Source organism: Ornithodoros turicata, chromosome 8 (genome assembly GCF_037126465.1).
Source record: "Ornithodoros turicata isolate Travis chromosome 8, ASM3712646v1, whole genome shotgun sequence".
NCBI lineage: Eukaryota > Metazoa > Arthropoda > Arachnida > Ixodida > Argasidae > Ornithodoros > Ornithodoros turicata.
The window spans coordinates 9,577,847-9,649,935 of NC_088208.1; the positions used below are offsets into that span (position 1 = coordinate 9,577,847).

A 72,089-nucleotide genomic window follows, 5' to 3' on the forward strand; every position below is an offset into this window, starting at 1 on the left:
CACTCGCCCTGACGGGAGGACATCACGTTCCACGTGACCTTCCGACGCCACTCGCTCAAACGTCGCCTACCTACACTCTAAAAAATTTCCCCCAAAAACGGACAGATTACCCTACCCGTTGGGGTAAAATTTTACAGACCACAACTGTATTTGTCATTTTACGGGGCCTCCCCGTTAAAAAGTTCCGTGTGGGCATTTATGGGCGCCCCGCACAAGCACATGAGCGTTTTCAGCCTCCAAAGAAGGGGAACGCAGCAACACTGGGCCGTCTGTCAGTCTGAGTGCAGTGAACAACATCGACGACCGGTTTGTTTGTTGAATGGTGAGTAAGATTGTCGTTCTTTATTACATGGGCAGGATTGTCACGTTTCTAGCATGTCCCAGACTTGTCAGCGGTTTCGTGTTAAGGCAGAAGTGGTTTGCAAGGTGTAAATCTTGTTACGTGGTCTCGCCCAAACCGTTGCTATGTTTAGTTATGCTTAGCATGCTTAGCTATGCCGTCACCTGAAAAGCATTGTGATTACAGTTGTACCTTGACTTGGGTACTAAGTCGAGTTGACTGTCAAGTTGTCACGGTTCAAGATAGCTACGACCACCGTGTTGCGTCTGTCCACTTTCCCGCGCAAAAGGCGGCGTGATGGTTTCGGGTTTCTGCTATCGTCAGAATCGCAGTTCTACGAAGCTTCTTTCTTCTTTCCAGAAGGATGTTCAGCTGCAGGCAGTGTGGAACATCATTTTCTTCGCGGGCGAGTTACGTTACTCACCAGAAAGTCCACATCAACATTAACAACTACCGGTTCCCATGCTTCGAACTAGGATGCCAGGTTACGTTTTCGACATACTCTGCGTTTTCCCATCACTGCAAAAGAAGCCACACTGGCGATAAACGTTGCGAGAATGATGATAGCGTCTTTCCATGCCGTGCTCCCTTCTGTGGTATTCCCTGTAGCAGGCAAAATGTCTCGTCGCATCTGCGTGAACATGTATCAAATGGACAAGATGTTGTATGCCCCTACCCAGAATGCAAGGACAAACCCACCATGAGATCAAGGAATGCAGTGTCAGTTCACATGACCAGGTACCACGGCAAGATTCGATCTTTAAATTCCAAACAGCATGCCATTGCCGATGATGAGGCTTCTACATCTGTATGCACTGATGATAGTGAGGATGTTGAATGTCATTTAAATCTAAGCACCTGTGAAGATGTGCTTATGGGCCGCATGGATGATAGTGAAGGTTGTTCAAGTCGTAGCACAAGTGAAGGAATGGTCACGGAGATCAAAGAAGCTGATTTGATTGCGCGGCTGATTTTGCAGGCAACCACAAAGCTACATGTTCCGTCTACCACGATGACCAAGGTACTAAGTGATGTTGCATCTATTGTCGAGATAAAAATGGACGAGATAAAGAGAAAAGTAAGCGATCGGTTTGAAAATAGCACCAGCAGTGATTTACATGGCGTAAAAGAAGCAGTTCTTTCGGATTTGGAGCAAAGTCTGCCGTTTGCATCGTGCAGAGAAAGTGGCGAGCTGTCATCACAGCATCTCCAAGCGAAATATTTTAAGGAGCATTTCCAGTTCTTTGAACCAGTGGAAATTTCTCTGAAGAGTGTGTGTCGTACTGAACAGGGAGTTATTCATTATATGCCATTGACTCTGACATTGCCCCGCCTGCTTCGTGATGCCTCTGTGATTGCACAGCTGAAGGACTTTAACGTCAGTAATGAAGCCAGCGAAAGTTTTGCAGATTTCACAGATGGCAGTCTTTTCAAGGCCTCTGGTGCATGCAGTTCCAAAAGCGATCTACACCTAATGTTCTACCAAGATGCATTTGAAGTCGTAAACCCCATCGGATCTGCAAAACAAAAACACAAAGTTTTGGGCGTCTACTTCACGCTTGGAAATCTGAAGCAGCATAACCGATCAAAAGTGGACCAGCTCCAGCTTGCCCTCTTCTGTACTGAGAAAAATCTGAAGAAATTTGGCCAAGAGAAGGTGTTTGGACGACTGGTCACAGACCTAAAACAGCTTGTGGCTTCTGGTCTGACAATTGGCAGCATGCATTACACGTTCAGTCTTTCCTCCATTCTTGGAGACAATCTCGGGTCCCATCAGATCGGCGGATTTTTAGAATCGTTCAGCTGTGAGTACTTCTGCAGATTTTGTTTAGTAACCAGAGAGGAGTTCCACAGCTGTCCGACCACATGTGGTGAAAGCCGTACAGAAGAAAACTACACTGAGTGTGTCAGTCACTTGGCAAACGAGGGGTCAACAAACCACAAAGGCATCAAGTTGAATTCTATTTTCAACACGATACCAGGATACCACGTTTGCCGTGGTCTCCCACCGTGCCTTGGCCATGACGTCTTTGAAGGAGTTGTCAGCTACGACACCTCTCTTTTCCTGAGGTACTTCCAAAGCAAAGGATGGTTTTCGGTGCGACTGCTGAATTCTCGACTGGAGAAACTGCGCTTACTAGGACACGATGGAGCTGACAAGCCTCCAGCGCTTAAAGAAGGGCTCAAAACACTTGGAGGTCATGCTGCGCAAAATTGGGCTTTGTTGAGGTTCTTGCCTCTTCTTCTGGCAGATGCCGTTGTCCCCACAGATGCCGTATGGAAGCTTTTCTTGCTCCTTCGTGACATCGTTAATCTTGTTTCTGCACGCAAGATTTCACTGACCCAGATCCTTTACTTGAAGGAGCTGATTGAGCTCTATCTTGAGCTTATTACAGAACTGTTTCCGACTTATACGCTAAAACCAAAACACCACTTCTTGTTGCACTATCCAGAATTAATCCTTAAATATGGCCCCCTAATCTGGCTTTGGACAATGAGATTTGAATCGAAACACTCATACTCGAAGAAGGTCGCCAGAGTGTCAAACAACTTTGTCAACTTAACGTTAACATTGGCCAGGAAGCATGAGCTGCTACAATGCTACCTTTCAACAGGGACCATGTTTCCTCCAGAAGTCATTGTCACATCGAATAGTGCTTCAGAAAAACAATCATTCCCCGAGAAGTACGTGCAGTTATGTAGGGCTACGCTCTGTCAACCCTTTGAGCTGTTCAGAGCAGTGCAATTTCGTGGTACAAGTTATATTGCTGGATATTACGTCGCCTGGAGAAGAGAGGAAAGCACTGTGATATTTGCAAGACTAGAGGCTGCAGCCCTCTGTGAAGATACTTCGTTGTTTTTGATAATTTCTGAGGCACACTCAAGTTACCTGGATGATCTGGGGATTTATGCAGTTGAGGGCATTGCGGACACTACTCCAGTACAGTGCGTCAACATCACTGATATCGTAGATTACTACCCACTTCCTTTGTACAGCTGTCTTAACCGCAAAGTTCTCGTACTGAAGCACAGCATCTTTGATGACTACTCGACTACTGCTCTCATGCTACGTAAGTTGTGTCACACAGACCTATGGTACTATTGCAGCATCATAGCGATTTGGAGCTGCTCTGAGTTCATGGCAGTTGTCATGTGGCTTCATAATTGTTTCTTTTACCTTTTTTTTTTGTTTCTTTTCTGTATTTTCATTTTATTTTCTACCTTCATATATATAGTGATAGGCACTACATGAAGGTGGTCATGTAATTATGCATAGCTCGTGTTCTGAGTGTCGCACTGCATGTCAGTAGTTTGGACAGCAAATGACAAGCATGATGATAGCAAGTACACCTGCAGGATATGCACTATGTTCGCAATTCAGTTAGGTTTCATTTTAGTATCTTTACAATTGTGTTTCATGCAGAATGAAATCTACGGCATGAGCGAGCTCCCACATAATATCATAAGCAGACTGAAGGAGGTCCTGCCAGGACTTTCTGAGGAGAAGGCCTCGCAGCTTCATGCGTGCTTGTGGGACATTGGTGTTCGCAGCCCATCTGATGTAACGTACGTCAAAGAGAGCGAGCTGTCAAGTGTGCTGAACCCAATTCAATGCAGAAAGCTCCTGCACCTTTGGAATAGCGGTAAGTTTCGAGTGGGAAGAACGTCATGCTGCATGACCTGCAATCTACAAGCAAATTAGAAGGCTTCAACTGTTAATATTTCTTTTTTCAGTTGAGGACTCCGTGCAGTTGAGCGTGCCTGAAATCTCTGCATCTGAACCACAGTCTGTGCACGTTGACTCGAGTACAGCACCAAAGTCTCTCTCCCCGGACTGGCCATCTGCTTTTGTGATACCCTTTCAACGAGCAAACGCAGATTTTCTGCAAGATTTGCAGGAGAAGAGGCGACCAAAGAAGAAACTTTTGCTAGAGTTTGTGAGAACTGTGTGCGCTGATATCCAAACCATATGTTCAAAACCAGGTCGGGCAGCTCTTGCTACGATTGCCAAGAAAATTGTCGATGCATACCCAGAATCGTTATCTGACACATTAGGTGGTTCCATAGTTGGATCAGGCTATGACTCGCTTAGAGCTAAATTGGAAAACAGATTGGACAACATGAACCGTGGGTCCTCAGCACCTCCACGAGTGACGACTCCATCAGAGAAAAAACGCCCAGCTAGTGACAGCTATGGCTGTATCGAATGGAGCTGCTCAATTCCAGCTGGTGAAACACTGGAGTCACAAGAGGAGAAGAGGCTTGAACTGGAGGAGATGTTCTCGGGAGAGAGTGTTAGTCTTAATGATGCAGCGGCTTTGATGGACCAGACATACTATTTGCAGAGGCAGCATATAAATGAAGGCATCTCAGTCTCAGACGTGCAGGACAAATGGCCGTGGCTCTTAACTATAACATGTTTGCTGAACCACTTTAAGAGACTGACAGGAGTTGACGCCAAGGCAAACATTACTGAGGCTATGTCCGTGAAAGGGAAAGTTATCCTACAGTATTTTGCAACAGTTAACAAGGAGGACATACAAAAGGTTCTTGACGCCGTGGGCGAGTCATTTCGTCAAACTGGAACACGGTATGGAGACCCTGTTGGTGTACTGCAGGGAACACTGGCCACCTTCCGTGAAGAGTCCACGTTCTTCATTGTCGAGCTGAAGGTAATGTTCAAATTTTCTGTTCACTCTATGCGAGTTTTAGGCACATTGATAACTTTTCCCTTTCTTTCTTGCTATGCTGTTATGTAGAAAATAGCTACAGCAGCTTGCTAAGCAAATGTTCAAGGGAACCGGTGTGCTGGTGGCCTTGGGTTGGGTGGTGTTTTTGATATTCCCAGATGCCTTGAACTCTGTGCTTAGCAGGCGACCGCGAGAGTGCAATACCATAAAATATCGGTGTACCACCTGTATATCATTTCATTACTTCGCCTCTTGTCATGAATGGTTTTCACCTGAAACGTTTGCTTCATACCTTTTTGCACACAACCGTGTATGGAATAGTAAGCTGGCTTTCATGCAGCACTGGTTAAGGCAGTGCATAACCCCTTGACGCTTCTACAATATATGGCCATACGTGGGTATATGTGAATCGCTATGCATTTTTCAAATCGTTCCCCGCTGCAAATAATTGTTTGACTTGCATGAAATTTCTTTTCAACAAAAGATAATACAATTTCTAGGAAATGATGTTTTTCGGTTTTTCATCTGTAGCTTAGAAATTTTCCTATTGCAATAGCAATATTTTCTCGTGTGAGTGGATTTCTAAGCCAGAGACAAAAAAGATGAAAAAACATCATTCCCTAGAAATTGGAACACGCTTTCGTCCAAAACGAGTTTCATGCAAAAGGAAAATTTTTTTTGCGGTACAGAACGATGTGAAAAAACGTATGGGAGTTCCCATTGACACGAGGTGAGGTGCATGTGGCTGATGCGCTGCTTTAAACCAGCATTGAAAAAAAGGTACGAGTCCAGTACCACCCCAACCACTGATCACGTTTTTTTTTTTTTTTTTGCTTGTTTGTTTGTTCTTGTCTTTCTCAGCTGTACCCGAACGAAAGCGATATGCCTCCCTGAGCCAGTTTAAGCTGAGGAACCACTATGTGATCATCAAACCGTGTCTGTCTGGAATTAGGGAGCTTGTTTATAAAGACCACGTTGAAAGAAAACTGACTGAGAAGCACACTCTACTGGAGCTTTTGCGTGTGCTTGCTCGAGCTAGCATTTAAATTCGGAAGTAGACTTGCATTAATGGCAACCGAGACGCCCTTATGAACATTTCAAGGGTGTGTGGGTTTCCCCTGTGATTTTAATTCAAGTGCCACTGAAATGTATGCACACACCGTGAAAGTTAGCTTCGATGGCCCAGGGATTGGAATCGTCGGGAATACCTGTAGTCAGTTTTAGGTGTCATATGTGTTCCTAGCTAGAGCACATTAGTTTTAGCATTTGCAGTTAATTAAGTTTATGAACTTTCTAATATTTCAGCCAGACATGGTGATCCAGGAAGCAGCGCTCCCTCCTACACCATTAATTGTTTGCGTAGGTAAGGGTGAAGTAGTGATCATAACTCCTTACATAAATAAATTTACATATGTCACGATAATACTTTACGTCTAGTAGGCGTTGGGAAGAAATTGTGTATGATTTCATCAAACATTTGGAGGGGTACACTAGGGAATATCCTAATTAGTGTTCTTTTAGCCAGTCATGCGAGTCATGTAGTTTCTTTCAGATCCAACAAATGTCCAGGACACTGTCTAGTGATTATTATGAAACTCTGTAATATTGTAATGGTTGCAGGAAGCCCGTACAGATGCAGGAACTTCCTGATTGCAGCAGACCAGCAAGTTGTAATGTCTGGTATCTCTGAGTTCACGGATGCTCTGTCATGCCTTATGGCAATCTACTTCGTCTTCAACATCGCCTACCCCCCCCAGGTCCAGGCTACACTTGACTTTTTGCAGAGGTGAGTGCTCATAGCTATAAAATTGGTACTCAGTAGTTCATCCAAATGTGCAAGGTTCTAAGGAAGTGCTAATAAGGAGCTGCACTCAACTTCAAAAAATCATCTCTCTCAAAACGGAAGGTTTTTTGACCTACTTTTGTGATTCGGTTGACGTTAAGTTTACCTAATGAATAGTGCAAGCAAATATTCTTAGTAGGGCCACCTCAGTACGCAAATCACGACTGAATATGACCAAAAAGGCAGGTTTTGGCGATTTTAGCCACTTTTCTGACCATGTGCTAGCACAAATGCATACCACATTGACAAACACATACTATTAGTTTAGCTGACCTCAGGACTATTGGGTGACATGATCAGAGTGATTTTAATAAAGGCCGTGTATTATTTTTGTAGTGTAAAAAAATACCAAATGTTGTGCAGTTTGAGCAGTTCATTACTGTTAATCCCCGTCGCTTTAAAATTGCCCACATTGCAGAAAAAAAATTTACGAGACAAAATATTGTGGCAAAACACTTCGAACGCATTTTCTTTTTACCGAGTACAAGGTGGCTGAGAAGGTTGACATGTTATGCATGGAATGACCCATTATGAGAGGTCAAATTGTTATAGTAGAATAGGTCAATCCCCCAGAAGCTCAAATAAAGAAGCCCAAATACTTCGTAATGCATTTCCAAGTGCTTCTTGATACTGCATTTTTTCATTTTCTTTCTTGCCATTACTTATTGTGAGGGAACCTTAAAGGGGTTGGGACAGTTCCACAGCTTTGCATCTACTTATCATGAATGAGCAGCAGTTGAGTAAAAACATTTTCGCTCGTCGTGTTGTAGTTTCCAAGATACGCTAAAAAAAAGCAGATGTCAGACACATGGCTACACATTGGCTGTACTGCACGCGTAAGCCCTACAATTGGACAAGGTGCGTCCTGCAGCAGAGACTGGGAGGTACCCGGGTTTGAATCCTGGTGTCCACTGTGCTGTCTGGGGTTTTTCCTGGGTTTTCCTCAGACACTTTCAAACATATGTCGACACAGTTCCCTTAGAAGTCTGCCCAGGACGCACATTCCCCCGGACGCCAGTCGTGATGTTGCCCACCTATGTGGGGTTGACACCGGCGAGCCCTTTCACCACCACCACCACCTTGTAGCAGATTTTTTCTCTTTGTGTTGCACTTGTAGGGTTAATAAACAGAACTTACTTTTAACTCACTTTAGAGATTCATAATCCACATTTATCTCACATAGTGTTAGCGAACTGTCCCAACCCCTTAAAGTCACAACAAGCACCTTGCAACACATCTGTTTGTCAATTGCAGTTCAGAGTGCTGCTCACGTACTCATGCAAATGCAAGTACTCAACCCTGAGACACGCAACTCTTCTGTACAGGTGCTTCCTTCAAATCAACCCTGAACTTGGAACTAGGCTTAAAAAGAAGCGTCATGGACCAGGAGCAGTGATCCAAAAGGTGCTGTCTTTCGTAGAAGACATAAAACGCTATGAGGCCAACAGCTGGGTGTTTGGGTGAACTGATGAAAACGTAAGTGTACATGTTTATATGACAATCCACAAAAGAAGCCGAAAATTATAACCCATATAATAACCATAACGAGTGGTAGGATGTATGTGTGCGGAAGCGCTGATGCTCTTACAGCGTGGGTTCGACCCCCTGCGATCCTTTTTTTATCATTATTAGTCACAGCCAACTGTTATTATTACTACTGTTGTTGTTGCCATCACCAGTAAGGCTACCCGTGAATTTTATTTAAAGAAACCATTCAACTAAAAAGACTGGTGTGAACTGTTGCCGTCATTACTAATGCTACCCGTGAATTTTATTATTAAAAAACAATCAACTAAAAAATCAACTAAAAAGCTTTCCGTGAACTGTTGTTTATGAAATAAACTCCTTCACATGCGTTTTAGTGGTCTCAATACGGAAGTACATGCTATAGAAACTACACACACACACTGCAGAAGAAGTCAAGCTCCAGCATACGATTCACCAGTTTTCGCATAGCGCATATAGCCATTTCAGTTGCAGTGCACTACAGCATGCGTATAGCCATATTCCAAGATCACCACGAAGGTATGAAACTGCAAAACAACCACAAGAACCATCTTGAACAGCAGCTGTCGGGCAACATGCGATGGGTTCCACTGTGTTGAGACCAGAGAACTCCAAAAAAAAAACATCATCAGAGCATGCACAAGACGAAGGCGGCTTCGCAGAATCGCCCCAAATCGAATTAGTATGTGTGTGTGCCTGACCCTGACAGAAAAAATATTGGTTCCGATCCCTGACCATTTTCACCATGACTTTCACATTACATGCTAGACGTATCTTGTTTTCTTGCCCAGAAATGTCATTTTGGGCATTTTTCACACCATAATTGCTGTTTTATGCACAAACTGAGAAATAGGCATTTATAGGCAATATAGAATCAATGTTACTGGGATGCCTGTTTCCTATTTCGTGCTTGTACACTAAGAAGGCACGATGGGATGTGGGAAAAAAAAGGCATTTGCTTAGAATTCCAGGGTCTAGTAATTTCACTTATTTCCCTAAAATGTGACTTTTGCTTGAGTCAAGACTGTTGCTCACACAGCTCATTTATCCTTAGGTGGATCCTTCCCCAGCGCTGGAAGATACAGCACCGGTGGACCGAAAGGGACTGTGTTGTGGATAAACATTGTAAGCATTATTGAATAAACGTAATTTTGTTGACTTTCACAGAACATCCTTGCTCCTGCTTCCTTGTTTCAGTACCTTCCACACGGTCAGACCTCAACTATATCAAATATTACGCCCTGTTCTGAAGGCAAAACTGGCATCCGTAATGCCACTGGGCCGGTCTGGCCCCGTATGAATACAATACGTGTTGCACGTAAAATGGCAGTCAGGTTCTGTTATATTAACAGATCCCTGTTATTAAGTGAAAACAGATGCTTTCGTCAAAGCAACGGGTTTTGCCGTAATACTTACGAACACCGTACTCATCATTTTTAACAGGGATCCCGTATTATTCAACGGGGGCCCTGGGTTATTAATTTCCGGCATTTCCCCGTTGAAACAACGGAGAAATTTTTCTCAGTGTACGCATTGCTGATGAAGGCCCAATAAGGCAGAAACAGCTGTCCAATGCTGGTGTGGCGACGTTTGGGACTTATAAACATATGTTCAACGTGCAGCCAAAGAGCGTATGCTATTTTTCTTCATATATATATATATATACAAGCTATATTGTTCTGTTTGGAGTGCCACATAGTTGACACTGGCTGGCTGCCTACGGCCTCCCCGCAACCAACGCTTGAAACTTTTTGTTAAAAAAAATGGCAGGCGTATATTTTTTACCGCGTAGTTTCCGGTTAGTGAAAAGTGGGTGTACTGAGCACGACCTACTACTATACTAGAGACCTGGACGTCCGCAATGCTCCCAGTACCGGGGTAGTAGTTCTGACAATCGCCGCTTGGCTATGGGATTTGGCGCTAGCTCGCACTATTTGTTACCACGTGACTTTGTCGAAACCGCGGCGATGCATGGTAGGCTGTGTTGACAACGACGAAGCAGCATGAGAGAGAGAATTGCGCGTGCTTAGCAACGGGCTTAGCAACAGCCTGTGTATCCCTAGCAGACTAAAGACGGTGGCAAGGGTGATTCCCTCTCCCCAATAATGCTATGTGGCGCTTGCAGCGGTCACTAACGTAACTAACCCATGACCCGTCTCTCCCATAGGGGAGCGCCAGCTGTCCAGGTCTCTAGTATAGAGTAGGTCGTGGTACTGAGAACCAGCATTCGGAAGGAAGACCTCTGATACACCAAATTGAGTGACTACTGTACAGTTCCAGAACCACTGCAAAATTTACTGAATTTCACTGCTGCACTAGCACAGTAGCAAGCGCTAGACCTCCTCGTTTTCGCAAGCATCCATACTACCCGCGCGTAGCCGACGGTCCGTGTTGATGGTAGCGTTGCCGGCACAAAGGACGGGAGGTTCAGAAGTGCATTGGGTTTTCTATTCCCAGCCGACACTGGCACCGCGCAGCCACGCAAAGTGCACTAAGACGACCAGCAGAATTCGCCATTAGCCTCATCAGAAGCAGTAGGCTACCTAGAAGGCTAGAAGTCTACCTAGGCTTTTTTTTTTCTTTCTTACGTGTTTCTTTCTTTTCTGTCTTGCATGTCTAACGAGGTCAAACGCACTCTTTGTGATATCAGCGTAGTACTTCAGAGTTGGGCAAACTCGGAAAGTGGGGAAGGTAGACGCAATTCAGATAATTAATTCACTCTGCAACCAGAGTAATCTTTTGCAACGTATTAGTTTCGTAGACAATTATACGTAGACCATGATTAGGCTTATGGCCCTTGATGACAAATTTGATGGGTAAGATGTGAGAGAAAGTGATCCTAGAAATGCTGTTGATGGCGGAAGTGCGGAAATGATGCAAACGCAGCACATCTAGCACTAGTGATGAAAGAAAGAAGTCACTGAAAAGGTTAGCCAGCTGTAGGACTAGAGCCCACACCTTCTGGATTACCGGTCCAGTGCTCTTACCAATTGAGCTAAGCTAATACACCTTCCCAGCGGCTTTGAGGGGTGCGTCATCTGAAGGGGAAAACCAACCACTCTCTCACTCATCCCCACTTTCACTCTTACATGTTTTTTCACTCATACACACATTCATACGACGGGATCGACGCAGCGGCATCTGTTGAACATGATGGGAATTGATGTTCTGAGGTTGGAACACATACAAAGAAAAAATGCACACAAAGCCTCAGGTGCCTAAGAAATTACTGATGAAAGAAGGAAGTCACTGAAAAGGTCAGCCAGCTGTAGGACTACGTCTACTTCTTCGCCTCTTGTCTTGTCTTTCTCTTCGTTTGTCGACCTTTAACTTGAGGAAACGCTCCCCCAGCCTTAGATGTTGTGTTTCTTTTACTTGTTTACTCAAGCTCTGCAATTAAGGTTAGCTAGCTACCCGTCGACCTCGGTTTAAACTATCCCAGACAAACTGGTGTTTTTTTTTTCAACGGAACCCGGTCTCTCAGCGTCCTCTTCCCAAGGCTAGGATGTCGAGTAAACGACAAGTCCAGACAGACACATATAACAGACACCATTATCAGTGCAGCAGTCAAGTTCATCGGGCACCTTTCTTGTCCCCTCTCCAAGCGCCGTCAACCTTGGCGGACGAGTGAGAAGAAAAAGACTCGAAGGAAACGAAAACGAGTTTGGGGTATTCTTCGGAGGTACCAAATAGAATCACATCTCGCATCCTATAAAGCATGCGTCAAGGCTAGACGGTCAAACTGAAAAGCAGAGCAAACGTCCTAGAGAAATTTCGTTTGTCCCTCAAATTCCAAGACACTTCCCACAGAAGTGTGGGATGGGTCGAGGAAAATAGGAGGACAATATAATGGCCTCTCCATCTCTCTTTTACACGTCGATGGCAGTCAGTGGAATTTGGAATAACAGGCAAACTCACTTGGCGAGCAGTTCAGATTCCGCTCATTACAGGAGGGAATTTCTCAAGATAAACGACACAGCTGAACTACCGTTGACGGCAACGACGACATATAGCATTTAACGTTACGAAAACATATAACATTTACCATGACAAAGCTATTTTGAGTATTATCCTCTTCGAAAGTGAGCTCTCCAAGGCCCAGATCGTTTAACGTTTTCTCCTTGAATCCTTTAGCGTACTCTGGGCAACCCAGAGACAACTCCAATCACATTGGAACGTAGCAACGCAGACCGATTCTACTTACAAGGAACCCCCGAAAAATATTTGAAGGGATGGTGAATAATCGCTTCATGTATATCCTCCAGGATAAGGATGGCCTCGGCTAATATTAGTGCGGTTTTCAAGTGGACGCTCATCCATCAGCGTGCGACCATACCAGGAGCACTTCGTATTCAACTTCTTTGATCTTGAGAAGGCGCAGGACACAGCATGGCGATACGGAATATTAGGGGGCTTCTGTGTCTTCTCTGTGCCTGACGGCTTTTCGCGATGTGTACGAAAACGTTCAGATTTCTGCTTTTGGCTCGCAGGGGTACTCCGCTCCGGGTCTTCGCGAAAGTCCGGGAGGAAGTGTATGCTTCGAGAGTCGCGTATTTCGGTGTCGCTACTGATTTCGTCAGCGTATTTCGGATCAATAACGCACGCAGTAGAAACGTGGTTTTATCCTAATAGTCTCCTTTTGTTTTTAGTCTTCATCACATTGAAGCGCAAATCCTCATGTCCACGTAACGGCCGCTACTCATCGTCGAAAGGCACAAAAGTGCAAGCCTAGTTTATACTAGCGTGCCTTCGACACTCGGAATAAGACAACAATTTGCTTTGTTCGCTACGTCATCAAAGCCGCCCTTAAACACATTTCAAGTCACCTCATTGTAGAGCTCCAGGCTAGCACCTTTGAATGTAAAATCAATCAAAGTAATGCTCGCTAACTCTGCAATTCCTCTTATTCATTTATCGATTTACGCTTTCATATTGTGGTTTATGTATTCCCCGAAAATCCTCTAGGAAGTACTCTGACATAAAAAAACATCCGTTTGACCAGCTGTTGGAGCCTTTCAAACGAGGCTCGTCACATTCATATATAAAACAACGTATTTGCACCGTAATTGCTTTGTTTCGCTTTCACTATGTCCATTCACATCCCTATCCCCATCCCGATCATGCCCACGGGCTGGGGCGGGTAAAGCCTTCCTTTTGTGGGCCTGGGCCAGGCCTACATTGCCCGTCCTAAATCGGACTCGAGCCTGTGTTATATCCCTGCATGGAGTGCGGGTCACCGGCAATATTTTAAAGATAATGTGTTGAAGGTGTGTGCGTGTACCGGTGGTTTTCTGGCATGGCTTGATGCATTGATGGGAGTGTAGCTAGCACGATGTAACTCCTAGCATCGCCAAGCGGAAATCAGAGGTTATGGGTTCTGTTCCACTGTTCGAGCCCTTCTCATCAACAGTCATTCCTTCAGCGGCTTCCTGTTATTCGTCATGAAGTGAATCAGAAGAAACCGCTAGCTTGGTGACAAGACTAGAGTGAACACCAACATGTTCAGGTAACATTCTTAGACTCTATTTCACCAGGTTCCAGCTTACGTGCGTAACGTTCACGTTCAGGTCAGCATACGCAATGCAACAACACAGGTCCTTAAATGCCATCAACGAGCGCTTCTCGCCTGCTGCTTGACGCCACGGCCCAGATCGTATAACGTTTTCTCTTTGAATTCCTTTACCTCCCCTTTGCAACCACAAGACAACTCCAATCACATCGGAAAGTAGCAACGCAGACCGATTTCACTTACAAGGACTCCCTAAAAATATTTGAATGGATGGTGAATAAGCGCTTCATGTATTTCCTTGACGATAATAACCCTGTTGAAAAAAACAGTAAGATTTAAACTGGAAATGTTACTAGTCAGGCTGGAAATTCCACTGGTTAGACTGGAAATGCCACTGGACAGACTGCAAAAGACTGGAAACCAGTTCCTTCTGGTCACTGGATATACTGCATTTTCATGGGGTATGCTGGTCACTGGCAGTACTGGAGTTTCACTGGATACACTGGAACCCAGTGTACACTAGTTACTGGGTGTATTGGATTTTCACGGGGTACACTGGAAACCAGTCTACACTGGTTACTGGCTGCACTAGAGTTTCACTAGGACAAGTGGAAGTGACACTGGAGATACTGTAATTAAGTGTACACTGACTACAGGTCATAGTCCCACTGGGCTAATGTCCTCTAGAGTTCAGAGAAGTGTTCGTTTTACTCATACCCTACAAAAGGTAATTAGTTACGTCACTTATTAATCTTTATATTGCATTACTAAATCGTTACTTTTGTACAGTATGCAGTTACTCGGTTTTTACATTGTCTGCAAGTTGCTAACGGAGTTACATTAGCCGTCAAGAATAGAATGGCATTATACAGTACACTCTTTATGCACTCTTGGGTCTGAAAAACATAATGAATTACGCGCTGCCGCAGTTTTGCAACGCATAACCGGTAATGCGTTACTTCCAACATGAGATTACCTGATTAATGAATTATATGCTAGTTGCAATCAATCCAAGTCGTCCCAATATCGTCGCTATTCGGATTTCTGAATTTTTGACGTCTCATCTGGGATGGCCTCGGCTAATATTAGTGCGGTTTTCAAGTGGGACGCTTTACTAGAGACCAACAAGCGACCATACCAGGAGCATTTCGTATTCCACTTCTTTAATCTTGAGAAGGCATACGACACAGCATGGCTATGCGGAATATTAGGGGGCTTCTGTATCTCCTCTGTGCGTGACTGCCTTTAGCGATGTGTACGAAATTTTCTTAGTGGCAGAAGGTTCAGAGTTCTGCTTTGGTTCGCAGAGGTCGTCCGCTCCGAGCCTTCGCAAAAGTCCGGGAGCAAGCGTATCCTTCGAGAGTCGCGATCCTGATTTCGTCAGCGTAGTTCGGAGCAATAACGCATGCAGTAGAAACATGGTCTGATCCTAAAAGTTTCCTTTTCTTTTTAGTCTTCTTCACATTGAAGCTGAAACCCTGATGTCCATGTAATCCTGATGTCCATGTAAGTACGGTCACTACTCACTCTCAGAAAGCACAAAAATGTAGGCATAGTTTATACTATCGTGCCTTCGGCACTCGGAATAAGAGAACGATTTCCTTTATTCGCTACGTCATCTAAGCCGCCCTTAAACACATTTCAAGTGTACCTCATTGTAGAGCTCCAGGCTGGCCCATTTTAAAAGAAAATCAGTCAAAGTAATGCTCGCTAACTCTGCAATTCCTCTTATTCTTTAATTGATTTACGTTTTCATATTATGGTTCATGCATTCCCCGAAATTCCTCCAGGAAGTACTCTGACATCAAGAACATCCGTTTCACCATCTGTTGAAGCCTTTCAAACGAGGCTCTTCATATTCATATATAAAACGACGTATCTGGACAGTAATTGCCTTGCTTCGCTTTCACTACGTCCATTCACATAGAACGGTGATCTTTGTACGGTGCGGGCTGCGGCTAGGGTACACGCATAATGTCGTTGTTTCGAAGACCTTCCGTGTGGGTATTAATTGTCCAAGTAATTGGATTACATGGACGTGAGTAGCTTGCTTTGATTTTATGCATTATGTCGCAATCTGGTGACGTACCCCAGACAGAACACCATCTCCTACGGACGTCCGAAATAGATCCCAATGTCCATATCCGAAAACTGACCTCCGTGGGACTCTCCTCGGATATTTGTGGAAGGATATCCGTAGCCGTATATCCGCAGGAGGTCCTGTTGCGGCCGTTTCACGGATTGTCCCAATCAGCTCCGTGATGGGATGCTGTACGGATCATGTATTTGAAGAGAGAGAGAAACGCGGGACGATGTAGCACTGCAGAAATTCCGCTTTCCATGAACCAACTCACTTTCTCAAGCTACTTGAGTAAGAAACAGAGACATTACCTCTACGCCGACTTAATACGCCAAACAATTTCTCATTTCGCCGTTGTTTGTGCACGCAATCGAATTAAACTTAGACAGCTCACCCTTCATTTCGACTCACAGGCGAACAGGGCTCTCGAATGTGTAGAAGCTCGCGAGAACACCAATGTACAGTGTCTGTTCCCTGTTTGGAAGTGAATGCAACTTCATTTCCAAAGCATTTCGGCTGAGTGGCCCAATCTCTTGTTGCTGTTTCTTCTTTCTTTTCTTTTATATTTTTATTTATTTATTTTTTTTTTGAAACGCCGAGCTGATTTTCCCTCATGGGAAGTAAAGCGGAGCAACAGAAAGTGAAACGAGCGGCGACGGTGGCAGATGTTAAAAAAATGGCGGAAACACGCTTTATATTTTACTACAAAGCGTATACTGACTTCTGAAAAATAACAAAGTCACGCGCTCGAAGTACACGCTACATCCCAGAGAGCTCCTGTTTCTGTCCGTATCTCCTGGTTATGTCCGCAAAGTGCACGTTCGCAGGAAGTTTGAAGCCTGGCCAAGTGGATCTCCGTAGTATCTCCACTGGAGGAATTTCATTATTCTGCGGAATTCTGAATGGAACAATCACCAAGTACTTGGTGATTGTTCCATTCAGTTCGAAGTGTTTACTTTAGTAGCGGGTGTGTAAGTATTGATTTTTTTTTCAATACACAACATGGCTATCGAACGCGTGATATTTTCTTCGTCATATACAGTACGAATATTCTGTCTTGGCACAATATTTATTCAACAAACATCAGCTAACCTAGGTCTCACCAACTCACTATATAAGTCTCACGTGACCACGAACAAACGTCGCTTGGTTTTGTGTTGTACCAGCGCGTCTGCCGTGCTAAGCCTAGCCGTCGCTAAAATGTCCATTTGATTCAAAACGACTTCAATCAACGTCGAAAACGCGAAGAAGCTGACGCGTTGCTCAGTGATATTCTACTTTCGAGCACGGTCGTTCTCAAAGCTCGCAGATATAAGCTTTAATTTTGTGAATTTGGAAGTTTGGTATTGTGAATTTCGAGATAAAAAATGATCAAGTATACGAACACGTGTACTATATGAGAAGTACAGTATGTCAACTGTCGATCATTTAGATAGACAAGGTGACGAGCTTGTGGCTCATCTATTCCTCGATTTTCCTCTTGTTACTTCGTCCGTGGTCGCATTTATCTAGGCTGGAAAACTACGGCGTTGACATAAAAAAACAGCCATCATCGATGACAGCGCATGTAAAGAACCTCGTAAAATCCTGATTAATAATTAGCTAAAATTGTCTGTGATAGAGAGCTAGAGGCAGGGCGTCTCAAACGGTTGATGTTGAGACTCAGTTCCTTCGAGCACGATTAAGACGCATGTGTATGTTGTTGTCTCAGCGTGAAGAGGATGGGAATGAGACGGCAATTAGGGAAAGGTCCATCCTACCCCGAGTACCGCTACGCGGATATAAAGACCACCACGTTCGCCACCACCATCAGGCGACACAAGACGAACACAACAAACCGATGAACATATGATATTCTCTTTATTGTCCCCAATACGACTGAAACCCGGCTCGCTATGCGCAAGGACCGTTTCTCTATGTGCAGGGCAGGCGGCAATAAGGGGGTATCCGTAGTGCTCTACACCACGTGCTTGGCCTTACCCGAAAGCCCCATCCCGGTCAGGCCCACGAGCCGGGCCGGGTAAAGCTTTCCTTTTGTGGGCCTCGACCGGGCCTACATTGCCCGTACATTGCCTCTCCTAGATCAGGCTCAAGCCCGTGCTACCGCACTGCATGGAGTGATATTCACAGACAACAATATAGAGATAATGTGTTGAGGCCGCGTGCGCGTACCGGTGGTTTTCTATCATGGCTTGGTGCATTTATGGGAGTGTAGCTAGCACGATGAAACTACTAGCATCGCTGAACGGAAATATGAGGTTATGGATTCTGTTCCACTGTTCGTGCCCTTCTCATCAACTGTCATTCATTCAGCGGCTTCCACTTAATCGTCACGAACTGAATCAGAAGAAACCGCTAGCTCGGTGACAAGGCTAGAATGAACACAAGATGTCTCAGGTAACATTCTCAGACTCTCTTCACCAGGTTTCAGCTTACGTGCGTAACGTTCACGTTCGGGCCAGTGTGCTCAATGCAACAAGACACAACTTTAAATGTCATTAGCAAGCACTTCTCGCCTGCTGCTTGCCCCATGTTCAGGAAACTTTGGGCATTGATCTGGAGTGACACTGACCCCTGCGCCAGCTGGGACTCCCAAACAAAGCTTGGAAGTCTTGGAGAGAGAGGTGCCGTGAGTGCCGGTGAAAGGGTCACTCAGGGCCAGTAGGATTGACGGGAAGTGTTCAAGGCTGAGCAGGGTGTAGCTGGGTCCTTGGTCCACGTTTGAGAGCCGTCCGGGTGATGATTACCCACAAAGAGGCCATATCCCTTTCTTCAGGACGTTGGCAAAACAAAAATTCAGGTGCATGCCGAAAGAGCCAAAAGCTGAGCACACAGCATGTTAGTCACTGATTCAAGCTCCTTCAGTAGATCACACATAAGTTATCGATGAACTTGAAACACCTTTTTCTTCCTGTGCCAATTCTCAAAGAGATAAAATCCTGAGGGAATGAAGTCTTGACACGGAGCTGAGGACTCAGGAGATACAAGTGTCCCATACTTGTACCATGCTTTGGCCAATTTTGCACATCGTCTGTACGCGCTTCATACGCCTTCTGTGACCTTCTTCCCGCCGTCATCCCCTTTGTGACCGAATTCCCTGAGCCAGACTTTTCCTTTTTTCCTTGATTCCCTCTCATTTTTTCCCATGCTGTACATGTTGAAGTGTGTCTTTGCGAATGAAACGTCTTGGCTGGCTTTCAGCAGTCGTGTTGTGCTCTTTTCTTGCGCGCCTATGTAAGGCTTGTTTACAATGAAGTGTATTGGGCAAACGGGACGTTCTATGAACGTGCTCTAGATGAGCACGAAAGAGCCTTGATAGACTCGCATATCTGTCAGGCATGTGGTTGCGCACCTGTCTTAGAACAAACTTCGATCATATTTCGGCACTTTCAGAACTTCCCTTGTGAGATTGTCGAGACGCCTCACATAGAAAAAAAGCTGATAACACTTGTATCAACTGCCCCATCAACTGTGTATCCAACCGGGAAGTCCCCAATCTGCATGTCACTCGAGCCGTGATTGTGGAACTTTCGTTCTGCGGCGGTGTGGATTGGGTGTCGGTACCCACACGTATCTTGTTTGTCGATCAACAAAGTTTTTAGCTGCTGGTAGTGCCGTCCCGCTTCCTATGATCATGAACTATAGCCAACTGCTCCAGCTTTCTCTTTTGGAAGTTATTGTTGTTGTGGACGGCCATTTGTAGGGAGGCGGAACACGAAAAAGTGAGTTTCGAGAGCGAAACAGTAAACTTGCTTCTTCGTACACGACCTGCAGTGCGTCTACGAATCATTAACGCCCTCTCACAGTTGCAGTGCAACCTGAGGAGACGATTGTGTACCCGGAGTTCCTGGAGGCAAGGTCGGATAATGACGCCCGAACGCTCAAGCTCACTGACGACTTAACGCTAAATTTGCTGCAGAAGTCGCCGTTTCCTGAACATCTTCATCTTCGAACGCCCCAGCGCGATGGTTCGGTACTCAACACTTATGTAAGTACACGGGCAGTGTGGAAACACTAATGTCGTCGAATTTTTCCTGTCGCATGTGACTGATACTCGAAGGATCTCTGTTGTGCATTTATTAATTGGTTTCGTTCGTTTGACGTTAATTATCATAAATCCTCGCTATAGGTGCGCCCGTGAGAAGGAGCGATCCTCTCATGGTAGAACGTTAAGTACTTATTTCCGGCGTCACTCAATTGATATAATCTCCTGTTCCAGGTTCCCTCGTCGCTGTACTCTTCAAAGCTCTTCCAGGACGAGGGCAACTTCGCATCTATGGTGGTGACGGAAGACGACGGCCTGCAACTGGTGAGTACGTCTAAGCGTGGACCCCATAACAAGCGACACGCGACGCGCTGCAGAATTTGTCGCTGTCGCGTCTGGTCATGTCGCGACTTCCTGGTCCATTTGACCAGCGACATTTCGTTGCCGAGAAATGATGTTTTTGGAGAAGCAATGCTTATTTTATTCCAGTTAAGTTGTAAATTGCCATAAATATACCAATAATAGCATTTCATTCGTAAAAACGAGGAGAACTTCTAATGAAGGTGCTATGTATTATTCGCCGTAACGCAGTGGCGCTGCGGTTGAAGCTCCCAACCACTGATCTCTATGTATAAAGGCTGGATCGCGCATGGGAGAGGGGCTCGTGGGGGAGAGGCGTGCCTTCGGGCCGTCATGTTGGTGGGCTCTAATGTGCTGTGTGTGCCCATAGAAAACAATGGGAGGCAACAGAGATTGTGATTATTTATTGCGCTGCTAGCATTGATCGTTGTTTGTCATCACACAATTTTGTAAGGTGCCAGTATACTGAAGTATCCTAACAGTGTTTCACAGGTGTCCTGCCGTTCGATTCTTAATTACGTTATGTTTTGCATTCCGAAACTAGACTGTCACTGCAGTGCATCGCTGGGGATTGTACTACAGCACGTTTCCCAGCCAATATTTCAATAAGAAACGACTTGAGGTTAACAACAACCATGTATATAATATCCCGTACTGCGTTCTGGACAAAAATTGTTCCATAAAGAACGGTCCGGGAAAAGATATACTCGCATGGCAGAAAGAGATCGTTCTGTATGTAGAATCCAGGGATCGGAACCGGAATTTTTTTCGGTCCGGTTCGGGTTCGGGTTCAGGCATATTGGTTCGGTTCGGGTTTAGCTCCGCTGAACCGAAATTAACAGCTTGAACCGGTTCAGGTATATCGGTTCGGTTCGGGTTCGACTCAGGGAGAATCCCCCCACCCCCGCACATACACAGACAAAAAAAAATCTGTCAGTGGTCGGGACATTTACAGGGATTGGAACAGTTACTTTTCTCGGCCTCGGTTTAACCGGTCCACGGGCAGTAATTTTGCTACATGCAAGCAAGCTTACGCTCACCGTACACGATTGTAAGAGAAAGGTGTGAGATAACCGTTTCAGGTGAGCAAAAAAAGGTCGGTCAGTAGTACAATTAATTCACCTCTGAACCGATTCCCGAACCGGTAACCGTATCAATTTTTTTCGGTTCAGTTCCGGTTCGGCTCAGGACAAGCAAAAAATTGTTCGGGTTCGGTTCGGTTCGGGTTCGTCAGAAAATAACGTTTTTTTCTGGTTTTCGGTTCGGGTTCAGTTCCGGTTCCGATCCCTGGTAGAATCACAGCCGTTGTTTTAGCCGTGTATGCGTTTAGTATGATTTATATCAAGCATCGCCTTAGAAAGAGTCTTTTAGTAAACAACAGCGGTGCTTTGCCTCGCAAATATCGACACACCGAAGCAGCCCAAATAATTACTTCACGCAATTAGATCACACTCGTTAGGACAGTTAATCAGGTAGTGACGTAAGCTTAATCAATTAGGTTTCTTAGAAAGTGGTAACACCTCCTTGAAACACAGGACTTATCTCTTTTTGAAGTACAGCCCTTTGTTCGCTTCTTCCTTTATTTGTTCTGATTATTTGCAGGCGCGGTTGTGCCAAACTGAATGTCCTTCTCCAGCACTTACATGCTTTTGTTGAATACAACTGCAGCTTGAGAAAAGCTGCTTGGGGACGGGGTCCTGCTATCCAGTGCTGACTTTGTCATGCTTGTTATGTGGAGCATGTTCCAAAAATTGCAGCTCCACGTATGGTCTTCAAATTGCAACAGGACTATTTGGAGCTTGAAACAGTTGTGATTTTGTCATTTTGGCCCTCGTGTACCTAGTCTGTGAAACGCAAACAAAAAAGTCTAACACGATACGCTTTTGTAATGAAGATCACTGATGATGAGTAAAGAGAATATACGACTTCAAGTTTATTGAATATTTTATATCATTCATTATATTATTCAACATTTTATGTCAAGTTTATACAACATCAAGTTTATCCAAGTTCAAGATTTATTTCTTGCACTTATGCGTTTCAGGATACAATGAACGTGCAGGGAGGTCGCAAAAGACTACATTTATTCTTTTGTGACCTTGCTACAAGGGCAATATATATTTTAGGAATGACAATGGTCAGGTACGCTCTCTAAATTTTAGGTTGGAATGAGAAATGGATAGCAACTTCCCGCCTGATATTTTCTCATATATGCTAAATTTTAAATTTAATGTGATCGAATATGATAATATAATAATAATATATAAGAATATAATATGTGATAAATGAATGTGATCAACAGTAGATGTAAACAACATGAGTAGCCAGAGAAGTGCATTCTCAATAAATAATCTTCTTATAGTGTATATGTGCATGCCTATTAACTGATACAATTATCACAGTTCCCTGACAAGTTTTAATTTCTGAGAGTGTACTGTACAGGCTCCTTAGATCTACAACAGTTCATACAAGGTATTATATACTGTGAATGCCTTTAAAAATCCCATGTGACACATATGCCTTTACTTTCTGGAGGTGCTGTGGTAGTCAAAGTTTGTGGGCATTACGCAGGTTCTGCACCCATTTCTTGAGTATGTCGGGGCAGCTGTGAAGTAACCTGCATTGATGATGATTATTCCAATTTTTATGGTGCATCGACAACAAAGGAAATAATACATCAGAACATTGGTTTGGGTGCAACCAGTTAAAAATGAATATGTTGTTTAATAAATGCATTGGACAAATGTTAAAACATCAGTTTAAAACATGGTTTACAATCCCTGTATCTTCTAAAAATTAAAAAGATTAAAAGCTATTCTAAAAAGAATATGGGGAACTCTTCTAAAAAGAATTATAATCTCTAATTATTATATTGCTGGGTGAAGGAGCCTAAAGTCTAAGGTGTGTTTCTGATGTGAACATGTAAGAAAATATGCAAAACTGCGAGAGGCCACAGTGCGTGCACTGAGGTTGTTCCTTCCTGTAAAGTAGAAACCGGTGGATGAGGAACGTGATACTTACCTGTACACCCAGCCGTATCACACTGCACAGATTATTCACTGGGTAGCCCTCATGAAGAAACCTGTATTGAGAGACCACTTTTGCCTTAAAAACTGCTACAAATAGCACGACACGCTACAAATTATTACTATCGTAACAAGCTGACAATACAGCTCACACACAAAGGCGTTATTCAAGTCGCGCCACACCACCGTTACGTAGGATTCTTTGTCACAAATCAAACCAAGGCACAAAACAATACCAATACATGAAAAACGGTGACAATCGTGGTCTCATTATGACGTAATACAGAACTTGTGCGCGAAGGTAATTCAAAGAAATGAATGTGGCACTTGCTTCCGCAGAGAACACCGTGTACCATGCTAGCAATGCATGCAAAAAAGCGCTCGAGTGCTTGCACATATATTGATGGCAACACTACCTGTGTAGTGTAACATGTTCTTTCAAGCACATTATGCACTCAAACTGTATTTGCTGCCAGGTAAAATGCAAGTGTGCTCGATTGAACGTCGGAAGAGCGATCAAGCAAGTCGTACAAGTTGCTCGTTTTGAAAAAAAAACTAAATATACAGAATGGACGCCTATTTATTCCTTGATGAAGAGTGACTTACCTGTATAAATTCAGGCCCTGTAACCTTGCCAGTACGGTTGGTACGACCGTAATTGCAAGAAGTTGCCATGATCGCTGCGGCGGCTGTTGTGGGTACAATAAGATGGCGGCCGGTTTCTTCTAGCTCCCTATCCGCGATCCAGCCTTTTACAATCGAGATCAGTGCTCCCAACGCGCCGCCCACTTCTTCGTCTGCTACTTTTGTTGGTTGCCCTCTCCAACCTTTCTCTTGCCCACGCGTTCAGTTCATGTTGCACGCCGCCAAATCTAGCTGGTTTTGTCAAACAACAGGCAACGAACTCAGCGACATGCTACAAGTATCTACTGGGAGTAGATGGAGAAATATTCAGCCGCGACAAAGCTTTTTTGACGCTCGTGTGGCGGCAGTGACGTCGATTTTGTCGCTTCTCGCGTGCATCTGTCGCGTGTCGCTTGTTATGGGATTCGGGCTTTACGATTTCTCCACACTCCAAAAACAAAAGTTACCGCGTAACACGTTATGCGGCAGCCATTGCGTCCAATGATACTGCTATCGCCCCTTATGCGAGGAGAGAGCAGAGCCCACGCCTTCTTGTGGCAAAGAACAAATACGCAAATTATCGCAATAAGTCGTGCGCTTCCCATTTTCAACGAGTCAATGGAGAGTAATGATACCATTCGGAATAAAAGTTCGTACCAAGCCTGTTATCCGGTGAAGTTCTGTTTTCAGAGTACTCAAACTCTCTCTCAGGGAATATCGTGACCTCTACAGCATAGCCGCGTGCAAGTGAATTCCTGTTAAGAAACACAAAAACAAATAAAAAAAACAAGGAGAGAGAGAGAGAGAGGGAGCTCGTAAATAAGAAGGTTTGATGCGGAACTTCAAATCTCTATATGCACGCGTATTAGAGGCATGGGCAAGCGGGTTAAAGGAGGTAAGAACTCCTATCTGCAGTTATTTAGTTCGGGTGTAACACGTGTAATATTGTTCTTCTACATATAGTAATTCTATTTACAATTTATTGTTAAATAATTCTCCTTCATAGCGTGTGCAGCGTTACCACAAAAAAACACTTTTTTTCGGTTGCGGGCGAGTAGACGTACCGCTATCCAGATACCTCTATCCATTCTTACGTCATTTGAAGAATTGAAGCACCCAATCAGATGCGGCGATACACCAACGCGAAGATACACATAACCGTATTGCTCTACACTGTTAACATCGAACTTCACCACATAGCACGGTTCTAGCCAACCATAACCCAGAATCGAAACATTATCGCCCCTGATTTGTTGAAAACGGGAGGTGACGCCTATTTTGTAGCCTTGCATAATGATACATAATAGCCTCCGCCTCCTGTTATCAACAAATCAGGGGCGAGAACGTCATTCAGGACGATGGTTCAGCGTGCTATATGTGGAGGAGATACGGACCTATATGATTCATTTATACAAAAGCTGTCACAACCAGCAGGTTAAAATCGCCGTTTGGAGCCGACACAGTCGACGGGCTAGCTTGATAGAATTCGTAGCCCCTTTAAGGCGTATTGGTGGTTGCCAAGGTCGTGTTGAAGACTGGGAGGTGGTGGGTTCGAATCCTACCATCGGCCCTGCTGTCTGAGGTTTTCCCTTGGTTTTCCGAAGACTTTCCACCCGAAATGTCGGCACAGTTCCCCCTGAAGTCGGCATCGGATGCACACTAACTTCCCCCACCCTAGTCCCCTACTCCTTCCTGTTGCCCTCTATCCATCTGACCGCGTCTGTACCCCGCTCATAGCCACAGTTACTTCGCGGCGCTAACACAGAATAAAAGATCTATATGCACGTACTTTCCTCTCAAAACAGGGCTGCCCCACATGGCGTAAGCGTATCGTCATTCAGAATGATACCGTTCTCTCTGGTGATTGCATGAAAAGGCGAGCCGTACGACTGTTTCAGACACATTGCATTTATGGCGACATCCACCCAATGCCCAATGGGCATTATGGTTGGCTCGGAGGGCAGCACTTAAATTTTACTCCTGGATGGCACCTCTACAAGTATAGGTGCCATCCAGGAGTAATATTGAAGTGCTGCCCTCGGAATATCACTGCAGCGAGCACCTACATATCGCAGTACCCAGCAGGCAGTCTACATAAATGAAAATGCACGCGCTCTAGTAAGCCTAATGTTCGTTAGATAAATGGGCAATATTCACTCGTTCATCTTAATCGACGACACTGTTGCCGGACGAGACACTATGGCATTAGTCACACTGGTTGCATAAACGCTTAAAACGTGTTTAACAACGTGTATACAAAAACCGCGCCGACACTTAGTGATTTTCGAAGTAATTGATTGGTTTCGGTTTACATATTTCTTGCGTGGAGCAATACACCAATGCGCTCTCTGGATCAGCTTTGGGAGATGCTTGTCATTCATGTACGTCATGCATGTATGATAGGATGTTCGTCTTTAATGTATGATGTATAACCCAAGAACAAATATTCTTATTTTCTCAAATGCAGAAAGAGCACGTTATATGGGTATTACAAGGACTGAGGACCCGTTCTAAGGATCCGTCCAAATTAACCTTCTTTTGGTTTGACAGCGCGGCATGATTGGCGACGACTTGCGCATCGAACCCCTGGCGACCGCTGAGCGTTCCTCAGAAGGTCGTGTAGCCCACAGGCTGTACAAGGTGGAAGAAGAGCGTTCTGACACTCCGATTTACCAGTACGGTGAGTATTTTGAACGTTATCCTCGTCCATCGCAGTGTGAATTGCACTTTTACAAAAACGCCATATTAACCCTAAATTCTGCTTACGTCAACGATGCGGACGGTACTCGTGGGGCGGTATTGCAGTTTCTAACGAAGGTCAAGAAAGAATGATTAGTTAATTTTTGCTAAGCATTTCTTTTCTGTACGTGCTACCTGCCACGAGCAGAAGAGTGTACTTCATTCAAACTTCATTGATTTTCATTCCCATGTATTTATTTACGAGAAGCATATATGGCTTGCAAGGGGAGACTCGTTAGGATTACGCTTTAACGTCGTGCTACATATATGCAGTGTGACCCGCGCCCTCACGTGTCAGTTCCACGGTCGCGTCCGCGTTCCAGTGGCATGTAGAGCGAAAGAGACATCAGAAAGAACGCTGAAAAAACATTACCCATTCTATAATGACAGGCAATGCCGAGAGGAACGTCACACGTCATCACTTAATTTAAGCAGCTTTTACTTCGTGCGTTGCTAATATGAGAACCATTGTGCCATTAGAGACCACACTTTTTAAAATCAATAAAACCCCAGTGCTGGGTTAAAAAGGGAGAGAGGACGGTATAAGTAAAGACAAACGACGACTGCACTGAACTGTCAACCGAAGTTTTATTCCATCAAACCGAAAACGAACATGGTGAAGGATGTGAGCCACTATTTAAAAATGCTACAGTACTGGTTAAAAGTACAGAAAACAAGGAGCCTTGTTGTTCATGGAAGCCAAAGAAATCAAAATATTATGGACGCTACCCCAAGCAGCACAATGTACTGAAAGTCGAGTGCAGTAGGGGTGGACGGGTAGGCGGAAGACCTTGAACGAACTGGTGAAACTAAAGAACACTGATAAGACACATACCGTCCACCCCTATTGCACTCGACTTTCCGTACATTGTGCTGCTTGGGACTAAGCCTTCAATACATTTATCTAAGAAGATTGATAACTTCATATCAGGAATCAAGTTTCTTCTTACACACGTGGAAACAGCGCCACGAGAAGAGGAGGAAAGTAGGGTATAAAAGGTCCTGGTTGGATGGAATAAAACTTTGGTTGGCCGTTGAGGTTTGTCTTCACTTGTACCGCCATTTGTCCCTTTTTTTACAGAGCAATGGGGTTTTATTTATTTTAAAATGGCTTACAAACCTGCCCAGGTTTTAACTTTGTGCACCATTCGTAACCCCATGCGTGGGCAGCTGTTTTGCCGAGGTGCCCCCTTGTGGCCTTCCCTGCGGTTGAATTTCTCGCCAATATCGGACACCGTATACACAAACATGGACTTTGGCACAAGTGCGATTCACGTGGCCTCGTTGTTGTTGTTGCAGTCGTGGTTGGTGGATTTATTCTATATGCAGTAACGGAAAGAAACTGTTCGTGTACACTAAAGTAGGTCACGTAACCTCCAAATATGGCAGGGCGGGTTCGCCTACATTTCGTACGTTCTCAAGTTCGCGTTTGCTCCGCCTTCTCCTGAAATACGTGTGAGGCCGTTGAACGGCCAAAGGCGTTTTCGCAGCCACGTCGCAGCTTCGCAAGTTTAAGTCGACCCCGCCCATCACCATAGCAACAGGCGGGCCACGCTTTGTTCAGTTAGCTCAAAAGAGCCGTTCGCTTGCCATCTCGTCTGGCTATGGCGAAGCCGCATGGAGTGTACTTCACGACCGAAGCGTGCCAGCGTTGCCTCAACCGAACCGCGCGCAACGTTATAATAATAATAATAATAATAATAATAATAATAATAATTTTTATTAGTGCCCAAGAACGGCCGCTAAGGCCGTGGTAAGAGCGGAACCGAAGTTCTTCCAACCGCGTGCGACGGATTCTTTGCGCTCAGGTTTACAGATAGATAGATATATCGAGCTAAGCCTGGTGCTAATCAATCATTGTAGCCAACAGCGTGAAAACCACGAAGAAAAACGACACACACACCGAGCGCGCTGTCAACACCACCTAGATAGAAAAAAAGCCTGCTTACTCGTAGACGTGACGTAACAACTAAGAGTCACCCAATCAGAATCGTGTTTTCAACGGCCATAGCAAATAACAAACGGGCTTTCAGCGGCCGTAGCCATGGAGACTTGCCACCGTCACCGGATGAGCGTCCACTGTCGTCTGCGAATAGTGAACGTCAAATGGGGGAGGGGCGAACAAAATGTGTCAAATCAAGCCTGATGGCCTCCTTAATGGACATGCAAAATTTCATAATGATAGCTTAATTTCTTTCTGAGTTACTGTGCGTTTAGCAGCACGTGGTATAATCCCTACCATGCCCACTTAAAAAAGAGGATTGATTTGGCTCCAATTATGCTATCTCATATTTCCCGCCCAAAAAATAATTAAGCAGTTCACTAATGAATGTTAGGTAATTAGTCATCCGGTACTTACGTGCTCTGTACTACAGGATGTCCGCTCCGCCGCATAACTCATCTGTGAAAACTGCATCTAGGTTGCTCTTCAAGTTTTATTATAAAACTCTTGTAAAGGATAAAAAAACGCCCTCTATTCTAAATGCACTATTGAGCAAACTACGCTGTTGCGACACGCCTTCCTCAGCACAGCACCAAAGAGAAAGCAAGCTGGAACCAAGTACGCCAGCTGCAGTTTTGTCAACAGTTGTGCCATGTCGTTATGTGGAGAGGGACGCGCAACATTATACTTCGTGAATATCCGCGACGCCTTAGGGCACATGTCTTCGGCGTCATATGAAGCTTTGCCTTCGCCACCCAAAAGTGAGCGCCCTGTGAAATGAGGCGACAAAAGGGAACACAGGCGCGACACACAGTGACGTCGTCACATTATCGTGTTACACCTATAGTGGGTACCGTTTAAATCCATCTTGAATTTAAAAATATATTCCACATGCTATAATCTCTAGGTATTGTTCAGCAAAGAATAATCAATGTCCGTGTTCCCCAGTTTCAGCCCCCGAAACCACTGTTAGAGCAGCCCGCACTGTCGACAAAGTCGTTGGTGAGTTTACTTCGATATCTCCCTGTATAGCCTACTCCGACCTGATCGTGACATGCAGTATACAAACATTCAAATGTTGCATTCCAAGTATGTCGCGGCTTCGTGAGTTTTAACAAGTCGGGTGTTATTTTTGTGTGCTGTCGGGTGGATCTGCTGCCATTCGTGAAATACAAAACAAAAGCTGCTCAGCGAGAAAGTATAAAGCGAAAGCCTGAGAGAAGAGAGGTCTCGGATTGTTTGACATTGACACATATGGTTTCCAGTAGAGCACGCTAGCGCCAGATGTCGTCATGAAAGAGAGGCCTAAGGTAGCCCTCGGGAGCTCCCATACACGCAATATTCCAGGGAAAATAGCGGGCACCCACACCACGTGATCTACAGGAGCCACTCACAGTGCTCTCGCGCGACCCGCGCGGGAAAAAGCGTGGGTGAAGTGCGCATGCGCAGACCGACCTCCTTTCCTAACCTCTTCCTTCTTTCCTTCTGCCCCTCCCCCTTCTTCTTTCGGCGCGTGCTAAGTACCATGTTGGCCCAAAGTAGAGGAACGAAAAACGATGGCAGTTTATAGAGTAAATTTATTTGTCTGCATGAATTGTTTCGAAAAAGTCACAGTATACATGCATGCCCATGTTTTGTGACATGTTTCACTGGACCTTTAAGTGTTTCGACACGCAGTTCAAACTAATCGCAGTCCGCACATTCATGATGTACAGGTGAGCCAGGTGTGTCGTTGTCGCCGATGGCTGAGAAAGTACTACAAAAAAAGAAAAGAAAGACTTTATTGATGAAGCGTAACTCTGCACGATAATTACTGTGGTATTTATGCACTATTTAGATCACTAATATGATTGACATTTCTACGTAACATGATAAAAAATCACGTGAAAAAAATCTACTTCTCTGAACACGAAGGGGTCAATGCTATTGATCTCCCGGGGGAGATTTTGCCATAACTTCTGAGCGCCTTTATGAAATTTAATTCGCGAGAAATTGAATATTCCATTTTGAATCACAGGGAAAGATTACCGAGACGCGGATGGTTCTTTTGCATGCGATCGGTGAATATGCGTGCAAAGCAAGACTGGAATTTGATAAACGTAGACGATATAAAGTCAGTAAATTGCGCTTGTGGAAAGCGTACCGTATGCTTGGCCATGCAGTCGTGATGTTGCATCTTTTTGACATTAGCTGATATTGTAAACAGCATCAATAGTTGACGGCACATTCTTTCTTGCAGAGGGCCGCGAAGACAAAAACTATGTCCTCGCAGAAACGCATATCGTTGTGGACAGCTTCCTCTGTAAAGAGTTTGAAAATAATGAGACAGATATAATTTTGTACTTGGGAGCAGCTATCAACTCTGTAAGTGTGAACACCTCTCCTTCCTTCCTCCGGTGTTGACTAACTTGATAACGTTGACCAGGAGCGTAGACAGAAAAATATTTCAAGAGCGGTTGTATGGGAACTTTATATAGGGGAGGAGGATTTCGCTTTCGTTCCCCTTTTGCAAAAGCACTACCAAAGGTACTTGTTTCGCGAGGCGGGGGGCAAACTGTTGGTCATATTTTGTTGCAATGTGTCGTTGCCAGGGGGCAGCACTTGCCGTTTTAGTTTTGTGCTCGCGGATCTCGAGACATGCCATCTCGTTTTTCTATTTCTCGGCTCACTTTCGTTCTTGGCCTGTCTCATTAAACGAGCCTGATCCCCTCGACTCCGAGTCTGCGTCCCTGTTTGCTTCTACCGCCTTGCGGCTCCTGCACAACAGGTTATGGGCCCAGGACACCTAGGACTGTGACTCGACGACGACTGTCACTGACCAAGCGCATCTTTGCGGAGAAGCAAGTGAGACGTTGGGACCAGAAGAGCGGCGGAGAGACATGGCGCTCTCAGACGATAGCGCTCTCAGGATACCGAAACTGACTTCGGAAAACTACCACGCTTGGGCGATTAGAGCAAAAGCTGCGCTGGTGCAGAAGAGCTGTTGGGAGGCCGTGGACCCCGGCTACATAGACGCTGAGATGACTACTGACGAAAGGAGGACCAACAACAAGGCCCTCACATTCCTCTTTCTCGTGGTTGAGGACAGTTACTTGGACGATATCGGGGCCTGTACCTCCGCCAAAGCCGCATGGGATATTCTGCGGGAGATCCATACGAAGTATGGTCTACTACATATCCTGCAACTTCTACGGGACTTCGTCAACGTGAGGAAGAAGCGCGAAGAACCGATGAAGGAGTATTTGAGCAGGCTAATGGGTTTGCACAGAAAACTCTCCAGTGGAGGCTACGCATTTACGGACAAAGAAGTTGCCTTAGTGATGCTAATGGGTTTGCCAGAAGCTTACGAACCACTCATTCTCAAACTCGAGCAAGACGAAGCCACGCTCACAACTAAAGAGGTCAAGGCAAGGCTACTCGTCGAGGAAAAGAGAAAACAGAGGCGCGACGAAGAGCACGTTTCAGAGACGGACGAAGATGCGAAAGCTCTTGTGTCGAAAAGCAAGTTCAGACCCAGGTACGGAAAGACTAAGTACGACTCCAAGACTGAGAGACCTTCTGAGCATACGCCCGGAGGACGCCGCGATGAGGCAAAACGTCATGTGAGATGCTTCGCGTGTGGAAGATTTGGGCATATCGCCAGGGACTGTGAAGAAGGTGACCGTGATGACCGTAGAAACCAGTCTCAAGAAAATTTCAACGCATCACGGGCGAAGAAGGCATCCCACAGGGCGCTATCCGCGAAGAAATCAGGCATGAAGGAAAGTTATATCTGGTACTTAGACAGCGGAGCCACAGACCACATGACATCGGACAGGACGAAGCTCACAGGATTCCAGGAATACTCATCAGTAGTAGAAGCCGCCAACAAAGAGGCGATGGAAATTCTAGGCAAGGGCGAGGCGACCTTCAAGCTCCCAAAGGAATGTGGTGGAACAGTGGTCACACTGAAAGATGTGCTGTATGTACCGGATCTGGACGGTAACCTCCTATCCGTCGGAAGGATGGAAGAACGTGGATATAAGGTCATATTCAATCAGGGAAGCTGTGAGGTGAGAGACCAGAACAATGAACTCATTGCATCCGCATCGCGGAAGGGAAGGTTATACAGAGTAGAGGAAGAGAGGCCTGTGCTGAAGCTAGCCAAAACGGCGGACTACGCACTATGGCACCGTCGACTAGGACACCTTCACCAAGAAGCCGTGCAAGAACTTTGCGGAGAAGTTCTGCATAGAGACGAAATATGCTCCACGTGCGTGCAGGGAAAGCAGCGAAGAAAGAGCTTCATATCCAGTAGCGGTTCTTCGTCTCGTACTGGAGTACCTTTGGAGCTCATTCATTCGGACGTCGTGGGGAACATCACTCCAACGTCCAAAGGAGGGTCTAACTACTTCGTGACGTTTATCGACGATTTTTCGAGGTACGCAGTCGTATATCCGATGAAGAGCAAAAATGAGGTGTTGGAGAAGTTCGACGAGTACCGACGAATGGTAGAAAATCTCCACGGAACCACCATCAAAGTCCTTCGCAGTGACAACGGTGGAGAGTATACGGGGAAGCAATTCTGCCAATACCTGGTGAAACACGGCATTCGACGACAGCTCACCGTGCCTGGAACACCACAGCAGAACGGAGTGGCCGAAAGGTTTAATCAGACGATCTTGGACATGACTCGATGCCTGCTGATCGAATCAGGCCTCACCAAAACACTATGGGCGGACGCTGTTGTCACGGCAACATACCTACGCAACAAGTGTCCATCAAAGGCTGTAGGGGGTCTTGTGCCAGAAGTGTTGTGGCTGGGAAAGGAGGTCAACATCGATCACCTGAGGGTATTCGGATGTAAGGCCTGGAGCGCACAGAGTCGGCGACAGCAGAGAGCAAAGCTGGACCCAAGGGCAATTGAGTGCATTTTCCTCGGCTACCCGGAGGGCGTCAAGGGGTACAAGCTTTGGGACCGGAAACGCGACAAATTCTTTGTGAGCCGTGATGTTGTCTTCGACGAGAACTGTTTCCCGTACGGTGGTAGACCATGTGGAGAAGAATTTCCGGCACCAGACGACAATGAAAAGGCGCCCACCATGATCGATGGCACGGAGATCCTCAGCAATCTGCATGACGAATTGCAAGAGATTCCAGAGGTGACATTTGAAGCACAAGACGAGGGGGAGACGAATGAGGCAATAACTCCCGTGCTGCAACAAGACGAGCCGTCAACCTCAGGAGTACCAGGAGTACCCGAAGAGCGAGAACAACCCAATGATCTTCAGATGCCGAGGCGCTCCGAGAGACTAGCGTCGAAGCCACGCCCAAACTATTGTTGCGTTGTAAAGCGAAGCGACTCCATCCCCGATCCAACTACCGTTGAGGAAGCACTGTCTATGCCGGATAGTTCGGAGTGGCGGACGGCAATTGAGGAAGAGCTGGGCAATCTAAAACGCAATGGGACCTGGGAGGTTGTACCAAGACCAAGCGACAGACGAGTCGTAAAATGTAAATGGATATTTCGTAAGAAATATGACAAGAATGGCGACTTGGAGAGGCATAAGGCGCGACTTGTTGCCTGCGGCTATTCCCAAGTAGAAGGAGTAGACTTCAAAGAAACTTTTTCTCCGGTTGTAAAGTTGAAGTCTATCCGTTTTCTGCTGGCCCTAGCAGTCGAAAGGGAATGGGTCGTACACCAAGTCGACATAACTGCGGCCTACCTGAACGGGAACTTGGAAGAAACGATCTACATGGAGCAACCAGCCCTGTTCTACGAAGGGCGCAAGGAAGACGTATGCCTCCTAAAGAAGAGCCTATACGGTTTACGTCAGTCTGGCAGAGAATGGAACAGACGACTGGACAATTACTTAAAGGACATCGGAATGATCAGATCAAAAGCGGACCCTTGTGTCTACGTGAACATTACAAGAGACGTCATCATCGGAGTGTACGTGGACGATATACTAATCTTGGCGAAGGATGAGCAAACGGTAATTGACTTCAAACGAAGCCTGGCAACCGAGTTCCAAGTAAAGGACCTCGGTGAGGCGAACTACATTCTATCCATGAGGATACAGCGACGCACAGACGGAATGCTAACCCTAGATCAGAAGGCATACGCTGAAGAGATGGTGGACAACTGTGGATTGAAAGATGCTAAAGGTGCTTCGTCGCCCTTGGATGCTGGAATGCGATTCCAGAAGCCCATGAAGGAAGGGCGAGATAGCAACACAGTTACTCATAAGTACCGCCAAGCAGTAGGAGGATTGCTCTACCTGGCTGGAGGTACAAGACCTGACCTCGCATTCGCCGCCGCGTACATGAGCCAGTTCAACGAAAATCCCACAGAGGAACACTGGAATGGCTTGAAGCACGTTATGCGCTATGTTAAGCAAACCAAGGGATATGCCTTAACCTTCACGAAAACCGGCAGTCGCGTGAAATCTTTTTGCGATGCTGACTGGGCTGCTGACAGAGTTGACCGGCGATCCTTCAGCGGATATGTGTTCACGCTCGCTGGAGCAGCAATAACGTGGAGCAGCAAAAAGCAGAGATCAACTGCTTTATCGACGGTCGAAGCTGAATATATCGCCATGTGTCATGCAGCCAAAGAACTCCTGTGGCTCCAGCACTTCACGGAAGAACTGGGCGCCCGCGAGTGCGTCGAAGAGCCGCAGCCATTGCTCGTCGACAACCAGGGAGCTATTTCCGTTGCGACAAACCAAATACCATCAGAGCGGAACAAACATATTGAGCTCCGGCACTTTTTCCTGCGAGAAAAGATTGATGAAGGGAAGATACGCCTAGAGTATGTCAGCTCATCTGAGAATTGCGCGGACATCATGACAAAGGCTCTAACTGGCAAGAAAACTCATCATCATTGTGAATGTCTTGGCCTACATGAACTCTTGCGTGTGGGCTGAAGGTAGCGACGACTCATTGAGGGGGAGTGTTGGTCATATTTTGTTGCAATGTGTCGTTGCCAGGGGGCAGCACTTGCCGTTTTAGTTTTGTGCTCGCGGATCTCGAGACATGCCATCTCGTTTTTCTATTTCTCGGCTCACTTTCGTTCTTGGCCTGTCTCATTAAACGAGCCTGATCCCCTCGACTCCGAGTCTGCGTCCCTGTTTGCTTCTACCGCCTTGCGGCTCCTGCACAACACAAACTCCCTAAACCCCCCTCAGGCTACGCCCCTGTCCTTGACTCAATAAAACTGTTATAGTGTATATCCATATATATTATATATCCTCTTATAGTAGGGGAAATAAGAAGAAGACAAATAGCTTACAAGAAAACACAAACGGGAGTTTATTAACACTTAGGGACGGGGGTCGACGTTTCGGCAGTCACCGCTGGTCATTCCCCTTTCACTTGGTCACCAACCTATGTTTGCCATGACTAAAGCTCATGCGCTGCTCACCTTCCCTTGCACATAACCCTCTCCCATATATAAAGCTTGTTCTTGAAACCATACCCCAGTCACGTCGAAGGCAGCGCTGCCTGCCGAAACGTCAGCCCCCGTCCCCAAGTGCTAATAGTCCCCCTTTTTGTTTTCATGTAAGCTCTTTGTCTTCTTCTGATTTTTCCTACTTATTTCATTCTCGTGGTCAACCGCTCTCTTAACCTTCTAATCCTCTTATTGTATATCTATATATATATGTGTGTGTTTGCAGATCAATATCAGATATAAGACTGTGAAAACCCTGAATATCGAAATTGTCCTCGTCGGCTTCACATTCAACAAGGACGTACGTGCTTTACTCCACCTTTTCTCTGACCATAGCTCTGGCTTAGCATACGTGTTGGAGACGTGATACCTGCAGGACTGATATAAAGTCCATCAGCAGATATTGCCGACATAGCGTGGGCGCCGTTTCTCTGAACCCAATTACTCATTGGTCGCTCATCATTAATGGGGGTCGTGACACATGGTCGAATGCGTGTGCCGGATAGATGTAGAATGAGTGTATACATTCATGTGAGCATACGTTCCACGTTTTTGCGCAAAAATGAGGTAGCAGATCGGTGCACACACGGCGCTGCGAATATTGGAACTCATTCGGCGGTGACGTCATGGCAGAAGTTCTCGCGCACAGATGAGGTGACGTGCTTTCGATAACGAATATGACTTGCTGGTACGCTGGTACATCTGACGTCACGGCTCAAGGCCGAAGTTGTGTTCAAGGGCCCCGAATCGCGATTCATTAACGGCAGTTGATGAAAGCTAGGTCACCAGCACTGGGATCAACTGCAAATCCATCTGCTGCAATCTGATCTTTATCATATCTGATCCAAAAAATCGGTCTTTATCAACCGTTATTCATTAAAGGGGCACTGAAGTGCAGAATGTCTCATCGCGGGATTGAAAGATACCATTACCTTAACGCCAACAACACGGTTCGTGATTTTGCGCGAAAGTAACCGAAATTTAAGTTTCCCCTCTTACCCTTCAATTATAATTCATTTTTAAAATTTCATTTTAATCACTTCGTCCGCTTTTTATATTTTATTTCGATTTTTTTCTTTATGAGCAGCTTGCTGCCGCTATATGGCAGGCAGACCGCTCATTGTCAACGACACTCCGCTCCTTTTCGAGAAGGCCCACAGCGCAGAGCGGGCTCTCATTGGTTTCCTCGAGCGATTTGTCCAATCATCGTGGTAGATTGTTTCAGGAGACCGATCCGAGGCATCTTCCCATTGTCACGCTTCTTGAGAAGGAGAGAGAGAGGGAAAGAAATAAAGAACGACGGAACCGATAAACCCCGCTCGTTTCGCGTTGCTCTCAAGGTAACGTAATGATTCATTCCCTGGAGAGAAATTCTTGCAATGCGTTGCCCTTTTAATCGAAGAATGGAACTGGGAGCTCTGAGATTGAGTTGGATTCGTCCGTCTGGGTTTCACTTATCTCTGCCGCTACTACGTTCCGCGGCTCCTTAAGTACGACACGTAGCGAAATATTTTTCTGCCGAATGACATGCGTGGATGGTGTAATGGGGTGATTCCATCTCAACTCAGGCAAGGCGGTCCGGGCACCCGCAGTGGTTTTTACGGAAAAAAAATATCTTGTAGCCTGACTTAGAGTGATAATGTAACAAGTTTTTTTTTCTTCTCTAGTTGCCGTAGTTGGCTAGGAAAAAAATCCGGAAGAATATCGCCGGTCCGGCGCACTTTCAAGCGTAGCGTTTTCGGCGTTCCATACTTTCCAACGAACGCGTTCACACATTTGAATTTTTTCCCCCAACTGTCAACTATGTTGACTTGTAACTTGTTGGTTTAATTCCTGCGAGAAGTGTGCTGCTTTGCAGCTAAAATATGCGAAGTTGGCGGCGACGGCGAAAATCGCTCATATTCTTGCGCCTATTGCGGCACTTCTGTGCATGCTGGTGAAACGAGAAACGTATTGCCATATAGCGGGGACTGAGCTCTAGAATTCAGTATCAAATTTAAGGGCCTAGGTATGACTTCTGTCAGGCATGGAGGCGCCTACCACACGTAACGTTTGAAAAAAATGCGGTTTTTGAGCGCCCATATCTCAAAAAACCCACCTCGAATATTCTTCAAAGTTTGTAGGCCCACGATCCTGCATATGATATGCGAGCCCACAGAAAACAGAAGGTTTTTTCGTTGCACCATGAAAGTTATGGCGTGCCAAATTTTCAGCGTCAGACTCTGCTGCGTGTGATGGCCATGCAAGCGCTCTGAGAATTCCATGCGTCAGTATTCGCACTTTTCTCGTCAGAGCCGCTCGTGCTGTCCTCTGTGCATACTTGAGCTTACAAAGAGTCGAATGTTTCTCTTCAGGACGTCGAAATAAGCACGACTGTTACACAAGGGTACAATAAAGAAATGTAGATTGAGCATATGTGTCCATGTTTGCGCCGCCCGTGCATGAAAATTCGATCGTGACATCCAGCGCTCTAGACCAGGCCAGCAAAGTTGACTCATTGTTTATTTACAGCATTAGATTGATTACATTATTACATTATTTACATTGATACATTATTTACTTTCTGCCTTCTATACATTAGTGATGATAGGTACTGCAGCGTCTGAAAGCCTTATAGTAAAGTAAGCTTCACCTATTTCGGTCGATCAGGTATTGAAACTCAGGCAGTCCTCGACATCTGGATAACCATTTGTCCACTTGCGTTCATTTTTTTCGTCCACAAGTGACAAGACTGGATTCCTGTTGCTGGGCGAAGACTGGCCCGCTCGCTTTTCTTTCTTGCGCTGAACGCTTCGAGCTTCGTATTTTCCAGGACCAAAAGCTTCGTTTTCTCAATTTTAGCAGTCAAGGCAACGGCCATTGTCGCGGCACAACTTAGTATATCAGTTGATGCCGACCGGAGGTTATGCATGGATGGAGGTGTTTTAAAAGGCCGCCAACACCACCAGTCGAAACAGTGGTGAAATACAGATTTAGCAAACAGGATGAGTACTGGTCACGTGTAGAGGAACCACTCAATCTCCCAATGACTCGGAAGTACCTTGAGCTTGGTATCTAAAGCCGGATGCGGCTGCAGTGCCAAGATTCCTGTTTAGCTTTTTTCCGTGTCCAACTAGCCTTGGCACGGACTCTCTTAAAAGCAATGAGGTTTTGTGAAGTTGGGTATCTGCGGAAAATTCCCCAAAAGCGGTTTTGTTCCTTCCTTGTCCTTTCACAATCGCCTGTCCACCACAGCTTGGGGCGCTTAAGAACACGTGTAGACGTTTGCGGTATAGCCCTGCTGGCAGCCTCTATAATTGTGGCAGTAAGAGTTTTGTTGGCTTCTTCAATACTCAATCCACGAAAGGAACACCCAGACAGTACTGCTTTCTTTTCAAACGAGTTCCAGTCCGTCAAACGCAGTTTCCAGCGGGATGAGCGCGTAGTTAAAGTATCTGTCTTGGGTTCTGAGTGAGTGAGTGAGTGACTGGTTGAGGTTTTTCTGGTGCATGAGCGACTAGGGCTATTACCCCTTCGGTTCTGCTGGACTGCCCAGTCAAAACAATCGAAAGGTGGCGCTAATCTTGTTACTCTCCGCGCTGTTCATTAGCAGCGGTTTCTGACAGCACAAAGTACTCGCCGACGAACACAGATATATGTGTCTATGCTTGCATGTTACCTGAGGAGCCTATCCTAAAATAAGCTACAGGTACAATATACTGCTGTCACGAGAAAATTGCGCATAATGACCCGTCGAATTCTCACAGCGCTTCCATGGCCATCACACGCAGCAGAGTCTGACGCTGAAGCTTTGCCGCGCTATAACTTCTATTGTACAAGAAAAAAAAAAAACTTCTATTTTCGGTGGACTCATATATCATATGCGGGACCGTGGGCCTACACAGTTTGAAGAATATTCGGAGCGGGTTTTTTGAGATATGGGCGCACAAAAAACGCATTTTTTCAAATGTTACGTGTGGTACGCTCCTCCATGCCTGACAGAAGTCTGACCTAGGCCCTTAAATCTGACGCCAATATGTAGAGCTCAGTCTCCCCAATACGGCAATACTTTTCTCGTTCCACCAGCGAGCACAGAAGTGCTGCAATGGGCGCAAGAATATGAGCGATTTTCGTCGTTGCCGCCAAATTCGCATATTTTTAGCTGCGAAACAGCGCATTTCTTGCAGCAATTAAACCAACAAGTTGCAAGTCAACATAATTGACAGTGCGGGGAAAAAAATTCAAAGGTGTGAATGCGTTCGTTGGAAAGGTATTGAACGCTGAATACGCTACGCTTGAAAGCACGCCGGACCGGCCATATTCTTCCGGATTTTTTTTTTCTCGGTAATTACGGCTACTAGAGAAAACATACTTGCTGTTACATTAGGAAGGGAGTTGCCTCAGGACAGAAGCCGCCGATATTTCGAACAGAGACTGTTCTTCTTCTGTTCTTCTTCAGAAGAAGAACAGTCTCTGTTCGAAATATCGGCGGCTTCTGTCCTGAGGCAACTCCCTTCCTACATCTCTACCGGTTCGCTGGATTCCTACCCATTGCTGTTACATTATCACTCTAAGTCAGGCTACAACATATATTTTTTTCATAAATGTCACTGAGGGTGCCCGGACCGCTTTGCCTGAGTTGAAATGGAATCACCCAATGGACCTATCACAACCCTTCTATACGCGTAACATGAAAAACAGCACGACTAGTAAGTTCCCAGGCAGCACGGCGCGACGACCCAACGTCGGTGCGCCGCGGCGGCCGACCCGACCGGGTCGGCTCCCGACCATGGTCCGGCATACGGTTTGCAACACGGGGATGTTAATGGTCCGTTAGCGGCACCCTGTATCGTACCCCAACGATTTCCCGAGGTGCAGCCAATGCACACTTACGGGTACCTCCTACCCCCCAAGCAAGAGTCAATTTGCGCGATTTTTAAGAACAAAATCAATATGTCATTGTAGAAAACTCTTTATTGCATCATAGTCACAAGATACATGGGTTCTTCACTTCACCAGCAAAGAAAAAAAAAGAGTGTTACATTGAAAGTATCTAACCACCAGTCCCGCATATGTACTATTTACTTCACAAATATTCACTTAACACAGGTTATACGGAACAGAGATAGAAGTTGGAACTCGTTGCCGGTTAAGTTAAACTGTTGAAAGATGGAAGTCACTGAAAAGGTTAGCCAGAACATAATTGTTGGCCGGTTCCACGTTAGCTCAGACAGGGAGGTCCCATGGACCTCCCTGTCTTTTATATATATATATAGACGCTCATCGCAGATGATGATCAACATTGGTAAAAATAATCATTCGAATACTTTCCGTGCAAAAAATCGAGAAATCCAGCCCTGAATTCGATTGTTGCAATCTTGCCGTGTTTGCATGTGTATACATCCTGAGTTTTAAAAGATATCGTAGTGCAACTTTTTTGTACTTTAGTATACCTACCCGTCAGCACCCCGAGTGCAAATTTAGGCGCACAGGTGCAACACTGTATCGTGTAAAAAGCGGCGAACATGCAGTTTTGTTCAAACGTCGACACTTCTTGCTCTGGCTGTAGATATCTCCGACACGTTCGTACGCAGTGGGGCCGCGTTTTAACGCGCTAATCAGCAGTATACGCCTTTGGAGAAGAAGATTTTGCGTTAGATGAAGTCCCTAACATCGGGCCATATCCTGGCAAAATATATACGAAATCAAGTGGGACCTTTTTGAGAAATACACGCGCAAAATTCATGTTTATTTCGAAATATGCCTAAACATTTGCCTATTTCAGCAAATGCCGCTATGAAGTATATCCAGGATAGATATATCAGATGAAAGAGCATTAAAAGCTGAGTGAGCTGATACCAAGTATTTCGAACAGGGACATCGATAGCCAGATATATCAGGCGTCGAAATTAGGACAAAAGTGCGCGAGAGGGCAGGTTCGCCATTTTTTATAGCACACAGCGTTGCACCTGCGCGCTAAAATGCGCTGGCTCTCTGACAGCTGGCCTGTAGGCATAATAAAGCAGCATCAAAAAATTTCACAACAATATCTCTTAACACTCGGGAGGTATACGCGTGCAAATACGGCAAAACTGGAACATCCGAATTCAGGGCCGGATTTTCTCGATTTTTTTTTGCACGAAAGCTATTCGGCAAAAATGTGGATCATAATATACGATGAGCTTATAAATATAAAAAATACTCAAGACCCAGGAGGTCGAAGGGACCTCCCTGCCTGAACTGACGTGAAACCGGCCCGTAACTAAATTTCAAACGCAGTTACACGTAATAAAACGTAATGAAAATTGACGTGATGTTCCTAAGCTACTTTAGAAATGTGACAGGTTCCCTTCAAGTTATTTCTACTTAATATATATACTTTTCAGCCCCTGACCTGTCTATATGGTTAATTCAGACCTTGCTGTCAGAATGGGCGATTCAAGACGTTTCAAAATAGTTTTGATATACAAAAATGATATCAATATCTGCTACGACAAAACAAGCCTACATTTACAGCCTTCTTTAGGGAGGGATTTGATGATTTTGATCTCGTCATAAGGCACATGAAAAAGGAGCACAAAGCAAGTTTATATGCTCTGCGAGTTGTCCCCTACATTCATATCCTAGAACCGTGCCAAGTTTTAATCCTGCTACTCAATGCCCTCTATCATTATCAATACACTGCTTATCGTTAAGATGCGCGATACCTGAGCTTCCTAATGCTCGGCTAAAACATAATTTGTAACATTCACCGTGCAACAACGGGAGTTACTCACGCCGTGCACGTGCCCTCTTTCATCTCAAGTCATGGGGGGAGGACTCAGCCTGCGATGTTTGTAGACCAGATTCGAACAAAAGGAACTTTGAACTTTCTTCAAGTTACTTTGACGAACTTAACCCCCCACCCCCCCACCCCCGAAGCAAAAGAAAAAGAGAAAGGAACAAGCTCCCCAAGCAGTTACTGGAGCTCAAAAGCAAAGAGCTATGCAAAAAGTTACTGAAAATAGCTAAGCCGAGTAGCCTAGTTACAATATCGAGTTACTCGTACCGAGTTACGCCCAACAACATAGAACACAGGAACAACTTGAGAATCCGTACTACATGTGTCGTGATCGTTCTATACCTTCTTTAAGAAAATAGAAGAAATGTTTGCGCACCTTTGCTAATACGAGGGCAACATACACACAATTTGGGAACCACAATCTAAGAAAAAAGGTGTGAGAAGGTAGTAACTTCCTTAGTTACCTCCTAAGCCAACATAGCGTCTGATAAGGGGTGTAAAAAGGTGGTAAAAGAAATTATCATCCATCCAAATTACAACAAAAAGGTGTACGCCCCCCTCGCTCACCGAATCAGAAGCGGTAACCCTATTATTCGTGTCAGAGAGTGAGGTAGCAGGTAGAACTTTGCAACATTTTAGGCACAACATATGCGACAACTATTACCTCCTAAAAGGTCTAATTGCTCCACCTTTTTTTCTGAGAGTGCAGTATGGCACACGTAGTGTCACTCGTACCCTTGTCTTTAGATTAATGTATCAAGAAGATGCCTTTTCTTATGTCTTTCTCGCTACGAAGGCCTCTTATTATGGATACCTGAAGTCCTTTTAAAAGAAAAACAACACATCATACCACATTGTATTCCTTTCAAGCAAGCATCACAACGCGATAGGTTCATAGTGTTGTAACCGAAGTGGGGGGGGGGTTCTGAAAGTGAAAGATCGCTTGAGGTCAGGGTTACACTGAGAAAAGTACACCACACCACACACACAAGTGTGCACCACAAGATGCACACGTTATTGAATACAGACCAAATAGCTAAACTTACAGTTTTCAGCATGACATGACAATATCCGCTAGAAAAATCTTGATCATCATCACTGGCTCTGAGGCAGAGATCTGGTGGTGGGCACTTCGGTGATACCTTCATCAAGGCATTCATTCTGACATTCTGAATGAAAGATCAGGATAGCTTTCATTCACTCACAGTTTCAAACAAATTGACATATCACATATCACATCACGCAAGCGGATTAAAGCGGAATAATTTATTCGCTTCGGAGGTTCCTTTTTTTTTCTTTTCTTTTTATTTAGAATGACTACAAAAACGAACCTTAAGCTGAAGTCCTCCAGCATTCCAGTTTTGTACGCACGCAGGAGATGGAGAGCACAGCTGCAGCACGCAGTCGTCCTGAGAAATGATTATATTTCGTTTGATGTCAAATACACTATACATACGATTCCGCACCTTACTGAACCATATTTTCACCAAAACGGAGTTCATTATACTAAAAGCAACGCATCAACCACAATAAATCGCTGAAATCGAAACTATGCGATGCTGCGCTGCTAAGTTTCCAGAGAAGCCTTCTAGAACGGTGTCACTCATGTTGAAAAACATCTATGAGTAACGTTTATCAATGCGAGGAATACCACAAAAAGAAATAGCACTTACCACTCGATGAATCGCTTAAAAATGTTGGAATTCCTCGAAAGTTTCGGGAGCACGGCCGGATACATTCGCTTCTCGCAGCGAGAGCGACGGGGACTCCGAGAGTGCAAACACGGCTGGATGATCGGGGAACATCATTGGCCAGATTCGAAACTGTCGGTTACGTGATTGGATCACTCGGCGCCTGACAGTCTGGGAAGAGAAATCCGTTGCTGCACCCCGGTCATGTGACTGATTATCGTGAAGTGATCAGATCAGCATCGGGGAGCGATCCTATATTTTGGTCACATGAACAAGGTCAGTCCAGACCGGGAAATGGTCAGAGCGGCATCGGGGAGCGATCCTATATTATTGTTTACATGACCAAAAGGAGACCAGAGCGGGAAATGATCAGGGCACCGTCGGGGGACTACCTTATCTTCTCTTATGTTCTACCTCCTCAGTTCCCACACTCTTGGGAACCAGTCGGGCACTATCGCCCGTTCAGGAGCCGAAGCCCCCATTGCGTTCCCATTCTTTTCCCGAGGGTTTGTGCTGCCTGGGTTGGAAGTTGTTTTTGTGAGAACTTAGAAAGAAAAGGAAACGGTTGAGAAATTTTTGTGGTTTTGTTTCCAGTTAGTCGCTTTCAGTGAGTGAGAATGGTGTGCCATTAACTCGCCGTAAAGCAACTGACAATGTAAGAAACTTGGAAGGGTCATGGGTTACTCTTTTCTAGGTGATGATGATAATTAGGGGTTTCATGGCGCAACGACAACGAGGATCATAATGCGCCAAGACTCTTACTCTTTTCTAGGATGAGGATGAACGGCGCTTCGTGAAGTTTTACCCTGTGGAAGATGCACCGAGAGACGAGTACGCCGATATGCAGGGCACGCTTGGGGCATTCAGGAATTTTTACAAGACGAACCACAAAGAAATATTTTATAAAGTGGATCTGCTCTCCTTACTCACAGGGTACGTTGTAGACTTTCATGATCATCGCAGTCCTCGCTGGAGCAATATACATGTTTATCCGCAATATTTAGCTGTGTTACGTTCACTAACTAGACTGCGTGAAAAAAAAATGAAAAAAAGCTTTACATGTTTATTTCTTCTTCCAGGCGAGACATGTGCACTACCGAAGGAAACATGGTATCTCGCAACGTTCATGGTAAGTCTACATTAAAATGGATTGATTTCGCTATCGAAGTATTAAAGTTCTCTAGGCCACTCCCCAACATAGGTAATGTATGCAAGGCATGGGAGATCTGATGGGATGTCCCAATAGTGAAGCCAGAAAAACATTTCGTGAGGGAAACTTTACATAGGGGGAATGAATATCATCCATGTTCTTGCTCTTTCAAACGCACTACCAAAGGTACAATTTCGGAGGTGTTTCGACCCCGGATACCCGTTCTCCGGCTACGCGACTACGGTATCCACAAAGACACACCTGAAGGCATGAGAGAAATATCACAAACGGTAAACTTGCCACGGATATTCATTCTTTTCACGTCCAGTGACGGACAGACAGCAGCCCGACCAAGAACGGTGGCAACTTGGTGGAAGCACACGAGATTTCAACTCCGCTTTCGCACATATGCAACTAATGCCTTTAACGGGGGAAATTCCCAGAGAAGCTGAAAATTGCCAGAGTTGCTCCTGTTTTTAAGAAGGGCGACCAAAATCTACTTTCAAACAACGGGCCAATATCGATCTTGCCATATTTCTCAAAAATCTTGGAGAAAGTTATCTACAGACAGTTGAGTAAGTATTGAAGAAATATCAGATTATTTCTTCTAAGCGGTATGGTTTTAGACATAATAAATCTACGAAGCTTGCACTCATCACACAAAAATATATTATACTAACCCTATCGAAAATGTTTCGTGGGGTTACCCTATGGCTCTAGGGTCCTAAGGTATTACGGGACATCTGGGGTAAGCCTAAGGCCTGTGATTACCTCTGAGGTAACACTAAGGTACAGTTGCAGGAAAGCACACAGCCACGAAAAATAGCAGCAACAAATATGATATGAGATAGTACTTATCTAGCTTGTTACCGTTCTGTAGAAATTGTGTTGCCACATTACAAACATATCCGTAAAGCACTATTCACTTTAGTAATCATGTCGCCATTACACGGCTATTCCATTTGAAAAAAGATTTGTATAAATCTTTGTATAAAAGATGCATGAGATATTATATTGTTTAGCAATATTGCCAAGTTGTAACTAGGACAGCGCAAGACACGTCTTCATTTTCCATTTCCCCCTTTTTTGTCAGTGTATGCAATACAAGGTATATATTTGTATAGCCTCCATTCGGTTGCCCCTTTTCACGTACTTGACTGAACCAATTTGCTGCTGTCTGTATGGGAGTCGAGGCTTTCTTTAAGCTGTATAGCTTTTACCTTCGACTTCGTCCATCTGGATGATGGAAACAAGGAAAGAATTTTTTTTTTAAATAAGGGAAGGGTACAAGTTGGTCAGACACGCCGTTTTGCGTGAGGAACGTTAAATATGGTGTGCCGTGTATTCAGATTCTGGTGCACATTACAGGACCCTCAGGTGGGCAAAACTGATCCACAAACCCGAACACTGTACTGTGCTCATGATCCCAGTTGTCTCGCGACGTAAATCCCCTAATTACCATTATGATTATTACAACAGACAGCAGCAACTGATCCATGATGGTGAGGTATCTCACAGCACGAATTGCGCTACCTTATATCACTACATAAGAGACAATACCTAGGCGCACGTGAAAATACAGAGGCCCGTTCTTGTGCGAAGCAGCAACGCTTTAGTCCCTAGTGCAAGAAAACCTTCAGCTTGAGGACTCGTAAACAACAAACACACACACACGAACAGATCGTCTACCTCAAGGTTTTCTTGCGCTATGAATCTTCAGCAACTAGCCGCTATCCTCTCAGTTACCTCAGCTTCAGTCACTATAGAGTCACTACATAAGCTTCGCAGCGACACTAAGTTCCACGCACGAGCAGGAGAGGCAGGCGAGGCCATTTTGTTTTCCGCGCCACGCTTGGGTCACATAAAGACGGTCACGATCAATTGTGCACGCTCAGAAGTGTGGCTGCTACTGCGGGCAGCTCACCGAGGCAGACATCTTTACAGCCTTTATCTCCCCTTGACCTCCTTCGGGACGGTCTCGTAGACAACACATAGATAATGCCACACGACAATCACTCACGCTTCTCTGAACCCCAGCCTTCAATGCGAGCATTCTCATGGTAGCTGCCCCTCCTCCTTAACTGAGGATGACGCTGGTGTTGAACAGAAACAAAATGACTTCCCTGTTATCCTGTTGAGCTCAGTGTCGTTACTTTGAACCGAGCTTTGTGTAATGGCTCTAAGTTCGTACACAGAAAGGCTAACATTTCTATAGCAGTCGCTGGTTTATTGTCGCTGTGTATGCAAATAAACTATACGGTAATACAGGGTGTTCAAAATTATGCTTTCACAAGCGCTACGCAAACACAGCGATGACAGGAAACCGGATGATAACTTTACGCTACTTGTGTAAGGAACACGTGCTGCTAATTATGTAGCACCTGTTTCTTACTCAAGGAACAGAAATATAGCACCAGTTTTCTTTTTGTTCGCCTATTTATAAAGTGCTAGTGAAAGATCAATTTTGAATACCCTGTATAAGACAACCGTGTAGCGAGACCAGGTGAAAGCTGCAGCGGGTGGAATCAGAGCCTTAAGAGGAAGGTGCATTTTTCAGCCCTACAAGCCTCTTTATCTTTTCGAAAGGCGGTTCTCACAGGGAAACCTACCGACACAGTAATGACTTATGTGTATCTTCACCTTGAGTTCATAATCCCATCATCCTAAGTTAAAAATAATCAGCTACGCTCGCGTTCAAGCGTGAGTTATCACATATTTTCTTCGCAGGTATGGCTTTTGTAGCGGGTGCATGTGAAAATTCACGAACGTCTGTCGTGGAAGACAAGGCCTGGTCTTTCAAAGTTGTGCGCGGTATGGCGCACGAGTTGGCACACAGGTAAGTAGTATAGAAGGAAGTCGTGTTGCACTTACGGCAGTTACGAGGGCGAGTATCATAACTTGTTTAACTTGTGTAGAGAGCGCTGTAAAATGAACCTGAAGAACCTGCGACGCTTTTTCACCCATGCACAACACACCAACTGTATGTTTTATTGAACGCGGTGAAAAGGAAAAAGGTTTACTAAGTGTACTGTTGCACATCGTTTTACTTGTTGCGCGAACTTCATGGCAAGCTTTAGCCAGACTCATTATCGACTTTCTGAAGCGCTGCGCAACCAAGGCACAGATTTGCACAGCAGCTATAAGCAATTGCTTGCCACGGGCACTCCATCGCTGCTCTCCGCAGACGGTGTACCGCGGGCCCGTGGTACAGCAGCCCACGTTCGTGTCATCTCATAGTACTCACAAGGATAATACTTGCCAATATACAGGGCATTTTTTACCTGTATTGTGTATATGGATTATATTATTCTGTATTGGATTATACAGGGTGTCCCACCGAAAAAGGGCCAGGGGCTAAAGAAAAAACAGAGTGCTCTACACAAATGGAACCAACTGTACATGCTTGGCAGTTGTGTGGTCTATCCAAAAATATTTCTTCATCGCCCCTTGTCAATTAATTAGTGGTAATTAACTTTTTAATTATCCGTTTTAGCTCTGAGATGTCAATGAGGAAGTTGTCGTACATGTCGAAAAAGACGCAACTGAAGTGGTTCGAGGTTGCTATGGCTTGTGGTTTCGTTTTTTTCCAGGTTTAAAAATTGATTTCAGAAGCCGCGCGCACCACAGAGCGCTCCCCGTAACTCGGGGCCCACGCGCCACGATTGCAGTGCACTCTGATAGGTGTGCAGTGAAACACGTGAAATATCTTCCTCTTGTGTGACGTGACCCAAGGATGGTCTCAATGTCAATGTACGCCGGAAGGCGCTCGAATCGTCGCGCGCGGGTGGCGGATTGTTGGCAGCGATCTGCGGTCCGCCCGGCATCTGCAACCGAATTTTAAACCCAGGAAAAAACGAAACCACAAGCCATAACGACCTCGAACCACTTCAGTTGCGTCTTTTTCGACATGTACTACAACTTCCTCATTGACATCTGAGAGCTAAAACCGATAATTAAAAAGTTAGAAAATTAGTTACCGCTAATTAATTGACAAGGGGTAATGAAAAAATATTTTTGGATAGACTACACGACTGCCACGCACGTACAGTTGGTTCCATTTGTGTAGCGCACTCCGTTTTTTCTTTAGCCCCTGGCCCTTTTTCGGTGGGACACCCTGTATATTGGTTTGTGCATATAAAAAGCTATGAGAGCAACATAGATGTCGTTTCTACAGTTTCGTAATACAGACGGACGGACATCCTCTCAAAGAGGGTAAGTCACTACAGGTTGACTAATATGGACCCAAAATTTATTAACTGAATATTTAATTGGAGAATTTTGGCCAAAATCGAGATACCAGAATGGAGGACAATCCTGGTTGAAAGCCACTCTGTATTTCAAATATCGTGAAACGAGCGCATCCCGTGAGATATCCATCTCCAAATTACGTTGCGCAAATGAGCCGAAACCAAAACCGTGCGCCTCAGGAGCAGATGGCCATAGCCGACGGTGATTTATCTCAGCCGCAGAACGGTTGATCCGACCCAGCAGAGCTTCACCTACCCCAATAATCTCCATCGTTCCGAAGCACGTGGCACGCTGACTTGGATTGAGCGCTGTCCTCCCTGCGTGCCAGTCGACGCAGTTTCGGTTTCATATATCGTATGGTTCGAAACCCTGTCTCATTCGTCCAGCTGTCCACCAGAAGCCATCGTCCTACTCGGCCTGCACTGTAATATACAACAACAACAACTACTTTATTTTGTGATCATGATTCAGGAGTTTCGTAGCCGGGGACGATACTCTACCACATTGCTGGTGGTAATGTGGTGAAAGGCATCACAGTCTCCTCACAGGCAGGACCGAGCTCCTACGTTGTCCAAAAGGTCAGAAGTGCTTCAAGGGAGAGCGTCGGCGAGCTGAATTTGCCATGGACAAAACAATTTTGACAAACTGACAGTGTAATATATCTGCGCGATCAACTTTACAAGGACAGTCGGGAAAAGCAGCCACGGACAGCTGACACGATCCTCGCATGAGGTTGGGAAGTCCCTATACTTCGTTTCTTCGTTCTTTTCTTCTCAAGGCACGCGCCGCTTATACCTGGTTGAGTCACGTGCCCGGGGACCACGTTACATCAGACGTTCCTTCGATCTCAGAACATTCTTTTCAGGAGTGGAGGATTTTGTTTTTTTTATGCGCGCGCGAAATAGAGAATTCACGCGCGCTGTGCCATCTGCACTCGTCTTTCTTTCGCAGGAGTTCATTTTATTCGTTGCAGAAGACGTCGCACCGAAAAAAAAAAAGAAAAGGCAGTAGCTGGGTGCTCCTTCCACAGTCGGACGGCTTTCAACAAGGATTGTCTTCCATTCTACTATCTCACTATTCTCAGAATTCTCTTAACTAGATAGTGAAATAATGAATGTGAGGTAATTAGCCATGTTTGTAGTTACGCAGTCTCTTTTGGCCAACATCACCTGCCCCTGTGACACATACCACTTCCTTATACATGCGAGTACGTCACACAAATCCCTATTGCCTTTGATGGTTCGAATGTCCATGCGACACGCCCTTATTGGACAATTGACTAGCGGAACGCCCGTGTTCCGCAGCATTCGCTTGCTGATGTTGGCTCGGAGGTCTTCCTGAAAAATGGAAGCCACTGGGTTCGAATTCTAGCACCGGTTGTGATGTCTGTAGTTTTCCCTAGCTTTTCCGGGACACTTAACGCAGGGGTGTCGGCAGAGATACCCCTGAAGACGCATGTAAGCTCCCACTATTTCCAACCACTGCGTGATGTCCTCTCTCTCATCTATTCACTTTGATACACCGCCCGTAGATGAAACAATGGATCTCGCCGCGTGTAGTTATTCACTTAATTATTATTTAATTTTTACTATAACTTTCGTTGGTTTATGTTGATTGCAATTAGCTGTAACTACGATCATGTATTGCGTTTGCTTACAGTACCGAATTAATTTACTATAAGGACTGCAGTTACATATTTATGAAATGCATAGCGAAAGCTTGAAAATAACGCCACAACGATCGGTCAATAGGTTGGTTTTATCCGTCTCAAGGGCTACATGACATGCGCAGAAATCTTCCTGTATTAGCAGCACAGAAAAAATAAATTGGGATCGGGACTGCACAGCATTGTCATGGCACCTAAATAATTGCGTTGCTCTTTGAAGTAGTGGAGTCGACCGCGCTTAATTTTCCTCCTCAGAGATATTTCCTCCTATTTTGCTTCATTTTAGCCTCGGTTGCGTCCACGATGGCGAGCCACCTTTCGAGCAGATCGGAGGCCATCCGGGTGCCAAAAAATGTCACTGGGATTTAGGCTACTTGATGAGCTACGTCACTAAGGACAACAACCAGTTCAAATTCTCCCCCTGCTGTGCTGAGCAGATGCGCTTCGTTTCGCAGTAAGTAATTAACGAAACAAAAATACATTTATAGTTGATGATGTTGGTGGAAATTTTGTATGGGGGAGGGCAGCTGATGCAATCTGCTAACCGCGATCCCATATACGTACATGGCACACACATACACATGCGTGAGATGATGAGGTGGGCTAACCACTGCAGTCGTATGAAGGCACATGGAACTGGAGCTTCCATCGCAAATCGAACAAGCCGGAACATTTGATGTCTCGAATGAAGGGGGAAAATGTATCTTGGAGCCGTTGGTGAGTTAGGAGAAATTAAACGCTTTAGGCCTTCTCTTCGCTACGCGGTTCGGGAAATAGGAGAGGAGGAAAAATATGGCAAAATTGACGCGAAGCTTTCGCGCTATTTCACCAACAGCGATCTGTCGGATCCACCTGAGACATTGCGATTGCGTCTGCGCAGAAGAAAGTATCCGTACGTCTGTGCATCACCGTGGATGGGTGGATGAATAGTCGCTTTTCTGGATTGCAGCGACATGGATAGCGGTGAAGTTAGGGAAGCGCCATGGGATGCTGCTCTTTTCGCCGCCAACACTATTCGCGGATTGTTTTGTGACATGCATTGCTTATCTTTCATTTCAACTTTACTATCATTGTTTTCACGAATGGAATTCGGAAAGTTCTGCACCTATTTATTTATTTTAAAGTTAACAGGTACTACTTGAATGGGACACAGCAAACAACTGCCTGTTTACAGGGAGCGTGTTGCGTGTAGCAGAAATAATGTGGCATGCTTTTTCAGTCAGTCCATGACGCATACTAACCCCCTGCCCGCCCCCCACTCCTTCCTGTTGTCCTCTTTCCATATGTCTACATCTGTACATCGCTCATAGTCACAGCTGCAGCTACTCTATCTCTCAGCAGACTTAACCGACATTACAACGTGAGACCATGGCGCCCTCTGTGAGGCGCGGGCGGAAGCGAGTGCTTCAGACACTCTTCCGCCGACTCCAGAATCTCCCCCTTTATACCTCTTTTTTACAGCTGTCGCTGTAAAGAAAGCTCCCTCTCGGAAGACGATGTCGACGCGCGCGGGCTTGAGCGTCCTCTGCAAGGCTATAATGATTTCTTGCTCTGATTTTAGACCAACTAGGGCACAAAAGGCTCCTGCGGTGGCAGTGCTGTGTCGGTTTTCTTTTTTTTTTATCTGCCAAAATTTATTAAAGCTGGCTCAGAGCGCCAAGAAGCACCATATTCACTGCACATTTCCGGACGATGTACAGAACGGATAGATTGAGCTTGAAGCCATTTAATTTCTCATTCATGGGGCTATCGAATGATATATAATTTGTTGTTCTACTCTATCAGGAACGTAAGCGATGCATCTTTAAGTAGCACCATATCTCTGAAAAAAGACGAAATTCGGAAGCCTTTATCTAAAAAACCCCACCAAAATCTTTCCTCGAAAATTTGATATATCGTGGAGAGACCCTTAGACTACATACGGAAGAAGCATTAAAATTCGGACTTTGCCGGTAGGCGCAGTGGGAATTTTTTTGCCGGCCAGGTACGCGGAGCGCAATCAAGAGGTGGCACCGTGTCCTTCGTGTGGCAAAATCCAGTTTTCGAAACAGACTTTCAACTGCTGTCTTCAGATGAATGCTAATTGCTATAATCTGAAGCAGTTCGTAGCGTTTGCGTTCAGAACAGTGTTATAATCGCTTAGTGTAGTTTGTCGAGCAACCAGATGTGCTCGCACTTTTCATCGGACGTGACGTAGGTGCGATGCCACGGACGACACAGTGCAGTAATGCAAATGTCTTCACACGCGTTCTATAAAGGACACTCAGTGGTCTGCTATAGCTGAGGATGATGCGAAACTTTGGGCAAAGCTCTCTCGCGGGAGTTAATGCGACTAAGACCTCTCCGCGGTCGCAGAATGTCGAACCGAAGATCGTGAATATTGGTCAGCGGCTCCAGTCCAGCTGTTTCGGAAAGGTTCACAAAAGGCAACAGAAATTAACATTGAATGTGTGCGTAAGACACTACACAACGACACTTTCCTCTGTGCGATTTCCGCCGTCTGGGGTCATGGAACCGTAGGAAACGATATGTACTGAAGAATGCTGGAAGTCATTGCGTCCCTCCTGACATAATGTGTACAGTATATATACTCCTATATGATCACCGTGAAGAAACATACATCTTAGAAACATGCAAAAGTGTTCTGTTCTACACGGGCTCCCAGCACTTGCAATGCATATGTGACGTCCTGTGAAAAATGCGTGCACACCTGGTTGTTACACAATGTACATTCAGCGATTATAAAACTGTTATGAACGCAAAGGCTCACAACAGTATCAAATGATAGCATTAGTTTTCATGTGAAGACAGAAGTTGAAAGTCCCTTTGCAAAATTCGATTTTACAACACGCGGGACACGGTGCCACCGTTTCATTGCGCACCGCGAATAGTGCTGGCAAAAAATTCACACTTCCCTGCTGATGAAGTCCTTTTTTTTTTTCTTCTGTGTGTAGTTCCAGGGTCTACCTAGGACATATCGAAGTTTTTGGTGGGGTTTTTCAGATAAAGGCTTCCGAAATTCGTCATTTCTCGGAGGTAATGTGCTACCTAAAGCGACAGTCCGGAGAAACCGGAAGTTTTTTTTTTTTTTTTTCAACTGCCACACAGGGTTATATGCTGTGTGGAAAGTTTCAGCTCACAAAATGGCGTGATTTTCGAGACGCCAAATAAAAAGTACTCCTCTGAGGACGTCCTCGACTGAAGACTCCTTGCCCCAAGGATCCTCTATGTGCGCCATCCGTCACACGAGCATGACGTCCCGAATGGCAGAGTTGTGCCTAACGGTTGTGCCTAAGTTGTGCCTAACGGTGCCGTAACGGTAACGGTTACTTTTTTTGGTAACGAAGTAACGATTCAGTTACTTCTTAAAAATGGTAATAGTAACGGAATCAGTTATAAAAATTGGTAACTCGTTACTGACGTTAGTCGTTCATTTGCTTCAACGCGCGGGGGCACATTTCGGCACTCCGTGTGGCGCATGACTCAAAATATTATTGTAGTCCCTCGCTGGATGTGTTGTTGCAGTGCTGAATCGTCTTAAACGAAGGCACTTGTGTTTTCTCTTGTTTCCGTGATCTCCGACCATCACTTCTTCCCAAGAATGGGCACCAATTGTGCTATGGCTACAAAAAACGCGTTTCGACTTCTAGCCTTTTCTTGTCTTTGCTAAACTTCTGAGCGCCCTAAATTATGACGCAGCCCGTCGTGCGTTATGGGGAACCGTTGGTGATCGGTGGCGCGAAAACCGGTGTCTTTTCTTGTGTTTTCATAATCTGCAATCACCCCCACTTCGGCAGCAGATGTCTTCACACGAACGAGAACGAAGATCACTGATGTAAATTTCGAGTATCAGATTCTTCTGAAGTGCAATTCCTCAGTAACAAAGAGTTGAAGGCAAGTGATGGCATGTTTGTTGGCTCCTTTAACTACGCGGCGGTAACGTAAAAGCAACTCGTTACCTGTGAGTAACGAGAACTCGTTACATTTGTATGTTGGTAACGAGTAACGTATTTAGTTACTTTTTTCTGAAGTAACGGGTAACGGTACTTAGTTCCTTTTTTTTCTTTTTTTGGTAACGGGCACAAGTCTGCCCAATGGACACGGTGGGGTGCAGGACTGCGCCGTTGCTGGGAATGCAGAGAGGTGTTATATTCTATGAGTGCACTGAACCGTAGGGTGCGTCGTGATACCTGTGTTTACATAGACACTACTGTGCAAATTCCTCTGCGTAACGTGCAATTGCTACTCAAAAGCATCATAATGGACAAATGCTAGCACGCAACAACCAACTATCGCGCAAACATGCATGCACAAGTCACTTGCGGCTTTGCTGCTATGCACGCCATAGAAAAAAAATCGATTATAAATCGCACGATACGATTTCTTCTGAAATATTTTGCACGGCGGTTGTGTAGAGTATTAGAAACCATAAGACTGTGTTTCCCAGACCCATGTTTTCGACCAGACTGTTACTTCAAAGAGGTATCGCTATCGTTCCTTATAGAGTAGATCACAAAATTAGATATGATTCGGTATGATAAACTAATTCAAAGATAGTAATTTGAATGATAAATTAAATGGCATAAAGCTCAATTTTATTCGTTTTGTACATCAAACGGAAAGTGGCAATGAATATAAAAGAACGAAGCCGTAGCGCACTCTAGAGCACTCCACGGGCTCGGGCTCACCGGAAAGCCCGAGCCCTGCGCTGCCCGCGGGCCAGGCCGGGTTGAACCTTCTTTTTGCGTGCCTCGGGTTAGGTCGGGTTTGTCCATTATGGGCTCGGGCCAGGCCTAGGTCGCGCTCAAACCTGTGTCACCACATTGTTAGCTAGCCACGGTGAACTTTTGCAGCCTGCTACACTGGGCCGGGCCGAGTAGCCTATAATCTATCGGGCTCGGACCGGGCCTAGGTCAGGAACCCTAGAAATTATTCGTGCTTGGGTCGGGCCCGGGCCAGATATGAAGCCGTCGGGCCGGGCCCGGTTGGGTACATCAAAGGAAGGCCGGGCCTGGGACTAAGAATCCGGCCCGTGCAGTACTCTAGCCGTGCTCTACAACTCTAATACCTATTAGTTGACAGGTGAAATGACAGTTACCGCTGCTGTTTATTATGCTCATTTTACTTCAGTGTTCGAGGCTGCTGCGTTTTCCTGTTCTTTAAGCCTGCTGTTTTTTCGTGAGCATGGGAGTAGTTTCGACGTGTGTCGCCGTCCCGTCCTCCACACAACCACCTTCCTTCCTGACTTCCTCACTTTTCTCTGTTTACCGGATCACACTCTCCAATGCCACGTCATGGTTCCCTACTTGGTTATTTGCACCGGCTGGAGTCACGAAATAAGCTTCGCTTCGGAGTAGCGACACTGAGCTCCTCAGGCGAGGAGGAGAGCCATTTTGTTACCGCTCCACAGCAGCGCCATCCACTGGTGAGGAGCAGAGACATGTGACATAACAATACAGGCGGTGGAGGCGGTGGGTACGGAAGCGCAACAATAATTCATTTTAATGATGATGATTGGGGAGTTTCGTCGCCGGGGTCGATACTCTTTCCCATTGTTGATAGTAATGTGGCGAAACGGAATGATGAGTCGCCTCATAGAGATCACCGAAGTCCTACGTTGTCCAAAATGTTCAGAAATGCTTTTAGGGTAGAGCATTGGTGGGCTGGACATTGTCATTTGCCAAGCAACCTTGATATAGTGAGAGAGTGAAAGTCCAAACCACACTGAAAATGTGGTACGGAATAGTTGGTAGTGTGAGTAATGGGGAAGGATGTGCCCTGTAGATCTCCAAAATCACCGCGGTCATGGCATCTTGGGGAGTCCGTTTGTCGCAAGCGGCAACGCCACTGAGCTGTAAAAGCCACACTGTGTCGCATCTGGTGAATTAATGCGTCGTCTGGACCAGGAGTGTTTCGTGGCATCCAGAAAGCGAGGCGAGCGTGTGTGCTTGTCGTGCGCCCATTATCTACACCGGGTGTTTCAGTTAAATCCCCAGGCTAAATAATTCGCGAACAGGTGCCCCAATCGACGAACTTTCTTTTTTACAAGTATCTGTCCGATAACACCTACAAGCTGCGCACCGTGTGAATGAGTGGGAGGCGCCCATTATTTAAATAAAAATTCAAATGAGTTTCGTAAAAAAACATAACTTCTAAAGCAGGGCGCTATCGGCATTAAAATGGGTACTACATCTTTTGGGACCTTCAGTGGACACCTTTTAGAGAAAAATCTGCCACCGAAGCGGGTCGTTTCTTGCAGTAATTAATTTGTTTCGGTTTACATATTTTTGTCGCGGCTGGTCGCAGTGAAGCGCAAAACGACGCTCTTCTGTTCTCTTATCCACCAATGAATGCGTCCTGACACCAATGAATTACACCAATGAATTGCGTCCCTTTCGCTTCGCCGCGACGAGCCACGACAAAATACGTAAACCGCAACCAATTAATTACAGCAACAATTGACCCGCTTCGGTGGCAGATTTTTCTCTAAAAGGTGTCCACTGAAGGTCCCATGTACCAGCCGACAGACTGTATTATTTCTCGAAAACCTACTTCCTTCGTGGCCCCCGCTTCTTCACAGACACACGCCGTGCCAGACCGATCACGTGAACCCGCGACACTGTAAATTTCTTCGAACTCGCGGGGTCGCCTGGCATGCGTGGTCTGCCTCTCGGACACCTGACACCCGGTTTGCGCGTCCTGAGGGGGGCAGTCTGGACTGGGGTTCCGAAGGAAGCGGACACTAAAATAAACACGGCTCCTAAATGTAAAAGAAGTTGTCTTTCTTCCGTGACTCCAAATTCAATCTTACAACTGGTGACCCTCTACACTTCGCAACAAATTGGTGACCCGGACTTGGAACTTTTGTGCACCTTCTCCACACGCTTCTCTGCTCATCATCGTCCGCCCTGTGATTCTGGATTACGCTCCACTTCGCTTGGCCCCTTCCGATTTCTACTTCGTCGTCTTCGCTCCTTCATCCGCCACACATCGCCATGCCTGGTGACACCGAACCCGCCAATGGTACCGCAGCCCAGACTCCCGCCCAGACTCCAGCTCACGAACATCATATTCAAGCCGTGAGTTTGAAACTTCCCCAGTATTGGCCATCTGACCCCGAACTTTGGTTCTGCCAAGTCGAAGCACAATTCCGCGCACGTGGAATTTGCCTGCAGACCACCAAATACGGACATGTAATTAGTGCTCTGCCACCGGAGATTGCTGTAGAAGTGCGCGACATTATCGTGTAACCTCCTCCGCACAATCCATACGACAAAGTGAAATAGGAGTTGATTCGACGGACAGCAGCATCGGAGCAGCGACGTCTTCAACAGCTGCTCATCGCGGAGGAACTAGGTGACAGGAAGCCGTCGCAACATTTGCGACGCATGCAGCAACTTCTTGGCTCCAACACACTGGACAACACGATTCTGCGTGAGTTGTTTTTGCAGCGCCTGCCATCGCAAGTGCGCATGGTGCTTACAGCAGCAGGCGATATCAGCATCGATGACCAGGCACGTCTCGCTGACCGTATCTTGGAACTTCGATTCAGTCAACATCTCCGATAGCGTCGGTCGACGCAGCCGCAGCGTCGAGCTCAAGCACCGGTGCGTCACACACGCCACCTATTCAACAGGTTGCGCCAGTGTCCGATTCCATCGCGGCACTTACGACCAACGTCGAGCAACTACAGAGCACTGTAGCACACTTGACAAACATGGTCGCCAATATGCGAGGATTCGGCCGTACGACACGCGAACGCGGTCGAACACCATCACGGTCCCGTCGCACTCGCTCAGCTTCACCGGCCGCCAACAGTACCATGTGCTGGTACCACCGCGCCTTTGGTGACGCCGCACAACGTTGCCGCCCACCCTGTGCAAGATTGGGAAATGCCACTCCCAGCCACTAACGACGGCTGGTGCTGCCGGGGAATGTGGACGCCGTCTCTTCTTCGTTGCTGATAAGTGCTACGGTACGAGATTCCTTGTGGACACTGGTGCTGACGTAAGCATCATCCCGCCGACCCCACAAGACCGTCGTTTGCGCTCTCCAGAGTACAAGTTGCGCGCAGTGAACCACTCTGCCATCGCCACTTACGGAGAACGTTCACTGACTCTCAACCTAGGACTTCGCAGAACAGTTCAGTGGATATTCGTCATTGCTGATCTAACTCACGCCATTCTCGGTGCCGACTTTCTCAAGTTCTTCGATCTCCTCGTTGACATACGCCGGAAGAGGCTCGTGGACAATTCCACCACCTTGAGCATCCGCGGCGTGCCATCTGCTTACTCCTCCATCGGACCTACGTTTCTCCTCCTTTCGTCATCTACTCAATTCTCATCTCTTCTGCGAGACTTTCCTGATGTTGTGCGTGCTACACGATCTCCTACGCCAGCGCGTCACAACGTCACTCACCACATCGGGACGAGCTGTCCGCCTGTACACGCTCGTCCAAGACGCCTCACTCCTGAACGTCTTGCGATTGCTAAGCGTGAATTCGACCATATGTTGGAGATGGGTATCCTTCGCACGTCTTCCAGCCCATGGGCATCCCCCCCCCCCTGCATATGGTCCCCAAAAAGAATCCTGGCGACTGGAGACCGTGTGGAGACTACCGTGCGTTGAACAACATCACCGTTCCGGACAGATATCCAGTGCCACATATCCAAGACTTCACGTCTCATCTACATGGTGCCACAATGTTTTCCAAGATTGACCTCATCAAGGCCTACTTCCAAATCCCGGTAGAGCCTGCAGACATTCCCAAAACGGCCATCATAACACCTTTCGGTCTCTTTGAGTATGTCCGTATGCCATTTGGCCTCCGTAACGCCGTTCAGACCTTCCAGAGATTCATCGACGATGTGTTACGCGGACTCGACTTCTGCTTCGCGTACGTCGATGACATCCTGGTCGCCAGCACGTCAAAAGAAGAGCATGAACATCACCTTCGCTTGCTTTTCCAACGACTGCAGGACAACGGCGTAGTGATCAACGCCGCTAAATGCATCTTCGGCGTAGATGCATTGGAATTCCTTGGCCATCGCATTGATCGACACGGCATAACACCGCTGCCAGAGAAAGTCGATGTCATCAAAGACTTTCCACTACCACCGACCCGTCGAAAGCTGCGAGAATTCTTGGGACTTGTGAACTTCTACCGACGGTTCATTCCTCATTGCGCCCAAATTCTCGAGCCGCTTCGCAACCTCTTGACGGGCTCACGCAATCCAACCAGTGCCGTAGAATGGAATCCTCAAGCGAAAAATGCGTTCGACCTAGCAAAACAAGCCCTTTCCGATGCCGTACGCTTGGTCCACCCTCGTCCTGGTGCTCCAACGTGTCTCATGTTGACATTCGGACAAAGCTGTCGGAGCCGCACTTCACCAACGAGACGACTATGGACATTTGCAACCACTCGGATTCTTCTCCAGGAAGATGAAACCTGCTGAAACCAGATACAGTACATTCGGCCGCGAATTGCTCGCAGTGTATCTGGCTGTCAAGCATTACCGTCATTTTCTGGAGGGACGTCAGTTTACCATCTTTACTGACCACAAGCCCCTCACATTTGCCATCAAGTCCGGCAGTTCGAATCATTCACCACGAGAACTTCGTCACATGTCCTTCGTGAGTGAATTCACCACCGACATCCAGCATATCGGCGGAAGTAGCAACGTCGTTGCCGACGCGTTATCGCGCCTCGACGTCAACGCCATCGCTGCTTCCCCGTCTCCCGCTGTCGATTTCGCTGCCATGGCTACAGCAAAACGTGAGGACACCGAGTTGGAAGCCTTCCGAAATTCACTGTCCACCAGCTACCAAGAAGTCGCCCTACCTGTGTCCGCACAAACCTTCATTTGTGACATGTCGACAGGAACACCACGTCCATTCCTACCTGCTGGATTCCGACGCCAAGTGTTCGACTCGCTGCATTCCCTTTCGCATCCCGGGATTCGTGCAACGCAGCGTCTAGTCACAACACGCTACATCTGGCCGGGTATCAACACCGATGTTCGCAACTGGACACGTGCGTGTGTTTCTTGTCAGAAGTCCAAAGTGCAAAGGCATACGGTCACACCCTTGTCACGTTTCATACCGCCAGACAAACGATTTGACCAAGTCCATATCGATATCGTTGGACCTCTACCGTCATCTGGCGGACGCAGTTACCTGCTCACGATGGTCGATCGTTTCAAACGCTGGTTGGAAGCTGTGCCCATACCTGACATCAGTGCCGACACTGTAGCACAAGCCTTCATGTCGGGGTGGATATCACGCTTTGGCGTTCCCTCCACAGTCACGACGGACCGTGGACGCCAATTTGAATCCCGTCTGTTCCAAGCACTTTGCAGGACGCTAGGAACGAAGCATATCCACACGACAGCCTACCACCCTTCTGCCAAAGGGATGGTGGAACGATTTCACCGGCAACTCAAGGCGTCCCTTCGAGCTACTGAGGATCAATCCCACTGGCTGGAACGATTGTCGCTCGTGCTGCTCGGTCTCCGTTCGGCTCTGAAGCAAGATCTTGGCTGCAGCGTGGCCGAACTCGTCTATGGAACGTCACTTCGCTTACCTGGCGAATTTTTCGTTCCCGTACCCTCAGACGCAGTTCCTGACCCCACCTGCTACGTCACGCGACTGCAGTCCGCTCTACAAGATCTTCGACCGAAACCCCCACGACAACCAGACCGCCGCACTGTGTTCATCGATGAAAACTTGAACATGTGTACACACGTTTTCGTTCGGCACGATGCAACCCGCAAGCCATTGCAACAACCGTACGACGGACCATATCGCGTCATACAGCGACGAGACAAGCATTTCGTTACTTCCATCAACGGTCACGAAGACACAGTCTCCGTCGATAGGCTAAAGTCAGCGCGCATCGACATCACGCCGCATGGGACTCCTCCGCCCACGACAATTGTGACACGCTCAGCTGCCCGCCGTCAGACTCTACGTCGTGTGCACTGGTCACCACAACTGACAACTTCATGCTGACAGCTTTGCATCATCACTCTCAGCTATTGAACTATTCTACTCTCTATTCAACTCTCGACTATGTAGTGCAATATTTCATGTTAAATTATTTAATCATGTTATTTCTCGAGCATTCGTACGAATTTATTATATAGTGTATATATTCGTAATGTACTAGGTTTTTTTCCCCGCAGTTTCACGCTATAAGGGACCGAAAGTCTTCCCCTTCTAGTTTGAGCAACGACCTTTTTCTTTGTCGTTCACTTGTTCACTAGGAGGAGGACCCTTGTAGCAGCCGACAGGCTGTATTATTTCTCGAAAACCGACTTCCTTCGTGACCCCCGCTTCTTCACAGACACACGCCGTGCCAGACCGATCACGTGAACCCAAGACGCTGTAAATTTCTTCGAACTCGCGGGGTCGCCTGGCATGCGTGGTCTGCCTCTCGGACGCGGTGTAACCTGACACCCGGTTTGCGCGTCCCGAGGGGGGCAGTCTGGACTGGGGTTCCGAAGGAAGCGGACACTAAAATAAACACGGCTCCTAAATGTAAAAGAAGTTGTCTTTCTTCCGTGACTCCAAATTCAATCTTACAACTGGTGACCCTCTACACTTCGCAACACCCAAAAGATGTAGTACCCATTTTAATGTCGACAGCGCCCTGCTTTAGAAGTTACGTTTTTTTACGAAACTCATTTTAATTTTTATTTAAAGAATGATCGCCTGCCACTCATTCACACGGTGCGCAGCTTGTAGGTGGTATCGCATACATACTTGCAAAAAAGAAATTTCGTCGATTGGTGCACCCGTTCGCGAATATTTAGCCCGTGGATTTAACTGAAACATCGGGTATATTGTCAAGGTGTTGTCATCATCATAGGATCAACGTGTGCTCAAATCTGTCAAGGTGAGTTGCTTGCAACAGGAGCAGCATTTCGGAACGCGCTCGGTAGATGGCATCGTGAGTGCAGTAGGTGACGCGTGGCGCGCAAACAAAATGGCCTGTCCTCGCCTCTTTTGCTCGCTCATGGAACTCAGTGTCGCTACTCTGAAGCGAGGCGCATTTAGCTACCTACCATCGGCGGCAGTCGATGGGTCGTATTATTAGCTCTCGTATCGCGTAAATACCGGCCATACTCTCATACCAGTCCGTTCACAATCCAATCCTTACTTTCAAGGAACGTATGGATGTCCACATGTATGTATGCCAGCATGCATGTGTGCGGGTAGAATGGGTGAGATCAACTGTGTAATCATTTGAAACAATTTTCGACGTTGTCGGCACGAAGCGTTAGGTATGCATTCGTACTGGCGCAAAATAGATACCTGAGAGAAAAATCAATGCCCCCGCCAGGTTCTATAGCAGTTTTTCTGCGTAACATTACCAGCAGCAACAACTCCACTTGTTGTCGACAATCGTCAACATTAATGCTCTCAATTCTTCCCCAGATTCCCAAACAAGTTATGCCTGTTCTACAACAACAGCGAGAGCAACGATCGTGTCAAAACTGGCACTCTACCAGGAAGCACAGTAACGCTGGATACACTTTGTCAAAAAACTTTCGCACATATAACTGGATACGAATTTACGTTCGATAACGTAAGTACAGCACATCTACTTCATTTAACTGACATTCCTTTTGATGATATCACAAACTCGGAGGCCCCACATTTCTACATAGCCAAGATTTTTGGGTTTTGGTATGCATTTGGTACAGCATTTTATCTGGCATTGTGTTATTACGACATGGTTAGCGCGTTTTCGCAATTGCACTCCTACACGGTTTCCTTCCATTCCATTGTGCACTGCTGCTTCTTGGCTTAAACTCTTCGAACACGAGAAAAAAAAGAAAGAAGAAAAACTAGAAAAGTTCGAGCAGGTTCAGACTAAGGTAGTCAGATTTATCTTGGCGAGGTACAACCCTTTGTTTTCGCCTGGTACAGCGCTTCACGATCTTGGTCTCAGTCCACTTGAGACCAGGCGCCGCGCCCTCTCTCTCAGGATTTTTCACGCGATCATTAATAACAAACTGAATATTCCTTTCGACAAATACCTTTCTTATTCGGAGCGTCCTCTCTCCAGAAGTGCTCATCACGTGCCGTCTACGTTACGGCAGAAGCTCTGCCTTCGTCAGGACAAAAAAAAAAAAAAAAAAAGAGTAAGAAAAGAAACCCTTTTGACATTTCAAGTAACTTAAATGTAAATAAATTATCCTTTTTTTTAACTTCCAGTACCCTCGTAGTCTGTGTTTCATTTCGGTTATTATTATTATATATTTATTGTATGTATTGTACATTATTTTTTCGTGTCGTTTCACCGCATGGAACACTATCGATGGCTCTATTCGCGAACTGCCTATAGATGGTTTTCTTTTTTTTTCTTTTTTTTTATGCGCTCCCGCAATAATCTCTAGTGAGGTTGCAGTATTTGTAAATAAATAAACACAGACTCACCGCATATCACCTTATTATTACGGCTAAAACCTTTGTCTCTCTTGATTTGGAGAGACTGGGAAGCGTACGCCTTTTTGTGACCTACTTTCTTCCTCAAGTGAAGCGGGACGAGGCTATCACTTGGTGCGGTAATTTGCCTCGATCGTGTTATGTGGTCTAGTGCTATTTTGGGGGCGTTGCGAAAAAAAAACACTTGGTTAAAAACCTCCCAGAGCAAATACACGTAGCCGCGCTTCGCGCTATACATTGGATGACGTTCACCTTGACCTTACACTTACATCCCGCACGATATAAAAGCGGATTCACGTCGACGCACGTCTTACTGTCGAAGTGTTGACGTTGATGTTTATGGTTTAAGAAGCAGATCAACACACATGGGGCAATAGTCCAGAATTGCGGTAGCGAAGACGAGAAGTCGCTTAGATTCGTGGAATTGTGACGACTAAACCCAAGCAACGCAAATACTGGTCCAATATTGGTACTATCCCGGTTTCATTGGGCGTAAGGAGGCCGAACCAAGCCAAAGAATAGCCAATAAATAGCGCTTTATTGGTGTTATCTTGGCTTCACAAGCAAGTATGCAAATGCCTCAAGTATGCAAAACTGAACATCATGTTAGAAAATAACCAGAATACCATTGTTATTGAAGTTTGAAGCCATGCGTCCCATATAATTACGTTCTGGAGATGCTCAATGAACGATGGCGCTTCATTGGCGTTACATTGGTTAGCCATCTAACGAAAGTGCCAATATAGCCAGCTTTTAACCGATGCACCTTCATTGGCACCCCATTGGCTATCCTGGGTGGAGCTTGGATGTAGTTTAATGTCTCCAAAATGCGGTAGGTGAGGGAAAAACATAATAGTATTGATAAAATATAACCTGTGGTCCAGCGAAATATTCTGGCAACAAATATTTCTGGTTTGTACGGTCCATATGCTGCTAATACATGATTTTACAAAGATGCGCGCGCCACCAAGCGCGCGGCGCAAAGCAGCATGGGGACTTGGAGGTACACCGCTCCGTCGTCTGCTTCGGATATGGTTTACCCCGACTGGTGTCGCTGCTGCGCAAACTGGGAATGTTGTTGTTCTTCTTCTACACGGCCTCTGGCCGTCTCGTAATGCTCGAATGCATTCTAAGTTCCCATGAGCCGTTGCGTGCCACACGTAGCGCTCGTAGCGCTCTCCTGCTTGATGACAATGCATTTGTAAAAGGATTCATTTTGAAATTATTCGAGTAACCATTTTCAAGGGGCGCACAAAAATGATCAGTTTTATGAGCGGCGAAGCAAATAACGACAGTGGAAGCGGCAGTTTAAATATAAAACATAATACTTGGTAGGGATGAATTCCGGTGTTGTACGTTAGACGCCTTCAATTAATTCCAGATTCATTGTAAGTTGCTAAGACGTATGCCGCTAACCGTTGCAGGAAAGTTACGCTCTCTATTACTCCAGGTGCGGCTTATACCCAAAACGCACTGACGCAGGATCCACATCGCGCGCAATCATGGTTAGGCAGCGATCGTGATTGCCCTCAGGTGTGGACAACGCGAGTCTCCGCGACAGAGATCAACAACGCAGACACTTGTCCCCCGTTCACGTAGATGATTACACACTTCAAGGAGGGTTGGCGCAGGCGCAGTTGGCTTCCTTTCACCCTCGCCTTCTCGCTACTCGCACTGCCGGTTCCGGGTTGGCAAGATGGCGGCGATGACAGCGGCCTGCACGAAGAAAACAACATCGACAGACGCCGAAACAGATGAAATCGCATTTGTATTAATGTAAATTTATTTAAAGTAGGCATCCTAGACCAGTGTTTTCTTTTCATTTTTAACTTCTGAGGGTATTGTGTTAAGCTTCCACCAGACGGCTGCAAATGAAAACCAAGATCCCGAACGTGAAGTGCGGACGGTACGACGTGCCCAGCGGGATTACGCCGACTAGGATTGCGGACCGATCCAGATTGTGTGCGACAGTGCGTTTTGGGTATTACACGTAAAATTTGCTAGCTTTGCCAATGATTCGGGCATGCTCGAATATGTTTTCTATGATGGATAGTTCTATGGGACTGCCAGGACCTCAAACCAAGCGGGGTCTTACTGTCTCACCACGGCGTGCCGCTGATGGGAACCTTTGAGTACCTATACAAAAAATATAACAAAAGAAATTAAAGAAAGATAACGATCTGTAATGTCATGCGTTCCTGTTGTCGTGCTACATATTAAAACCAGTTAAAACAAGATTTGTGTGGCAGTTACTATAGCCACAGAAGATTCATATTTTTCATTGGTTCACCACGTGCTTGCAACATTAGGCCAATATAGGCAGTTCCATTGGCGCAATATCGGACCGTGTTGGACGGCCAATATTGCACCAATGTAACTTATATTGGCTGCCAATGTTGGACCGACATTGGATCAATGCTGGTGTGCTGCTTGGAGGAGCTATGCTCTTCAGTACACTGTTCCGGGGGAACCTGGAAGTCTTCGGCAGTAAGTTGCTTCTATCGCTAAAGAAAAAAGAAATGCATAGAAACTATAACAGTATTCAGTCGTCGCTACCCCTAGCGCAACCGAATTCGTTGCTTTGCGCAATGTCCATTCTATGTTCAGTGAAGCTGACATATTGCAGAAAGCCACTGAGATTCCTTAACAAGGAAGCGGGACAATGATTCCAGTTAATTACTATCATAATGAAACCACTGTGCTCCTACTACAATTAGTGAATACACAGTGACCAAATTAAAAGCTCTGGGTACCGCGACCCACGCCGGTATGTAAACGCGACAGTGAAGGGAATATCTATTGTGCTGCTATTCTGCTTTTTAGCGACGCGTACTTTCGGTCTCTTTTAGTCCTAACCTGTGTAATCTGACAGTGGCGGCTCCATGCACGTTTACTACTCATTTCAGGAAACTGGCCTGAGTGTCGGATCTAGATCTGATTGTCGGATCCATTGCATAAGCAGCGAGGTGTTCATGGGGAGTACGATTATCCTGCGGGATGGATATGCAGACGCATTGGATGGTACCCGTTGTGACCCTGACGACGAACATAAGGTAATGTTACCAAGAGTGCGTCAAGTAGGCGTCCCTCTTTTTCCTTTTTTTGGCGCACTCAAATCGGGATTATGAGACACCCGGAGCGGCCACTAAACAGCGAAAAGCAACTTTGGAGCGCCACACTGCTCGCTCGCTGGTGCGGTTATGTACTCCCGTGTGCGCGAGTGGCGCTTGTGTCGCGTTAAGAGAGTGGTTTCTGCAACACCCGCGCCCAAGGGCGCCTACTTAAAGGCATGTTCTCGTACCCCCTGCCCCTTTCATGAAGTGTACCACTCGGTTGGCCTTTGTTGAAAATGGAATACTGCTAATTTACCCGACAAAACGCGCCACAATTATTACATAACTGAATTAAATTGATAAAGACTTCGGAGCATACTGCGATCTGTGTTGGCACCAATATGAACGGTCACGTAGCCCTGCGGGTAAGCCCGTGATAGGATACAGAAATCGTCTGCTTTTGTGCGCGCTAGTGCATCGGCGTGATCAGGCGACTTTCAGAAGTTACTGGGCACCGCGGCAACTCTCGTACATTTTCTTTCAGTTCTCAGGTGAAAAACGCACATTCTAAGAATTGGCAAGCACGGTGGTTTAGAACAACTATGTTAATCCACAGAGACAAGTTAAAAGTCGCAGGACAACCCATGCACAATCACAAATCTGAAATCGCTGGCCATCGGCGCCCGCGGCATACAAAATGTCATTTTGAGCTGACTTTGTTTACATGTCGTTTTGCCGTTTACCGACATATTTCTGTCATCATAACGCCAAGAGATGAGCGTATTTTGCCAGCGTCAACTATGCGCTGCTTCTTTCGCAACATGTTAGCCCATTTCTCCTTAGTTTAGGTACATTGCATCGGCTCAGTGAGTCTTAACCCGGCGTCGTCATCACATCTTTGGAAGTCGTCAACAGTATATACGAGGCCTTATGAGCAAAACTGCGCGTTTTACTGAGAGATTATCGGATAAAAACAATTATCGTGACCAAAAGACATCCAAAACGTCGCGCAGAAACAACAATCGCATCGTTTACAAACGGTTGGGCCGCCGATCACGTCATCTTTAAAGTCACGTGTGCCTTGACCATTGCTGTGACGTACGACCAGGACCTGTCCAGGGCGCACGCTTTCGTCTACGGAGCAATACATTGCATACCACCCCTGTGGTGTGCCCGCGTGGCGTCTGCGGGTAATGCGGGGGCATACAAGTAATAGCCACACGCACTAGAGACGCCTCATTCCACCTGTTTCCTGACGTAGTGACTAATGGACTTATTCCGAGTCAGCATATGCGTATGCTCAGCCACCTGCAGTCCATGTCATTTTCGCGTAGGTAGGTTACGCGGAAGTTGGAGACCCACACTTGACGATAAGCTTTGTACTCGTAATCAGTCCAACATGCTTTCATTCTTTCCGGATTCTTGTTGCAATCTTCTCTTCGCTGCTTTCCCACGCGACGTGCCAGTCCGAAAAGCGCCCCTCACTCATTTGGGGGTTAAAATACGACGTTGTGCGTTCAGACGCCAGGGGCGACAGGCATTTCGATAACTTTTTGAACAGCAAATTCACCTAAAAGAAACTTTCCCTGACATAACTGGTCATTTCTGACGACGGGAGACGCCGTACGTGTCTAAGCAACTTGTACTCTGCCACCAAATTGCTGGCGTGCTCGGCCGCGTTCGAACCCGCGATCTCGAAGGCGAACACGCTACCGACTGAGCCACAGACGCCGGTACTAGCAGTTACGGAGTCAACCATATTCTCACATATTTTACGAACATTCTGCTGGCCGTACTCAACTAAAGTAGCAGATTACAAAGTGAGACAGAAGAAAAACAGTGCATGTTTATGACAAAACCAATCTGAATTTGCATCGCAACCCCTCTCAGGTTCGACACTGAACATCTATGACGAGCCAGACCTCCGAGGAGGTGACTGGGAGGTGGTGGGTTCGAATCCTACCGCCGGCTGTGCTGTCTCAGGTTTTCCCTGGGTTTTTGCGAAGACTTTCCAGACGAATGTCGGCACAGTTCCCCCTGAAGTCGGCCCAGGACGCATACTAATCCCCCTGTCCCCCACTCCTTCCTGCTGTCCTCTCTCCGTCTATGCGCATCTGTACGCCGCTCATAGCCCCAGTTGCTTCGCGGCGCTAACACGCAACCAAAATATTAAAAAAAAACTCCGAGGAGGTGGTCGCACGAATCCGGGTTCGCGTTTGAGTTAGACACAGAGGCGAAACGTTCGGGAAAACGAACGATTTATTAACAAGACACACTTATGGGACTGCCTAGCCTGATACTAGGAGTGCGCGTGCGTTCAGACTCATCTCGTAGTGCGCGATTCAGTTGCCGACGCCTCGCTGAACGGGTCGTGCCTCTCAGGTTGCCTTTCAAAGCTTCAATTAGAACTTCCTTTCAAAACCGCCTCTGCCGTTCAAAACTTTCAATTCACGGAAAAAGGAAACAACCGTCTCGAGCTCAGGCACCCTCTTTGCATTATCTCCTACACTTTTTTGTTTTTGTTTTTATGTGCGAAATAAAGATGTCCATCATTCTTATTCAATGCGTGCATGTTCGAGTTACTACCGAGTCGCTCTGACAGGGTCCTCTCCCTAGCTAACTTGAAACCTGTGTAGATGAATCTGAAAACAAAAAGTACAACACTCTTTCCAGGAAGTCAGTCGCATATTTCGTGAGCTGTCTCCCAGAAGTTTGTTCTTTGTTGTTGAAGTTCTTGAGTTTGACACACCGAACTAATCGCTGTCTCAAGTCCTTCGGGAAGGCATCAAAGCTAATTCCGAGTTAAGTGCAATATGTGTCGCGCTAAGCAACGTCCCGTCACTACGGGTAGACATCACAATGTTCAACACAGGAGCATCAGAAAACGCCAGGTATCCTGGTGTGCAACACCAGAGCACACACATCAGGTACTCTGGTGTGGAACGTAAGAGAAACATGCATTAGGAACACTAGATAATTTTGATGTTAACATCGGAGATTGAACACCGGAACTACCCCGACCTACCGGAACTAACATCGAAAATTTCGGGTGGAAATGATCCACGTTGTGGTGGTGATGACTCTCCGGTGGAAAATATGTGAAAAAAAGAAAAGAAAAAGTGTAGAGTGATAACACTCGGCCAATGTGCCCCAAAGGAAAATTGCCGTGAAAAAGACGTGCCCCATACTTCTGTCAAAACAGTCGTCTTCTGCCGCTACGTGGTGATTGTGTCGGCACACACTTTCGGAACACACGGAACACATGCTGATTGTGTCGGATTGTGTCGGAACACGGATTGTGTCGGAATTCACATGTAACAGAGCACTAAATGTAGCTGTTGTGCAGTTTTTGGTGCGTACTAGCACTACTTAAGGGTTAGAGAGCTCTTTGAATTCACTGTGTGTGGAAATGCCATTAATTCGTAGGCATATCTATGTCATGCGCGAATTAGTTCAAGTAAATGTTCGTGAAGAATGCTCCGCTGCATACACTAAAGCGTACTATGGCCCGGTTTCCCCAACGCCGATTAACACTTGAACCGAGATCAACGGTTCCTTAACTTGAATTTAACGATTCACTCTGCTTCACTAAAGGGAGTTAATTGTTTTAGCTGACCGTTACCGAGTCCCCGCTCCGCTCAGCAGGCGAGCCAGCACGCAATTGCGCATGCGCGCGGCATTTGGCCGTTTGCGGTTGAGCGGAGCGGCGATTCCGCTCCGGAACCGCGCAGCCTGAGAGGAGCGGGACGCGAGACGATCCGCACTAGCGGGTGTCAAGATGGCTGCCGCCAGTGGTGAGCACCTGCCGCTGCCCACGCCGTCTTTTGTTGCTTCTGAGGGCGATGCGTCTCAGCAGCGGCTCGGAGGGCATTTTTGGATCGACGAGGATCCTGTAGGACACTCCAAAAGTTCGCAAGTGAACCTGGGACAGACAGCTTCGAGCGCAAATTTATTGTTCACAAGAAGCTTGCACCAAAATCGCCCCAGTCTTG

General features: G+C 46.1%; 1 protein-coding gene and 2 long non-coding RNA genes across 8 annotated transcripts; 2 read left to right on the plus strand and 1 right to left on the minus strand.

The window, feature by feature from the left end:
• Nucleotides 1-241: 241 nt before the first annotated feature.
• On the plus strand, nucleotides 242-9,551 carry LOC135366447 (uncharacterized). 6 transcript variants are annotated; one of them, XM_064599151.1, is made up of 8 exons: nucleotides 271-322; nucleotides 701-824; nucleotides 3,765-3,984; nucleotides 4,076-5,013; nucleotides 6,337-6,394; nucleotides 6,652-6,817; nucleotides 8,200-8,350; nucleotides 9,435-9,551. In XM_064599151.1, the coding sequence occupies exons 2-7, from the start codon at nucleotides 705-707 to the stop codon at nucleotides 8,336-8,338; spliced, it is 1,641 nt and encodes a 546-aa protein (XP_064455221.1). In that variant the 5' UTR covers nucleotides 271-322; nucleotides 701-704; the 3' UTR covers nucleotides 8,339-8,350; nucleotides 9,435-9,551. The 6 variants fall into 6 exon arrangements, with proteins under 6 accessions (XP_064455223.1, XP_064455221.1, XP_064455219.1 ...); XM_064599153.1 differs by lacking the exon at nucleotides 701-824 and having other exon boundaries at nucleotides 242-322; XM_064599152.1 differs by lacking the exons at nucleotides 271-322; nucleotides 701-824 and adding an exon at nucleotides 3,301-3,411.
• Nucleotides 9,552-19,876: 10,325 nt separating this feature from the next.
• Nucleotides 19,877-26,552, plus strand: LOC135366306 (uncharacterized). The gene is made up of 3 exons (XR_010414136.1): nucleotides 19,877-19,957; nucleotides 20,189-20,278; nucleotides 26,515-26,552. It is a non-coding gene; the product is annotated as an uncharacterized LOC135366306 (long non-coding RNA).
• Nucleotides 26,553-30,321: 3,769 nt separating this feature from the next.
• On the minus strand, nucleotides 30,322-47,458 carry LOC135365914 (uncharacterized). The gene is made up of 3 exons (XR_010414007.1): nucleotides 47,368-47,458; nucleotides 30,789-30,945; nucleotides 30,322-30,401 (listed from the first exon to the last, which is right to left on the minus strand). It is a non-coding gene; the product is annotated as an uncharacterized LOC135365914 (long non-coding RNA).
• Between the last annotated feature and the right edge of the window lie 24,631 nt (nucleotides 47,459-72,089).

Bases quoted from the DNA above. Each gene is read 5' to 3' on its own strand.
- LOC135366447 (XM_064599149.1), top strand. From the start codon at position 705: ATGTTCAGCTGCAGGCAGTGTGGAACATCATTTTCTTCGCGGGCGAGT.